Source organism: Colletotrichum acutatum (genome assembly GCF_030867785.1).
Source record: "Colletotrichum acutatum strain CBS 112980 chromosome Unknown BDZ83scaffold_54, whole genome shotgun sequence".
In the NCBI taxonomy this organism is placed as follows: Eukaryota; Fungi; Ascomycota; class Sordariomycetes; order Glomerellales; family Glomerellaceae; genus Colletotrichum; species Colletotrichum acutatum.
The window spans coordinates 1-54,408 of NW_026849048.1; the positions used below are offsets into that span (position 1 = coordinate 1).

Here is a 54,408-nt window from a genome sequence, read left to right on the forward strand (position 1 = left end):
AGATTATTGTATTGCCCAGCGTTCTTCTAACTGAATGGCACAGGAAAAGTTGACAAAGACAAGAAGCAAAACTTGTTTCCGCGGCGGACGGAAATGGGCCACTGATATGGCGGCCGATATCCGTGACTAACCCTTCACTAACTGGGGCCGACTCGGCAACACCCGAAGCCTGGCTCCGGACATCGGGACTGTCGCACCTCTCGATGGGACGATGTTGGTATCTAAGCGGAAATCTAAGGCGTCTGGGATCTCCGGATCCGCAGATGTTGAGTCAGGTATACCGGCGTGACGGCAAGTGTCCGAAAACCACAGTCCTCGCAGTTGCAAATACAATCATACTTACTCTTGCCCTCTAAGATGGCAATGCTTCCAGGTCTTCTTTGATTAATTGTCTATTCCGCTATCATATCATTCAAATCAACATTTTTACTTTGGATTGAGAGGAGGACCAGTCTCGCGCACAATACAACCAACCTGTCGGATGGCCGATCTGGACGGGTGCTCCGACGCCGGACCCGTCCTGTAACCGAACTGGAACTTGCTCCACCGCATTGGTTGACGCTGCGGAAGATGCGTCAAGTTCCGACGCCTCGGCAAGGAATTCTTATCGTCGGCTATCCGAAAACATGACTGTGAAAGAAGATTGTTGCAATGTCCACCAATGAGTAGCCGGATTAAGTGGGCTGCCCCGTATTGCCATGGTAAGTCCGGTGAATCCCCCAAGCCTCTTGACACTTGTTGGAACTTGGCTGGACTTTGGAGTCTAGACAGGGAACGGTGACACAGCGTCTGCATAAATGTCGGAATACGCTTCCATTCAAGATACAAGGATACTGTGCATCTCGGAAGCACTGCGCGATGGAATTGACGTGGTAGGTTCGGCGGTAGAGTCTTTGCCCCTGAAGAGCTTTGAGTGGTCTACCGCATGATACTTCGTCAGAAGTACGCTTTATTGGATTCATTACCCTTGGGAGCATTTTGATGCTGTTCTCTTTCACAGAGACGGAGGACAGTTGCCAAGACTCTGCCACCCGGCCGAGCCCTGAACTTGCCGGCATAACTGAGCTTTGTCGGCTCCCGGGGGTAGCCGAAACTTGCAATCATCTAATCCTTGCAACAGCGCCCCCGACAAGACGAGACCGTCCCCGCTCCGTGACTGCCCGGCATCGGTTCAACCCCGGAATCGGACGGTGGTCGTTGATATCGGCGAAGAAAAGCCCCTCCCAAAGGCCGAACGGCACGGGATGGCGTGCTCTTGAAGCGGGTATAGGATCCAGCTGTGAATGGCCAATGCTAATTAACCTTCGTGAGCACATTGCCAGATAGGGTAATGAGCAGTACCAAGCAGAAGAGGTCTGCTGGGTCAGGCACAGTAGGAAGATGAACTTGGAGGAAAGTTCCGTGTCCCTTAAGCTTGAGGGCAAACATTCATAATGCTAAATGCATCTTAGGCTAAGATACGCGATACGAGCATTGCTCCTCGACGTACTCACCAATTCTTCCTAGCGCAGACAGCTCCAACACCAGACCTTCACATGCACATAAGCTCACTTCGCCAAATTTGATATGTAATTAGGCCGACCGTGAGCGGCTCGTACCATTAGGGAGAATGCTTGCCAGGTGCCTTTCTCGGTGTAGTGCCTGGAGATTCGGCAAGATGCACTTCTTTAGGCGACCGAACCAATAGCGTCATACTGGTGTCCCGGTGTGCATGAAGAATCCTTTCATCAGCCCTTTAGCGAGCTCCCCACGTGCTCCATCGAGTGGCTGACAACAGTCCTCGAATTGCACCCTCTCTCCAACACGCCGCGGCCTGTTCAGGCTGCAGGCATAATCTCCCGCGCGATGGGTGTCCCGCAGTGCACTCAGTGTACCAGCTATTTGGTAACGGCCCGTTTGGAAAGACCCTTTAATTCGAACCCCATCGCCACGTTGTGTCACGGCCGATCCGAACCTTGCCGGACTCACGGACGTGGAGCGGCTCCTGGGCATTTTACCTCCCTACATTGTCCAAACTCATGCAACAATCTGTTTGAAGTCATGGCTGTCGATGTTGAAGAGCTCATTCTCGCACCTTTCCGCGAGGTAGTAGAGAGGGGGGAGGAGTCTGCGAAGAATGCACACGATGCACAAGATGATGATTCAGAAACATCCCAAGAGATGGCCAAGTCGGCAAGCATCATCGCAAAAGAAGGCCAAAGGGCACTGAAGAGATTACAGCCTTTGTGGAATAGCCAGTTCGAAAAGCATGGAGATGTCTTCAAAGACACCATCGCCGAAAATGGTAAGTTGAGCGGTCGCATGCCTGGAAGTTTATCAATTGACTGATATTCGAGTAAGACGAATTGGCGGAGAAACGGAGAGCACTTGAAGAACTGCTTTACGACTTTGAGGATTACATAGAGTTGGACACTTTCGACTCGGCGAAGTTTACCGATATCCAGGCTGCGACTCGAAGCTTTGCCCTAGTGGTATTGGACGCTATTCAGAGGGTGAAGATCGACGTCAAGACTTCGACCATGCCGGTGCACAAGTTCCCGCCATTACCGCCTCTACCGTCATTACCACCGCAGCTGGCTCAGTCACTAAGCGCCAGCCCGCAAATCCGGCCAGGACCGCCATTACGAGGTGGAAGCCACGGAGCCACCAATATATCATTATTTCCTGCCGTCCCGCGGCAACCCAAGCCGCCAATGAGCCGTAGTCAGACGAGAGGCTCACATGGATCGTCGGATAGTGCGACGTTGCGGCGGGCTCACTCCATAGCTGAGTCAACAGATTCAGATCCTGCGTCATCTCGTGGATTCCCAGGCGCTGCTTCTTCCAACAGAGAGGGCCGACGACCGTCATCTCCGGGTATTCTCAGCGACGGAGTGGGCAAGCTGAGGATTGTTACTTCGCTAGAACCCTTACAACCCCGGACATCAGACTGGGTTGAAGAACAGACCTCTGTTCCAAAAGCTAGGCGACCTTTCCGTGGAAGCATCCCCGAGAATTCCGCCGTGGGTGATGATGCATTCCACGATGGTACATTCGTACCCCGAATTCATCGAAGAGGCCTCGACACAGTGACCCCACAAAGCTCAGTGTTTGATCCAACAAGCCCTTCGACTACAAACAGAACGTCGGTATACTCCGATGTTCCAACTTACTCTTCCAACGTAACTTCGCCTAAGCTTCCAACCATCGATGTGCGGATATCGCCGAGCGCAGGAACAAAATCTGACCCAGCTCTTGCCATCGATTTCCCATCTTCTGGACTCTTTACAGACGGGCTAATGCTGGCTGATGAGCAAGCAGCCTCAGAAACTAGTACGCAACACTTGAGATCCATCTCAACAATGGAAAAAGAAGAAGGATGTTTTATAGGGCCGAAGAGTTCGTTTCATCAGCTCAAGGGATTCTGTGACGGCGCACAAACCTTTCGCAGAGGAGGATATTGGCATGGCATCAAACAGACCATGACTTGGGTAAGTCAAGCCTCAAAACCCGAAAACTTTTTGAACGCACGTAACCCAGCTCGGGAACAGTACGGCTAAAACTAGAGCAGGGCGAACCACTTCCAATCGGCCGGTGCATGGATTGCGAGTATCATCATTTGAACAGGTCGCTAACTCTAGACAAAGAGGGTGACTGTAAGCCAACCCGAGTTTCCATTGATTTTATTTGCTATTTCTGACGCCCCCAAGCCCGAGCAAACTTTCTGAAGTATGGCATACTCTATCGTGTGCGATTGCTGGTCAAATCTCACATCGCGGTGAGAACAACAGCGGAAATCCGATACGCGTGTCTGTTCTGCACCCATATCGGACGCACCGTCCACGAGGGGGACGCAACTGTCTTCCAGAGCGCAGATCAGCTTCTTCAACACCTCTCTCGCCATCCACAGCCTCTTCCCGAAGTTCCTGGCGTTAATGTCTTGTATGGTCCAGTTGACAAAGACCATCATCAAATCGAGGACTATGATGTCCATTTCCCATCGCCTCCAGCTCCAAATTCCTTCCCCAACCATGACATATTCACCCAGTTTCCCGTCGCCACGGCTTTGAAGAGCCATGTTCAGCGGAGAGGCGAAACCTTGTTAGGACCTGACGGTAGCTCAAATGTGCTCACATTCTTCGTTGGCGCAAAGATTGTCGGTGTTGAGTTTCCGGAGCAATGGGGCGGCAAGTGGTGCACCGGGTGGCACGATGGCGTTCAAGGTCCCTTTCCAGCCAAATGCATTGAGATTGAGAGTCCGAAACAGAATGAGATTTCGTTCCAAGCTACCAGCGCGGTATCGATCACCACGAGATGGAGATGGGACCCTCCCGACAACTCGAGGGCAGGCTGGCTGACATTTGGGAAGGGAGAAGTGATCAGAAATGTTGGGTGTAAGTAGTCTTTCCCTGTCTTGAGTGAGTGGTTAGGCTCGATGCCAGTGCTAAACTAAGCATCTTCAGGGCTTTACCAGGACCATTGGTGTTGGTCTGGAACAAACAGCAAAGGGAAGTTTGGCATCTTCCCTCAGTCACACATCAGTCCTCAGTCTCTAAAAGAGGGCTCTTTACCGCCAATCTTGAAGCGAACACAACCCAGCGGACCCATGAGGTTGTTTAGCCGAAGAAGAAAAAGTACTAGTACGGCCTCCTCTATGAGTGGAGATGCTTAGTGTAGAATGGCGTGTACAATGCATGCGTCAGTCCTCCCCAACAACTGGAATGGCGGTGATCTTCCCCGGAATGCTTCAGGATATCTGAGACCCCAATAGCCGGTCTAAATCAGCACATCTGTACTTGTGGCAAAGTCTCCAGTATTTACTTAGAAGACTTCATAGGAACCGGATGTCGTGTTCGAACTCCAAGTGCAGTCTCCTTGTTGTGCAATGCGAAGATTATGGTACGAGACGCGCTCCTGAGCAGTGCCCCCCCCCCCCCCAATCACTCACCATTCCCCGCAAATCGCTTTCAATCAGCAACTCGAGTTTCGAGGCGTGAAATAATGAGACGCAGAGACCCATCAAGTTTGAGTGCCTGATTAAACGCGACTGAGCCAGGGAAAATTAATTCAAGTATCGATCCTCCGATCGTTGAGTGCAGTAGTAGAAATGCTCGTGGCGCGAGAGCTCGGGGTGTATTTGGTATATCCCATGCACTGATGTATAGGAAGCTGGAGACATATTTAGAAGAGGAAGGAAGATAACTACGTTTGAACTTCACGGGAGAACAGAGCAGACAAAGCCCAATATTGGGTGTACCTGAGCATGTCAAGCAAACGAGACCCCTTACTTGCGTTATAATTCAACGGGTGACATTCCTAATAAACGGCATCTTCTAGGGCCAGTTAGGCCGCTATCCTTATTGGCGGACACCTTGTTAGGCTGAAGCAGACTGTCTCACAGTTTCAAGACAATAGGAAAAAAGAAAAAGCTACCTCAGCACGTGGGAAGCGTGGAAGGCTAGTGTAAATTGTCGCGAATTCAGGATCCACGATAAAGAGAAAGAAAAAAAAAGTTTACTCGCGGACGATGCCAGCAAAGTGACCGTCTTGAAGTTCATCAAAAGGTCTGCGGGTGTGCCGTCTCCGTTTCGAAACGATGAGAGTCAGCAACCCGTATTCTTTCCTCGTGATATCATGATCTACAATCATGTTTTCCGTAGGTGATCTGACGCGATTTGAACTAGCCGTTGGTTCGCTGCTCCAGTGCTCGCGATAACGGAGCAGCGAAGAAAGAAGGCCCTATCCTAGCATGATCCCAGCCGTCAATCCTAATTGGGTTAACCAGCAGACGCCAACCTGCACGTTAAGGCGGCCGATCAGGGGAACGGCAGGGTTATGCCGCATAACGGTCTCGAATTAGGTGCGCCCATTCCGTATCCATAATTACGAGCCCAACTCAATGGTGGAGATTATTCCATTGACTTTTTGGGCACTCAGGATGAACGGCATGGGTCTGCTCATCTCCGCGCTCAGGTCGCGTCCGGAACAACGCGAAAACTTGGGGTCAAATCCCAGGTAATCCATCACATCATGCATACAGATACCAGGTTCCCCATCGTCAGGGTGTTCTAACGCATACTCACATGCAGGACGCGAATTCGAGCCGCTTGTAAATGGAGGGAGTCCAGTAGCAAGGCTTCAACATTACTCTATAAAAACGTAATTCAAACTTGTGCGAAGGCGACGCCAGACATAACCCATCCGATTTTTTGCGATATAATCCTCAATTCCCAGCCCCTCCAAATGCACTTCGCTAGTTTGTCGCTACTCCCTTCATCGTAGCCGGTTGGTATCATTCGGGTTTCTCAAAACAGCTCTAAGGAAAAAAACAAGATTCGTGCGTGCATCTAAATCTTGCTTAGAAGAGCATGTAGGCGGCGACGGCGACGGAGCCGAAGATGGCAAATGTGGACTTGATGGCAGAGGCGCTGCTGGGAGCAGAAGTGGAAGTACCGGAGGCAGCGGAGCCAGTGGCAGTGCCGGAAGCGGTACCTGAGCCGGAGGCGTTAGAGGCAGCAGTTCCGGAGGCCGAGGCAGTGGCAGAGCCGGTGGTCACTGTGGTCACGGTGGTCAGGCCGGAGGAGGTCTGGGTGACGGTGGCAGTGGCCGCAGAGCCGGAGGCCGAGGAAGACGAACCGGTGGCAGAGGCAGTGGCAGCAGAGCCGGAGGCGCTGGCCGATGCAGTAGCGGAGCCAGAAGCAGAGGCGGAAGAGGAGTCTATATCATGAGAAGTCAGCACGATTGCTCAGGACCATCGGAGTAGAGAAATGTGCCGTCTTCACGTACCGTCAGAGCCAGTGAAGCTGAACTCGTTGGACTGAGCCAGGATACCAGAGTTCTGGGGGTCGACGGAGACGAGGTTGATGCGGTAGGCATCGCCGGCGGCGACCTTGGCGCCCTTCAGCTCGTACTTGCCATCGGCGGCCTGGACGGTGGCGATGGTCTCAGAGACCTCGGGGTAGCCGGACTGGTTGACGATGACGATCTCGAAGCTCTTGGGGTCGCTGGAGACGGTCTCCCAGGTGATCTCGTTGGTCTTGGACAGATCCCAGTCGTCGCCCTTGGCGGGCTTGGTGACCTTGACGGCCTCGGCAATGGCCAAGAATGAGGTGATAGCGACGGCGGTCTTGGAGAACATGTTGTCGGTCTTAGTGAGAAATTAGATATAAGTTGTTTTTGTGGTTTTGTCGAAGTTTTTCGGTATTAGAATAAGTAGTGTGTCTGAGCGAGTGACAAGAACGAACGTCCAAAGTTGATGAATCTGAGAAGTTGGCCGAACACCTTAGGGGAAATTGAGCTTCCCCCCTCAAGCTTTATAAACAACCCATTTGTAGACGATCCCTGTCGATAGTCCGGACGAGTCAGGCCTGGTGCTCCCACCCCTCCTCCTCCACTCATTAGTGCCACCCCACTGCCCCATCTCGTATGCAAAACCGACTTTCAGAGAATTTTAGATTGCTGTTGAAATCATCAATTCATGGTGGGTTGATTTCTTTTCTGCCAGCCGTGACGTAGGCGACTCCCTGCTTCGGGCGTACGCGAAGGAAGCAAATGGCATCCACTGCAACTCGTAAAAAGCAAAGGCCGTCGGCCGTCGGCCGGTATTGCCGAGACTATGGCCCATTGCCGCCAATAGAGTTCCGTGGTTTGGTTGTGATAGCCAGAGACATCTTGTTTATAAAACTTTCAGCTCTTAGAAAAAAAAAGAAAAAAAACGAGAAAGACTCACCAAGAACGGTCAATGGCTTCGGGCTTTCAGCACGCATGCTTTCTTGTCCCCAGGTCCAATCAGGAAACCTCCATTTGTGCCCATCCCCATCACACAAACCCAGGCGAGATGAGGAACACCCATGGTCAACACTGTTGGGGTTGTGACTGGCAGACTAAATTCAGTAACCCCCCTTTTAGCTCGGTTGTGCGGTAACTTGCATGGAAGAGCCGCCCCCGTGCAGCACTGATTTCCACCCTAAGTAATCTAGTGTGGTAAACAAAACGGGCTGTTTTCTTCGGGCTCTCCTCCTTCTGTGCCTCTTTTTCTAGTCTAGGTTACCAGACACGCACGCACGTAGCAGTCCAGAATGGGCGTGGTTGTTAGATTTGTTGGCACCGGGCAGCGGAAAGCCATCGTTTTCCTCGTGTATGTACTTTTCCGAGGCGACGATCAGTGGCAACGGGCCCTGTCATCTCGGTGGACAGACCTCGAGCCTGTCACTTGTCAATCCAAATTTGACACAACCCGACCAGTTGGAGGCTTGTCCAGTCGTCTTTTCGGTGGGCACCGCCAAGCTGGTTCAAAAGTTCCGACGGCGGAGTTCCTGACAGCTGCAGCCTGCAGCGGGATCAGTAAGTGTGACTAGTAGCAAGGACTTGGCGTCATACCAGCCCACCTGCACTTGGGGGAGAACTATTGACAGAAGACTCTACCTTAGCCGCAAACGAGCCACAGTAGCTCTTCGGGGGAACTCCGGGCCATTGTCCCATATTTGGAAACAATTCTTCGTATTTATCGTGTTATCTTCGCAAAGGGGTTACCATCTTCGCCATCGCGCTTTCCAGAGTGCCAGAGAACAACCAAACACACTGCCGCCGCTACAGCCGCTGGTGGAGTGAGTTGTCATGGTCCAGGTGCCCCCAACCCGCATCGAAATGCCGGCACGGTGGTCTTCGGAAGTAGCCGAATGGGGGCCTTGATACAAGCACAATCTTAGCCGCGGCACGAAATTGAGACTTGACAACCGCATGCCGCCCATGCAGAATGCTCACTGAGATGACTCTTTTAATACTTACCTGATGCTGCCTCGAACTCTGTCACTTTGATGTACTACGTAACAGCCAGCCTTGAAAGAGACTCAAGTGAATGATGTGCTCTCATTCCCGCTCTCCGTTCTCGGGCAAGGGGATTACTTGAGAACAACAGAAAACATCGCATACTTCTGGCAATTGTTAACCAGCGCTTAGTTGGGTTTTGTTGGCACACCCCAGGGTAGTTGGCCGGCAGCGTTAAGACAAGAACACGGCAACATAGTCCGTTCTTCAAAGTTTACCAAATTGCCTCCCATGCTGTTTTTCAAAGAGAGAGATCAAGTGGCGCGGAAAGTCCCTACACCTTGCAAGTTCACTTGATCCCTTAGATGCCGGCTACGACTGGCGTCATGCTGCCAAGGACAAACACTTTCTCATGAAATAAGAGTTGCGGACATCTCGAGTGGATTATCGAAACCTTTGATCATTCATCTATTTGACCCAATTTCAGCTGGGCTTCATAAATAACTCGATGATTGATAGGGGCTCGGGCTGGCGAAGGAAAGCCGCCAGTCGTCCCATACAGAACAGGTAGATGACGGAAGGTCTTACTATTCAAAGGCATAGTTCAAACTCATGGAAAAAGAGGCATCGCAGCCATCCTGAAAGAACACTAGAGATATCCAATCCTGAATCCCCCATTAGCTAGAAATGAATCACAATGTCGATTGATGGTATCATGCACGTAAGACTTGCAAGTTCGCTAGCATCAATCCGAGTAAAAGTCATTAGTTTCAACGCCGATGTCAGCCCAAGCATTATTCCTTTGACACAGACACACACAGAGCCTAACTCACGTGCACGATGAACAATCTTGAACCATCAATGTTCGAACTTCAGAAGCAGATGTCTCACATTCTCAACATTCATTTTGTGCTCGCGCGTATTATGATCGTTTTTCCAAGTACAGTGTGGCTTTTTCGGGCATCCAGTGACGGATTCGATTCAGTGTGCATGTATTCACAATACCATGAGGTTTTATGACCCATACCGTCCGTAAGTGGCTCTATAAGCCATGGTGACGGTTATAGCTGGGCCTGTTTTCGCTTTCGAGAGGGATCCGAAGTTTTGGACCACGCAAATTTCGTGAGCTCCGGAGCACCCATCCGCCTTTTCAGATCGCACTCAAAGGTATTCAACAACGTTTCGACCAAAAATGAAGCTTCGGTGTCAGACATCTGTGGGAAGGCATTCAGCATCTCGTCACTTTCGTCCGCGTAAGCCACAAAATAGCTCCCATTCACACAAAGGGTTGTGAGTTTCAAAGCCTTGCCGAGTATGCTTCCGGATAAGGTATTCCTGGAAGCCTGTTACTTTTAAACTACGACAGCATGGGGTCAACCTTGGCAGGGTCCTCTGGTGATCTGTTTGGATCTATGAACCATCTCAGGGGCTCGTCAAGGAATTCGTCAAGGATCTCGTCAAAACATAGTTCTTACCGCTTCTCAGGCAGATCGCCGATCGTCTGTACGATTTGTCTGAGAACGGCCTCGGGGGCGATTTGCTTCACAGTTGAAGAAAAGACGTCTCCAGATCGAATACGAAAGATCGCGCAGCTGAAAGCCCATACGCTCATAAATCGACAGCTACTCCAACCAGCCTGGCTTTAACTTCCTTGAAGCTTGTCTAAGCTTGTCCGTCAATGTCTCCTGTTATCATTAGGTTGAAGATCCATAACAGTCACGCGTTTTTTCAGCTAATGAAATCAATCTCACGTTGTGATGGCGTCCACTAGATGAGCGCGGGTTGTGGAGACTACACTGACCTGCATACACTTCATGTAACAGAGGCCACAGGCAAAAGACAAAGCGCAATCTAGTAACAGGCAATTACTCTTGAGAAGACCAGAAGTCAATCATGCAGGTTGATTTCAAGAAACATGGTGACTTTCATGAGACGTACGGTAGCAAAGCCAAAGACAAGGACACAAGATAGCCGCTAGAACGATAGAATATGGTCGATACTGTGAGTATAACGTAGTCCGAGAAACGCACGCTTATAATTACCAGGCAGTCACTGTCTGGATTGGCCTTTCTAACAGGAATACAGCAGACCTCCAAGACAGACTGTCCAATCTCAGTTCTGCGTGGCCTCTTCTTCCCCTTCCTTCGGGAACGGCTTCCGTCCGTAGATGGAGTATCCGTACCAGTACGCATGGATGCCCAAGTTCTTGGCATCCTTTCTGACGCTTGAACAAAACGCAAGGACCTCGTTCGGGTCCCAATCCAGCACGCGGGTAAAGAGGGCGAGGCACAGGCCCTCGATGCCGGGGAGGAGCGAAGCCGACGTCCACACACCCAGCGCCTTCAGCTTTTCGTCCTTGGCCCAAGGCGACGCCGGCATGACCTGCTTCGTGACTACCACGTCCACGAAGCCGGCCTCCTCGAGCATCTTGTCAAGCTTGGAGGCAATGGTGATGGGTCGGCCAATCTTGTCCGTGGCCTCGACGAGGTACTTTGACCACTGGAACAGCGCCGAATCCTCCTTGAGGGTGCCGTCATCGCACTCGAGGGGGTACAGGTTATCGTGGATCTCAAAGTAGCCGCCAGGTTCGAGGTTTTTAAACGCCTGTCCAATGACCTTTGCCCAATCCTGGAAGCTGCCAGCCATATTGCGCGCAAAGATAAAGTCGAACGGGGTTGTCCACGTCCACTCCTTTTCCAGATCATCAACCTCAAAGTAGCAGTTCGGAGGCACGAACTCGGGTTGGATCGGACTCAGGTCTACGCCTAGAACTTCTGCACCTTGGAACGCATCGGCGTACAAGATAGACCACACGCCTGTGCCCGTGCCGAGGTCGAGAACCCTCTTGGCGCCCTGGTTCTTGGGACAAAGGCAGAATTTACCGTCCCAGGCGATGAGCCAGAGATGGTTCGCAATGTCGAGACGCTCCTGTTCAGTCTCATCGTTGGGAACGAGGTAGCTGCCGTCGCTGAGGCGGTGGTAACTGCGGCCGTTTTCGAGCCGATAGTCAAAGATGCTCGGGGTCACAGACGCCTGCGATTCATTTGTTGTGGCAGTAAGTCCGCTCTGCAGTGAGGATGCGTCGGTCTCGTTCTCAGTAGCGTCGCCTGCGACATTCACTTGTGCAGGAGGATCTGTGCTTCCCCCCATGGCTTCAGGAGAGGCGGCTGCCGGGCTCGCCGGTTGAGCTGCCGGTTGATTCACCGTTGCGGCGGCCGGCTCTGTAGCGGGCCCTGATGATGGGTGCGGGGGAGGTACTGGTGTGTCGGCCATTGCAGATGGGTTTCCTGCCGTGAGGTAGCTCGAGTCGTGGAAAGTTTATTTAGTCGTCGCGCTAGAAAGAGCCGTGACTCATGGGAACAGAGTGGTTAGTTGATGTAGCCAGGCAAATCCCTCCAAGTTTCCCCTCTCTCTCTCTCTCTCTAACAAGTCCGCCCCCGCTTCCCTCTCTTCCACCGCTAGTTGGTTCTGTTTGTTGGTTTCTGCTCATATCACTAAGAACCCACCACACGAAAATCGGTAGGGGCCCGGGTCCCCGGTCCCCGTTCCAGTCATCTCTTCCGTTCCCCTTACCGTTCTTGTACTAGCGCCCAGATCCCGTCGGAAACGGAACAACGTCTTCACCGACCAAAAATTCCCCCGGACACGACCAAGGCCACCGAACGCCTCGCATCACCTCACCTCGCTATACAGGACTGAAGCTGTCTATAGCTCCGCGATCACGACGCACCAAACGCCCGACACCTCAATCGACTCCTCTCCGAACCTCCCGACGAAACCGCCTGCCTCTACCAACCCCATTTCGAGCCTAGAACCTCAACACAACCGACATGGTCGTCCGCATACGTCTCGCCCGCTTCGGGCGCGTCAACCAGCCCTTCTACAACATCGTCGTCACACAAGCAAGGTACGCCTCCGACCTCAAGTCACCATCCCCAGAAGATCACACCACCGTCGCCATGAGATGAGCACCATAACCTCCCCCCCCCCCCCCTTCCCCCCATCGCCAAGCAGCGAAGCTCTCACCGCAATGCAAACCCCAACAGAGCATCCCGACGGACCTCGAATACAAAGAAAGAAACCTCCCCAAAAGCTGACCCTTGACTTCTCTTCACCAACAACAGAACAGCCCGCAACAGCAAACCAATCGAAGTAATCGGCACCTACGACCCCGTCCCCCGCCAAGACCCCTACGACGCGACCACTAAGCCGCACAAGGACATCCGCCTCGACTCCCTCCGCGCCCGCTACTGGGTCGGCGTCGGCGCCCAACCCACCGAGACCGTCTGGCGCTTACTCTCCATGGTCGGCATCCTCCAGCCCAAATTCAGACCAAACGGCACCGCCAACACGGCGACGGCGGCCAAGTCGTTGAGGACACCGGCCTCTCCGGCCAAGGCGGCGGCACCGGCGGAATCATCATAGGCATCAGCATCGACGATTTGTACGAAATTTTTGCTCAGACGGATGAGACGAGAATGGTGTAGCCAATGTCGACTGGGACTGTGTCGTGTATCAAAAGCATCAAAAAGCAACGCGCGAATCGCTGGGGTTGCGATTGGCTCTTTCACGCATGAGATTCGTGATTGCGCAGAACAGAAGGGGGCTGATGGTGGGATTGTACTATTAAGGCGAAAAGAGACGGCAACGGGCAGGCCAGAAACGTGTCTAGGGTGCGGCTCGGCTCGCCCACGGGTATTGACGAGGGAAGGCGAGGTGACGAAACTAAGGCATCCAGCATCACGTCACATTACAAGAGTTGTACGATATAACAACTGTAAAAAGACCAAAATGTCACTCCCGATTGAAGCTGAGTTTGAAGGCTATCAAAAGGCCGCTGTGACTATGAGCCAATGGGCCGAGTCTGTCCTAGAAGCTGGTTCTAGACTAAATAATGAAAAAAAAAAAAAAAAACGAAGGAAGACCAATGCTGGACGTAACCAACGCCCTTGACATGCAGCCACCACGCTGGTAAGGGGTACACAAAGAGAACAAAAGAGGCCCCTCCCAAGAATCAGAAGAGAAGCAGACCATCCAACTCCAAAAATGCGCGACGCTGCCCGTGGGACTTTTGTCACGTCGCCGTACGTCTATCCCGAGTGGCCGTATAGTAAATATATCTGCATCATCGCCTCAATGAAACAATTCTTCCTCTAAACTGCATCTTCATGAAAGACAAAAGAAGCCGCAATCAGTGAGATGCGTGGAACACAATGTTCATAAAGAGGCAGACCACCATGACACATACGCCGTAGATGGCGAGGGCCAGGGCCATCTTGCGGAGGGCGTCTTGCTCAATGTGCTCAAGGTCCCAACGCCACTTTCGCTTCCACTGGCGAGGATCTGTCACATGGCTGGCAATGCTCCCAAGACTGGCAATACTAGTCGTCATAGGATCCGCATCTTCCTCGTCATTGTGAGCATCGGCGTCGTCGTCCTCCTTGTGAAGACGTTGCTGATGGATGCTATCGGGGTCGCTAATCTTGTAGTAGAACAGGCCCGGAAGGATGAAGCTAATGCTGGTTGAGCCGGTACTTCCAACGTAGGCCAAAACTCTCTCGAGACTGTGTACTGAGAGAGCGGTGACATAGGAAAGAACGAGAATGACCGAGGTCAAGATCGCAAATCGAGTCTCGCCCATGGATGAGCTGGATCCGTGGTCGGAGCGTACAGAGGCTGACGAGGGCAGCAGCGGACGTCCGCCCGGAGAGGTGGACCGGCCGTTTGCGTTCGATGCACGGTTAGGCCGCCATTTGAGGATAGCATCGACGGAGGCGCGGCAAGGATGGACCTGAAGAGGGACCGAGAAAGTAACGAGCACTACAATGGCAAGCTGTCCAATATAGGAAGCGGCAGTTGCAGAATCTGGGAAAAATCAGCAAGGTTCGGGGTAGCATGCTCCCAGGCTCACTTACACATCATGACAATATTGCCCTTGACAGCGTTGCCGAACGTGAGGTAGCCAGTGATAGCTACAACAATGTAAATGGAGGCGGCCGTGCCGATGCTAGTGCCAACAACCCCTATGACGCTGCCAGGAGAATTGTCCTTTATCTCATTCAAAATGGCAAACATCTGTCCACTGCATTAACATGAAGCCCCAAGTACCAACCAAAGTCAACTTACGTTCTGATGGCATGTGTAGGCAAAGACAACAACGGGCAATGTGCTGAGGAATGCGACAGCGCTTTCGGGCTCAACAACTCGGATCTCACTCATGTCCTTGAGCCGGTCCGTCGAGAAGTGATAGATGACCAAAATGACGAGGTAGCCGATGGAGACCAGAGCGACGATGCTGGTGTACTTGAGCGAGTCGAGCTTCTTCAGAAAGCTAAGAGGAATAATGACCAGCATGAAAGCAGTAATCCAAAAGTTTCTCTCGCCGAGGTACGGGTTCTCCGCCACGGCACTCGCGAACAGGCCGATAAAGACCTTTGGCATCAAGTCTCCAATGATAATCATGTAAGAAACACCCACTCCAAAGCACTTTATCGCAATGGCAGTGTCAAAGATGATGGCGGCGTTCGGGTACGTAATCTTGGAAATGGCGAAGAAGGACGACGTCCCTCGATCAAGGTAGCGGGCGCAGCGAGACTGAAGATACAGGCCAAAGGCGGCCGTAAGTCCAGACCACATAATCATCAACACTCCGAGCATACAGCCCATGTGTGACACCACTGATGGCATTGCCAACGTCCCCGCGCCGACAACTGTAGTCACGATTCGTCAGCTCTTCTTCTTGCCCCGCACTCGTGTTCCATTCCAAGGGAATCCGCGACAGCACGTACTAGTGTTGAGTAGATTGATCACACTACTCAGCATCGAGGCCTGGCCTCCCCCTTCCTTAGTGTTTCTTCGGCGTTGTCTGCAAGATTGTATTCCATGCGTCAGCAAAGCTCTCTTCCATCTTGTTGATCAGGCTGTATGCGCCTCCTGCGGGGAGGATCGGGAGTCCGGCATACCGTGACATTTCGCCGGAGCTTCCAGACGCAATTGAATTTGCGTTTCCATCAGTAATGCTAGAGTAATTCGTCATAGTATTGCTCGCCCGTTTCGTAATTATCGATCGCCGTCGGTGCCGTCGTCTTGATTAGTCGGTCGTCGGTTCGTCGGTCGTTGTTCGCGGTCGTCGCCAGAATGCGTCGCTGAGCTCTCTCTTGTTCGAGTGTTTGGTAATAGTAGTCGCAAGCGCAATCGCAAAAGCGGAGGTCAGATAAGAATAACCAAAAAATAAAAATAAAAAGAGTCCGTAAGAAGTTGCCGGATTGGGGAGGTAGAACCAAGTGTCCACAACTGCGACCCAAAGTCACAGAATACAGTCACAAGTCGTGAGTTGTGATAGATATGGAGCTGTTCTGTCGATTGTTTGTCGAGCAAAAGCTGAAAGCGTACAAGTAACAAGAGAGGTCGAAAGAAAGCAGCTGTTCGTCGTTGGTCAGGAGAGGAGAAAAGAAAGGCGGCGTTTGTCGGCTTCGCGGCGTTTGGGATGTGACTGCGGCTTGCGGTTATGGCTTGCGGCTTGCGGCTGCAGAAGGTGGTCGGTCGTCACTCGTCAGTGGTGTTCGAGTCGGCGCACCCACACACACTTTCTCTCAGTCAGTCAAGGCGGAGAAGGCGTGACGTTGCGACGAATGGCCGGCGGAGAGTTTGCGCAGGGCAGCTGTGACGTGCTTTTGGAGGAATCTCTCGAAATCAATTGAGGAAAGGTGGTCGCCCCTGCTGGGACAAACCTCGCAAGCTTCGGTTCGGGGTGTAGCGACTGAGTAATTCAAGGTTCTGGTTTTGCGACGGGCTGACGCTGGCTGAATGGGGCCGCCGGGCTGGGAAGGCAGCACTGGGAGGGACGGTGGACGGGGTGGCCAATACTGACCAGCACCTTTCGTCTGTCGATCTCTGAATGCCCTTTTCGGGGGGCGGCGACAGAACGAGTCACGACGGCACGTCCAAGGTGTCGAAGGTCGTCTCGGTCGCAAAGTCGCAGGACGGACGGACGGATAGATCACACGACAATGTGCGATGCGATGGTCTTTCTCCTTCCCCCAAGACGTGGGTAAGGTGTATACGTGTACAAATGGGAAAAGGACGTAGACCACTTCAGCCCCCCCGCTGGTACAAAGTACACGCTGGACGGGAGAAAGACAGAAGGAGCAAGAGGAGGGACGAGAGTTCCCGCTCAATAACCGAGAAGTTTAAAGGTATTAATTATGGACAGGCGGCGGGCAGCTCCAGAGTAAGGTGGTATTAGGATGACAGGACCTGGTCGGGGGACTCGGGGCGGGTAAAATGAGCAGGCACAGGGTGTCGTGAGGGTGGTGGTACCTTGCGTCTTGCGTGGTGGTGGGTATTGGAGCAAGTGGAAGTTTGTCAGGGAAGCAAATGACGAACTGACGAGAGTGTTTGCTACCGCCGAGCAAAAGCTGTCCAATGCCATTGATTCTTGTTACACAGCATTACCTCCCGGGAGCTCTTAGGTAAGAAAACCGGAGACCCCCGACTGGAACTTGACGGGGAAAGCATCTGGCTGTTTAGCAATTCTTACGTATTGCCCAGACCGCAATGGACCTTCGGTATCCGTTCCTACGTGCCTCATACCTGACGGAGTAGGTACTTGGCCACGGCCACGAGGCATTGGCACGTTCCGAAATGTCCGTCAGCGACCAACACCGGCCCGCGCAGGACAAGGCAAGGCACCATGGCACCAAGTAGCAGAATGCCAGCAGGTCCTTACCTTAGCGTTCACCCAGCCCGCTCACCCGCTGACACTTGCCTCACTCTGTGCTTGGCGCAGGGGGCCGGCGTGGTGTCGCACCCGCGAGTTTGGGGGAGCACGAGACTCGAAAGACACTCACATGCCGTTTGATGTCGTTGGTTTTGATGTGCCTCAACTTACCTAATGTCTGTTGGAAAAGTTGCTTTTGCGTCTCCCTTTCATCGTCTTCCCCGGAACCGCCCCAAATATAGTTGGTTAGGATACCGAAGATATGTGAAGAATAATGACTTTGTAATTAGAGAGACATTGTAGGAAATGAGTCTCAATGCGCCCGAGACCAATTCATTCCATTGGCTGCTTCAGCCAGTGAGCTCCTTATCTAATCGCATGTCTTGGATCGTGTGGTCCGGTGGATCGGTCACAAGCCACACTTTTCCGAGCAGCTGGCCACACTGACTCTCAACTTCGAGATCCCAAGAAAAGAGCTTCAGCCACTCAACACCTTCCCTTGCTTCTTCACCTCCCAGCCTTACCACGCTAAATCGCAACCCGCGACGATCAACTCTCGGGGAATTGCTTGCTTGTTTCGACTCACCCCCCAAGTACGACATTTCCCTCACCGGCAATCAGTGATTATCAACAACATCTTGCGCTAGGCATCTCAAGCCTGACCCACGCGCGACGGCACACTGGCAGTGTAGTGTAATTCATCTCCTCGATCCAAACGGCACTCCCCCAAGACGCGACGACGTAACGCGCGATATCCTCCACGACCATGGATAACTCTCTCGACAAGACGACACTCTCGACAATATCCCTCCTCGAATCGCGTCTACTACGCATCGAGCACCTCCTATATGGCCCAACGGCACCCTCACACTCCTCCCAAGCGGACTCGGCAGTCGACACCCTAGAAGATCTCGAGCGCCGCTTCAACCACCTCCTCTCCCGCATCCGCGTATACGGCGAACTGATGAAGATCTGTACGTCCATCAACTCCCACGCTCTGCCGGACCCCAAGCCCCACGAGCATGACTAACCCAGAACCTCACTTCAGACAACTCCCAACCAACCCTCTTCCAGCCCCCGTCGCCCTCCGAGCCGCCAATCCATCTCGCCCCAGAAGCAATCCGAGCCACTGTCCTCGCCTCCGCCGCCGCCTTCCCGGCGACAGCTTCGTCCCTGACCTCCGTCAACGACTGCCCCATCCCCGAATCATCCCAGAGCGCGGCCCTCGCCTCCCTCATGCCTAGACTGCATGGCATTGAAGCGACCCAGATCGCCCAGGAAGCAGAGATGGCCGAGTTGCGCGCCCGGAGTGAGGAGGTCCTCCAGGCATGGTACCAGCAGGGTGTCTTGGGCGTCTCTGACTTCGTCGCCGACGTCGAGGGTCGGGTGGAGATGGTCGAGCGCCGAGTGCGGAGAGCCGAACGAGAGAAGGAGGCCGCGGCAGCCCTTTGATATGTCCCGTTCTTGGATGCGACACTATGTCAACCTTGAACAACGGCGTAAAGATTACTAGTATACAGACGATTACCGGTGGGCTTGCACCACAGGGGCCTGCATATACTTAGAATGCTGGTTATACTCCAGGGCCGCTCGGGACGGCTATTCCACCCAACCAACTCCGAGATCAGGCCATCTGCCGGCACGCATGCAACTCAAGAGTCACCTTGGGTGGGAGCTTTGCAGAGTCGCGACCATGATAACAGCCCCAGCCGGGCCAGCAATGGTTGGGCTTCTCAGTAACCACTGACAACACCATCACACGAGAATTCGATAAGTCGATTACAGCGCATTCTCAGCGAACAGCTTTTCTTCGTCCCAAAACCCTCCGAATCGAAGATAAGAAGCTTTGTTCACTAAGGAGCTTCGCAACGGGATGCTCCTGGTCCGACCTGCAGAAGACATCGCCTCAAGCATGTGCTCGGATGACCCCGAAAAGCTTGGTCTCAGCCGCCCGAACCGCAACGTAGACATAGAAAGCTACTCTCAAGAATGCAACATGATTGGGCCAACGCCCCGATTGCATGGGCTCAACGGATGGGTCGGGTCGGGGGGAAGCAGAGTGCAGAGAGCAGAGTGCAGACTCCCACGTAGACTGCTGGCCTCGTAGTGGCGGGATCTCCCTTCTCCGCGTTTCAGAAACAGGTTTGTCGGACTTTGTCCCAAGACTGATCAATTGTGGCAAGACACACCGAACTCTGGCAAGTTGCTGGTAGGCTGAAATAAACTTGGGAGAAACTTCAGCAAACGCTCGGGCGATGCCTTGTCAGTTTCTGTATCTCTTCACCAAGCCGTGTAGATATGACCAGCGGCAAATTGGCGACAATACGAGAAGACTGATTGTAAACTTTTCATGGATCGTGTCATGACAGTTCTCTGTGCCCATGTATCTAACCGACCTAAGCATATCGGTGGAGAGGCCGCTCGAGTGCTTAAGTGACACTGGATGCTAGAATCGGAAGAAGCCTGATCTACCAGACCAGAAAAGCTTGGCTTTTCCGGGAGCTGTCCAATGCAGCTCTCAGGGGGCCTCGTCCGCGAACACTGGGCACGGATGGCGGGCTACAGGTGATGGCACCAAGCGGCTGACAACCCCTCACGATAGTGCCTCCGTAGCCAGTGTGTCAGCACAGCTTCTAGTTCGTCCGAGGTGATTCAATGGATAAATGAGCTCGACTCCATCTCCATGAGGACTTTTGGCCGATAGCATGCCAAAAAAGAGAAGAAAAAAAGAAGAAAAAAAAAATCAGGACTCAGTAGATCAGGTATGGACACGTCGGGAGTCTGTCGTTGAGGATTGACCAATAATGAAAATGGCAAGGCTCGATACCCCGCGTCAGCCAAACTACCGGGTCACCAGATGCTCATTTCCCTGTTTTGAGACTGCTCAAGCTGACGTGTCAAGCCACACGCAGGATGGCGAAAGCCACTGAGGCGTCTGGATATTCAAGGGAAGACTCTTGGAACCTGTTTGGTTGAGAGCGAAGTAGCCCAATGTTGCCGTTGGCTTTCTTTGCTGGATACTTGAACGTGATCATTCAGAATCCATGAGATGCGCAGGGGTTGTTCTCAGGGATGCTGGCTGGAGAAGGGGGCTGTAGTAGAAATTGTTAAGATGCACAGTGTGCGACAGCTGGTTTGGGAACCGGTGGGATTGCAACAGATGATTTGCTGCCGCAAGCTCTGTCAATGATTCTATCGTTGCAAAGTTCGAAACCGTCGATCCCGCCTTTGGGACTCCGTCTGTTAAGCAGAGTAAAGAATCATGCGTTACTTCGTATCGTCTTAGGCTTTAATCGAACACTCTCCACGCCGCCCGCTCGCGTGGTTGAGGTCGAGATATCATTTCGTTCCAGACTTGGCGTAGTGCCAACACGGAAATGGGGGAAATGGTGAATCCCAGTTTGGAAATAGGGCGGATCCCAGGGAATTTGAATCAAGAACAGTCTCGGGACCTTCGGGTGCATGAACACCACCAAAGCTCGAACGGTGCCCGCCATGGGCCCGCGTCAATGAATGACTGGTGATCAGAGGTGGAGGGAAAGATATTTTCTGCACGCACCACATCTTGCCGGTCCAACAAGAGGCCCGCCGACTCATCTGAAGTCTTTCCGGCCGTGAGACCAAGCCCGTCCGTTTCCATTTGCATGCTGGATAGACGCAGAAGGCTGGGCCTCTCGCAGACGATGACATGTACAGATCTTGTCTGAACGGTTTCGTGATACGAGCGAAGCATCGAATGCGTCAATGGCAGGAGACGGGTTGCGAAGGGAACCAAGATAGCATCTGTGTCAGAGTTGATAGTCACAGAAAGAACCGCCGACTGTCCAGACGATATGCAAATCCTTGGTTGGCGGTATTTCAAATCCGCAATCGTGAGCAATATCGACTGGACTCAAGGCCGATACTAGGCCTCGTTGTTTCTAGTTGGATGGATTCTTAGGGCAAGGTTGAAGGTCGGATGTACACCAGCTCTGTTCCACAGGCTGCTGTTGCTCAGCCAAAAAGCTTTCCGGCCGCTTGAACGGTAGTTGATCATCAGGATCTTCGGAGTTCCCCCAGAAACGCAAACGCATTATGACAAAAGACGGATGTTGGGACGAAAGAAGAGAGTGCGAGTCAAGAAGATGTTAGTGACGTGCGACAGGCTGTGCGGTTTGCGTAGCAGCAACGGCTATCCTAGACCGAAAGCTTGCACGTTTTCTCCATAGTGTCACAAGCTTGTGACCAGAAGCCGGATCGTGAGACTTTGTCGAATATTCCAATGCGTCTTCCGGAAGAGATCTGTAATAGTACACTCGGAGTGGAGGAGGCGCGCTCACGAGGCGACGAAGAAGATTGTTGTCACTAGACGAAGCCACGTTCTGAGATCTAGACATATCGGGGTTCGGTTGCGATGCTAGGCACTTGCGAGACAGCTTTGTGGCGGTAGCTTCTGTTTGGTTTCTGTGGTTTCAGAACTTGAAAGACGCCAACGGGTGTCTTTCGTACGAATGGTTCGCTGTCGAACAAAGTTTTGGACGATGGCTCCATTGGATAGGCGCCTTGCAGTACTCCGTATGCTCCGTACAGAGGAGCAAATGTTTGGCAGCTGCAGAGACTCGAGAGTCAAGCGCGGGCGAGCAAAAGGTGACAGGCACCCGTATGCCTGCAGGTCAAACGGGTCGAATGCAGACAGTCGAGTCTGACCCAGTCGATCACGGCTGCTCTGACCGCGGCACGGTATCATCAGGTTCCATCCGGACAGCTGTCAGGAGCCGTGCTGCGAAGTTTGTCTCCGTAGCGCGCTGCTGGCATATGGCCCCGGACAAGACCAGTGGAAGGCATGTGAGGGTCCAAGAGCTGGGTATCGAAGTGTCTGAGATCGGGAGACTCGGCTCTCTGGTATTGGTCATCGGTAGCATTACTCCGTACTCAAGTTGCTCCTCCTACCTACCAAATCGAGTGTACGCATGCTGATCTCTGTCCGCGCTTGTAATATGGATACACCACTACACTGGTCGTGATGAAACGGCGAAAAGCTGGCGGGTAGTGATGCCATGGTGTGGTGCCCCTGCGTCAGAGACGACAGGCGATTGACATCGTCGTGGCAATGGAAGATGTCAAGACACCAGTGGCATTATCCACGATGGATAGGCAGCACCAAAAGTGATATTCGCTTGATATATCCGGAGCAGGTGCGCAAGACTTGACGAGATCTTCGCTCCTCCCGTCTACGAATAGATAGGCTCAGGTAAGGCAAGCAGTGTCAGGGCTGAGCTGGACCAAATTGGAGGGAACTGCTGACTTGAGGTACGTCCCTCGCACCCGGGTGAAGTGGGGCCCTCGTCAGGGGTAAGCTGAGTTCTTCACGAATCATGTTCCACATCTCACCAGCTCGTCCAATGCTGTTGGTGGGATGGCTTGCAGGAACCCCGAAAGGCCACTTGGAAAGTCAAAAAAATCTCAAACCCGCTAGCCGCGACTTTCAGACAAGGGGGGGTGAGGCAGAGACAGACACGGACGACAGACAGCAGAGCAGACCTGATGGACAAGCAGGGACCAACGGTTTCTGGGGATTTGATAGAGGAAACCGGGGAATTGGCGGGAGATCCCCCAAGATGAGCACGGTGGGCAGGTACCTGTCTATCAGACGGCTCTTTTGGGATATGTACTCTGAGTCTCCACGATGTTCGAACAGGTAGGTAGGCCAGGCCGCCAGAATGGGCTGGACTCGTTCCTTCCGTTGAACCTGGGAAAGCACGGGTAATGGAGTACCTGACCTAAGGTACACTTATGAGACTACGTACCTGCCCACGGCATCTTACCTCGCCCCGTACCGAATGGAAGGGACGCGTCCAGTCGTACGCACAGTGTTAACACAAAGCTTAGACACAGTGCGATGCAACAAGCAGCAGGAAGCAGTCATTTGGGACTGCCTTCCTTCCCGCCAGGTCTTCTCCTGGGATGGCCATACGAATACTCCGCGTTACCATTTGTGCAGTTCGGTTGGCTCAAATTCCCCTTCCAGGATGTACCTACCTTACTAAAGTGTGCGAATCTGTCTGCGTCTGCATCATGTCGCCTGCAATACAGCGCTGCCCGGTCGATTTCATTGGCAATGGGCAGTTCTCGAACAGGTGCATATTGGCTGCACTGGTCATCAATTACTTGATGAGGGCCTGTAATCGATTTCCATTGCCGTCCGCATGCCCCTTTGAACTGGACTTCAGCAACGCAGTGACGAATCGCTTACTATTCGCCCAGCATATCATGACTTCCTTTTCTTGACTCCTTCCACGTCTCCTCTCCATCCCTCTCACAGCAACCGCCTGGAAGTATCCGTAGGTACATGGGTACGTCCCCTCGTCTCGCTTGCTCACCTGCCGCCTGCCCGCGCATTGTGCCTGAGTTCCGGGTCTGGGTCCTCCTCCTCATACTCCTCCTTCCTTCCTCTCCACCTGCCACCGGGTCCCTGAGGTTGGTCCACGACCACGTTTTGCGTCTCATTGACTCTGGGCCCACCGTCCAGTACCCTCCCTCCTCCCTCGTCGTCGAGTGCTCCTGCCTGTTGCCCTCTTTGCGGATCCGGATACTTTCACAGTCCACTCACCAGCACCAGCAGACCAGGAAGTCGCAGGCATAGCAAGCACAGCCTGAGAACCTGCAGCTACAACCCTTGCATATTATCTGCGCTTGCTTCAGTCAGGTTCCTGGTTCCAATTGTCTGTCAGAGTGCCCAGTCTCCCACTCTTACGCCGCAGCCTGCCCTGTGTGCCTGTGTCCTCTTTTATTTCCATTCTTCCCACCCCACCGTCCATTCCTCTCATCCCTTTCAACCCTTTTCTGCGACAAAAAAAAGGTCCTCCCCCCCGTTGCTGCCCGCTGTCGACCACCGGAGTGAGCCAAAGAGTCAAGGAATCGGGAATTGGTTATTCGAACAGTCAAAGGAACTGGACAGCCACCAACAGCGTGAAAGAGGGTCGGCCGAAGAATAAACAACAAATACAATCGCCGCCGCCGCCGCCGTAGTAGTAGCAGAAGCGCACACGACACGAGCCGCAGCGCCAAACCAAACGAGTAACGAGCCCACATCTTACGCTGGGGCGCAACGGCACCCGACAGGCACCGCAGCAAAAATAGGGGCGCGGATTTGCACATCAACACGCGATCCGGGGGTGCCACGAGCAAGTCAGCTCAGTCTAGCCCTTCCTTCTCAACTCAAGCTTTTACAAGCCTAAGAAACAAACACAGAGAGGTGTACAGATTCTCTCTGTATCCGTACCAACAACAGGCACACCACCACCACCTTCACCCGTTGCGACCGAGAACCTATTGCTAGGGGAAAACGCCAAACAAGCACCAAAATCGACGCCACAAGACCCGCGCCTCCGTCTCTTCTCACGGCACCACTGTGAGTCGGGTCTGGTTGGTCCTGGTCTGCTTGGTCCGGCGGCATTTTTCTGCCTCGCTATCCACGCCGCCTACTTCCTCTTCGGGATCTTGCTAGTCGTTTGCCCTTCATTTCACGCGGTCAACCGCCAACAACGCCTACCCCTTCTCTCCTCTACCGCCAGCCTTGGCTCAAGCCTGCTGTTCCTACAACTGTCGTCCGTCTCCCGACGCAGCCCACCTCAGTCTTTCCTTCGACTTTCGACTCGACATCGATTTCGTCTTCCTCTCTTGTATTCTCTAATCCTGTTCATCCTCTTCTTCCGATTTCTCCTCGCTCTTTCGACTCTGGACCCTCGGTTCTCCCTTTCTTCCCCTCTCAATCGACAGCAATTCCTCGCCGTCTTCGATCCGCTTCATCGCTCCTATCTTGCATCCCACGGATTCCGACTACCATTCTCTTTTTCTTCTTTGGAAAAGAGGCTGCCTTGCTGGACAACCCTCTGAAACGATCGACTCGCTTTCCACATTCCAATTATCAATCGCCGCATCGTTCATTCGAGCCTTCCTTCGCTGCCTACCTTAAACCGTGTCGAATCCAACGCTCAGCTCATCCCAGCTCAGAACAGCGCGCACGCTACCTCGCGCACTGAACAGCACACAGCGCACTCGTCACAACAACCTCTACAGCGCCCTTTTTCTATTTTGGCCGACAGCCCAACCACCAGTCACTCCTTTCCACCCCAGTCTTCCGAGGTCTTGCATTCCAGCCACGACAACCCCCTCGCGACATTCGAATTACGTACCCACCGTTGGATCGGCATCGCTTCGCCCATTTTACCGAACACTTCGCTTCGATCACTTGATTGTCGACGTCTTCTAGTCGCTCGACTCACATTCGCAACTGTGACATTTTTCGAGGCTTTCTCTCGAAATTTGCACCGAGGCAATTAACTCTTCGTCCAACGAACTCGCACATCATTCTCTATGCCATCCTACGGCTCTCTTCATTCACCATCATTGCGCAAAATGGAACAATCAAGGGTTCAGTACGGGAGGAAGGGCATTAATTTGGGGAACATTATTGGTGATCCCTTCGCCCTGGCCACAGTCTCCATCTCCATGGTACGTCGATGCTCAAGAGCGCCTCGAAAGTCTACGACTCTTCTCCGTCAATGTCCCGTATGCTCATGTTTGTACTGACAACCCTTTTAGTTAGCATGGATAATTGCTTTTATCAGTTCCATCATCGCGACAACACAAGTCACAAATAACTCCGGCTCATTCCCGCCCTTCGCATGGTGGACCGTCGTCTACATGTTCTTCCTAATCGCAGGAGTCTTTGTCGTTGTGGCTTCAGACACTGCGCAAACTTACCATGTCGCCCTCACCGGATACCTCGGTGCCGCTCTGTCACTGAACTCATTGACTATCCACTCCCTCATCTACTCCTCCAATGGTGCTCGCCAGGCTGCTGGCGCTGGTTTCATTCTCATGGCCATGGTTACCGTATGTTCTCCGCCACTGAAATGAGGGCCAATTGCTGACATTGTGACTGCAGATTGTCTGGATTTTCTACTTTGGCTCCGCCCCGTCAGCGAAGCCGCGCGCTTACCTCGACTCCTTCGCGCTTCAGAAGGAGTCTGGAAACCGACAGATGATGTACGGCGGCGGCCGACCCGAAACCTCGACCTCGGTCCAGCCTCCCCAGATGTACACTTCGGCGCAGCTCAACGGCTTCGAGAACCCATCCCCCGTTCAGGGCATTCCCACCACACAAACCCGCAATTCCGGAGTGGCCCCAACATTCAACGCAGCGCCGCCTGCAGCAAAGCCTCCTGGTCTTGACCAAGAGGTGGTACCCCCCACCGAGTACCCCTACCGCGCGAAGGCCATCTATAGTTACGAGGCCAACCCCGACGACGCGAACGAGATCTCTTTCTCAAAGCACGAGATTCTGGAGGTCAGCGACGTGAGTGGAAGGTGGTGGCAGGCACGCAAGGAGACGGGCGAGACGGGTATCGCACCAAGCAACTACCTGATCCTGTTATAATGAGCTCATGATTTTCATTTCACTGTTGGAGATGGGAGCAAAAAATGACCATATGGGACATGGGATGGTTTCGCGCTCAAATGCTTGTTGGAGTACATTAAGGTCTCTTGTCCGGGATAAAACCATTGCCGCCTCTATTGAGCCACAGGCGGCACACGTATATCCGCCGAAACGGCTTCGCTTTTTTTCTTCTTCGACCTGTTGTTTCTACTTCTATCCGCCCACCATTGCGTGCAGGCTTTCTCCCTATTACTGCTAGTGTATGTTGCCGTTGTCGCTCGAGCAGAGGGATTGTGTGTTTTCTTTTTGTGTCTTTTGGGGCGGGTTTCACGAGCAACGGGTCGGCCATTCGGATAGTTACGGTAGCTCGCAGGTGGGATACCCATGCATATTGGTGTTCCCTTGCTGTTTTACAAATGGCATTTGCATACATTCAGATTTCGTCTTGACATTCCCAGTCATGACTATGCGTCATCTCTGAGTGAAATCTGTTAGCCCAACTCCAAGTCGACAGCTTATCCAAACTTATTAGGAGATAGAGGCAGTGGTGACATGGGCATTTCCAAGTTGACGGTGAAAATTCGCTTCGATGGCACTATATTATCGTCGTTCGGGAAACTTCGCATCGATCAAAAGGATTTCTTCGTTATCCGTCCTAGGGTATCATAGCAATCTCCTCCTGCCCTTCCATCAACCACTCTTCGCCGGTAAATGATCGAAACGCAGCCAAGCGTCATGTCCAGGCAACCAGTCCAGGGCGTCATCTTGCAGTCTCAATACTCAAGACACGCCTCTCTCTCTCTCTCTCTCTCTCTCTCTCTCTCTCAAGCCTTATCCAGCCTCTTCCTCAACTCCCTTTCCTTCGTCAAGACCTCAAGTTCAAGCCTCTCAACACTATACTCCAACCCCTCCCTCCTCTGCCTCACAGCCCTAGCCCGCAAAGCACTCTCCCCATTCAACCCTTTCTTCTTCCCACCACTTCCGCTAGCATACCCTCCTCTTCCCTTTGCCTTCCTGGCCTCGTACCCGTCATCTTCAGACGGCGCCGCCAACCGGCCCTGCAAGAGCTCGCACCGAGCCTGCAGCGTCTCGATGCGCCGTTCGCGGCGCGCGATCTGGGCGTCGGCGCGGTCGAGAAGTTTTGCGATTTGCGGACCGATTTCATCGCGCAAAGATGCCTCGGCGGCGGCGAGGGTGGGTTGGGGGATGAGCTCGAAGTGCCGCGTGGGACGGAGGACAGAGGCGAGGCGAGGGAGGTCAGAGACGCCTGTGTCGAGGGTCGATACGGAGTTTTGGAGGAAGGTTAGGGAGGTGCGGAGGGAGGCTACGCAGTCTGCGTATGTTGCTGCGTTTTGAGACATTGTGTTGTGGTTGCGGTTGTTGGTTTTGTCGGTGGGGGTCGGTGGTTTGTTTACCCCCCGTTTTCGTTGATTGGTTGTGTTGCGGTGTGGTGGGCTGTTCTGATGATGGAGATGTTGTAGGGTGGTGTCTAGGATAGTTCGCTTCCTCGCCTTGACAAATGCGAGGGTTGGGAGGAAAATATCGTGCGGCGACGCGGCGGTGTTGGTTGTGGTGTTAAGGTCGAATCAGGCTTGTTTTTGGAGGTTTAGCTTGAAGGGGATGGGTGACAGCAAACCTGGAAGACGGACTTCGATTGTTTACGCCCCGCTAACTCAGGAACGAGCGGATACGTACCGACTGAGGGGCAGTGCACGGGCCATGTATATGGCTCGGTGAGTCTCGGTGTAATGTCAGTATCTACAACTCTTGGCATTTAGATGTAGCCGAAGAGTGGTGATGATTTCACTCGAAATCCGAAGCCAAAACTCATGGTGGATTCTCGAAAAATATATCCAGCCTCATGATTGAGCATACAGTAGCTATGTGTCCCAGGGTCGTGAGTAGTTATGATCAAAGCAAAGCGCGTATTCCTTACGAGCGATGGTCTTTTTAGAAGGAAGGAGCCTAATATTTACGCGCAGACTGGCCCTTTTTCAAGCGACGCAACTGTTCGTCTAGACTCGTTTTTATTCGTTCTCACCAGAAGACTCTTCTGGCGTCCGGCGCGACTAACGTGGGCAGCCAATGAAAACATCCAAAAAGTCAAAGTAAACACCATCAAAAGAAACTACACCCCCGGTGCTGAACTGGGGACTACACCTCTGGTGCATATACCGGGATCCAAACCCAAAACCCTGACCTAGGCTAAGCTAGTTAACTAGGCTCGCCCGTAACCATTCCGCCAAACGGCAGTTTGACCTGACCTCGCAAGCCTGTGAGGCGCCTGCTGCCGTTGGTGACAGGAATGGAGTTGAGAGGTTGTATAAGGGAAGTTTCGTGTGAATGCGCACTGGCTTATCCCACTCCTTGCGCCAGGTAGGGATTTCCACCTCAATGGCTGAGGCGTCTATGGACGACGACCTTGAACCACTGGAAAAAAACCTTTACTCGGCGTATCGTGACACGATGTTCATCTCAGCGACAGCAAGGCCTATTCTTCACGTTTGCCATATCGGTAGATCTTCTGATTGTAATTCTGCAATCTCATATACTCTAGAGAAAAACTCTCATCCCTTGATTTCCTGCAAAACATCTTTATCTTCACTGATAACGAACACATCTGCAAGGACCACTGAATATGCCTTGCAGCTCATCTTCTAAGACAATGTGCTGAAATACTTAGCAGCTCCTAGGTAGGGAAATGGAGCGAGAGGGCGATATGGGTCTTACAAATGTCTCTTTTACCTGCCTTAATTACACTCATCGTAAGAATCGTGGGCCTCGCCCACTTACTCATCTTCCAACGTACACATTCGCCATCCAATATCAGACATGTCGTTGAGCCTTGTAGCAGCTGAAAGGCTGCCATGGTGGCGCATACACTGACAACATGAGTGCGAAGTTTATGAGCTAATTCCACGTCGTAACTAAGACCACTAACATAATCTATCACTCGTCCAGCTTCCAAATGCTTTTTGAGCATCTTTAGAATTACTCTCCAGCCCCTGGTATAATGGGGCCACCAAACACCATCGTTATCGCGTATGAAATGTTGCTGATGAAATCCTTGGTAGAACTCGTGTAATGTTGAACGGAGGTGACCTTGATAGCCGCTGAACGTGAAGATGCGAGCATAGCCTAGTAATGGCATATAGGACAAGCCTCAACTGCGAATTTCATATGAGGTGTTCACTTCGAAGGATCAGTCAAGCTTCTTCGGCGAGCCCGAATCCGGCTCATGCCGAGCGACATGCGCCAAATAGGCATGCAGTCTCACCAACATGATGTAAGCAGCCTTCTTCCAGCGGCAATCCGCGAGTGGCCAGAGATCTTGAGGGATACCAAATGGGACGCCCATTTATTGAAGCGAGCATGCAGCCATTGCCAGCTGGTCTCACTCTCATTAGCCCAGCAAGGTGATGAGCACGTTTGCGCACCGAAGTGGCGTTGTCTTTTGACTACCTACTAAGGTCGGCGGCTCAGAGTGGTATGAGCCACGAGGTCAAGTGGGAGGGTTGGGAACTCCCGTGTGGCGCTTGCACGCGAATATGATCAGCTTATTGAGGCTTGATTTGATGGATGCGGCGACTTGACGCCCGCGAGAGCGCACTCTACGCCCGTGGCTGTAATGACTATGGTACTCTGAGCCCCTTGAGCATAATCTGACGGATGACTGCATCCAAAATTCTTACAGTTTTAAATGAGTTTATGCGTTGGCTTACCGCGTAAGATCATTGACAAGGCCGCATCAAGGAGTGTCAAGTGGTGATGGAATCTTCTCTCAAATGCCAGTAGCCGAGACCACATTTTTTTTTTAGCATTCGTAGACGTTACTTCATTGTTTATTTCTCAAGATTTCGTACCCTACAGATCCTATTATCATATCAGTTGCCGCAAAGTCGTCGACTCTCTCGAACCCTAGGCATTCGCAAGTTTATCCCATTAGTCGTGTTCTAAAGTCCGTCTTCATTCGGCACTCGGCTAGCTCACCTTTCGTCATGTCCCGAGACCACCTCTCCGTGCACACTGCAGCAACTTCAAATGTGAGGATTGCCCTCAATTTCAGGATTGGCAGTTATTCGAGACTTACCATTCTCAGGCATCTACATCGGCCACAAATGGCATCAACTCAGCGAGCTCAGGTTCATCAGCCAACAGCATCGCTACTGTAATTGTCGCCGTGGTCGTGGGACTTCTTCTACTTGCAATCATCGTTTGGATTACTATTACGGAACATCGCAAGAAGAAGACATCGGAAGGATTGAGGGTCAGGGCGAAGGAAGACAAAGAGCGAGCGTTGGTAGGCAACGGTTCGAGCGAGTCGTTTGAGAGTTTCGAGTCCGAGTTGAAAGAACCTGGACCTGCGATGAAGGTCTTCTCCTATGCAAAGTAGCTTCTTAGAGAGCGAAATATACATGCCTATTAACTCAAGCAACTGAAAATCAATTTAGTGTCTCCCAGATATCAATAATGATTATGTTGAACTTCTAACCCAGATGCACCTGCGGTACATTGACGTCTCTGAGTGCCATTCCGCCGCAGAAGGAATTGATTGTTTTCGATTTCCCAGGCCATTTACATACGGCTTCAATCCTTTCGGAGTTCGGAAGTTTTGCAGTTCAAATCTCGAGCCATCCATCTCAATGCCAAGTCAAGGTTGGTCCGTGTTTCCTGACTGAGGCCGGGAGTAAGTCGACCTAAGTTCCGGACCCACTCGGATCTAACGACCGTGCAACTACTCCGGTACGGGCCGGCCGCACAGACGCAGTGAGCCTCGGTCTTGCGCTATGGCATCTTCAGTCCGTGTAAGTGGCTATAAGGAATCTACTTCACTTCACTCCATGAGTCTCACGCTTCGAAGAGAGCGCAAGCATTTCGGTCACTTTCACTTATACTCACCCATACTTAACTTTCGAACAATCGCCATTCTTCCCGCTTTACGTTACCTTTCAGCCCACAACCATGGATTTCAATCTCAGCAAGCCCAACCGCAAGATTCATGCCGGTGTCATATTGACCAAGGGGTAATTCTCAAGCTCTCATTCCTAAATTTCCCTGATGCAATTGAACTGAGACATTCACAGCGTCACCGAAATGCTCGATGTTGCACCTTTTGAATTCTTTGCCTGGACCGATAAGACTTCGCGTCAAATGCTTAACCTACCGCAGGAGATGTGGGAGGACGACATCGAGTTTGACCTTCACTGGATCACTGAGGACGGCAAACCTGCCCATATGAAGAGCAGGGCTCAGATCCAACCGACTGTCAGTGGCACAAGACACCTCCATTCCAGCAGAGAGATTCTCTAACACCGTTAACTACCATTCAGGACTCCTTTGAGTCTTGTCCACCCTTGGATATCTCCCTCATGGGAGCTCATGACCTCAAGTACAAGACCAGTGAAGCCGAGCTCGTCTTCATCCGCAAGGTTTACCAGCAGTGCAGCGCCTTCTTGACTATCTGTGGCGGTATGTTCCCGCTTCTCGAGGCCGGTCTTCTGACTGGCAAGACGGCAACCTGCCCCCGCATGATTGTCGGTGCCATGAAGAAGAGTGTTCCGGTCGTCAATTGGGTTGAGACTCGTTGGGCACATGATGGAAAGTTGTGGACTTCGAGCTCGCTGCTGAATGGCACCGATATGATGCGAGCTTTTGCTGAGGCTACGTGGGGAGGGAAGGCCAACAATGGGTGGGTCGAGGCGGCTCTCGATATTGGTGGGTATCCCGTGAGAGACGTCGACTTTAAGGACTTTGAGGGACACCATTACGCCGTCGAACAGCTTCCCTTTTAGGCTTTCAGCCACCGGAGGAGGATTCTGATCGTATCATGGGCCTTGTCACGGGCGTGCTAAGGTATCAAGTCGGCTGATATTTGGTCACTGTAAAATTTAGTAAAGCAGGAGCATTCACCCAGATTTGGTTTGCATGTTCTCTGTGGCAAACATAACTCGGTGTGCAGCGTGTAAGAGCTTCGATGGGTGCGGGAAGAGCACTGTATGGACTGTGTGGGTCTCTCGGTGACTGCCGAGCCGGCGGTCGTTCCTGCGGTCCGGTCCTGTGGTTCGTCACTGACCGGTATTCTAAACTCCGATGCGGAGTGATGTCAGCCCGTCGCACGTCCCTTCCATGTTCATCCACCTTCTGACTTCCCCAGTACATCTCGAACCATCACCCCAACGTCACATCAACTCTTTGGAGGCGTCAGAAATTGCCCGGAAGCTCCACACGTCGACATCATAAAGTTTCAAGCAGAAGAAACTTGGAAACGTCAACAATATGTCCCTCAGAGTAAGTGATTGGAAGTAACACCAGAAGGGGCCCCATTGACACCGACGTATCAACAGACTCTCGGCGCGAAGGCGGCCGCGGCCTTGGACAAGGACCTCATGAGCACCGGTGCCTTCTCAATCGACCAGCTCATGGAACTTGCCGGACTATCCGTGTCACAAGCGAGTGAGTTCCCGCAACGGCCAACGCTTGCTTGCTCAGGCTTTCGGTTGACACCTCGAAACAGTCTATCGCGTTCACCCTCCCAGCCGTGGTCTGAACATTCTCGTTGCATGCGGCCCCGGTAACAACGGTGAGAACCCTTCCAAACATTCCACTGTCTCAATCACCAAGTATCTGACCAGGACCCCTGTACAGGTGGCGATGGCCTAGTGGCTGCCCGACACCTCCGTCACTATGGCTACAAGCCAACTATCTACTATCCCAAGCGGAGCAAGAATGATTTGTACCAGGTGAGTGAAGATGCCATTCGCTTTTGTCTATCTCGATCGGTTCGTTCGGCGCATAGTACATGGGGATGTTCTTGCAATTACATACCGTCTATCGGTGACTCCTCTTGAGCTCTCGGTCACCCGAGCTCAGAATGCTTTGGTTCTCCTCCCACGCCACGCTATGCAAATGCACAACTCTATGATTCTTCTCTCGAGAGAAGGAGTAAAGAAACTGGCAGCATCTTTGCGTGTATACGGTGCTACCATAAAAATTGACCCCTCCCGCCCTTCGTTCTCCGTGGCGCTTGCCGTCGATCGGTCGTAGCTTTGCTGACTGAAGATGCCTCAGCGGTTGGCGCAGCAGTTGGTGGATTTAGACGTTCCGTTCGTCGATGATTTCCTTACGGCGGCGAAATCTACCGATCATATCGTAGACGCTATCTTCGGTTCGTTCTTTTCCCTTGTCTCCACCATCATGCGTGCACGCGCCTGACATTTTGACGCCAGGATTCAGCTTTTCTGGAGAGGTCCGGGAGCCTTTCCCTGCGGTGATCAAGGCGCTCGAGGAAACAAAGTTGCCTGTCACTTCGGTTGACGCCCCTTCATCATGGGATATCGAGAATGGCCCGCCTTCGTCCGGTCCCGGGAGTTCGTTCCAACCTGAGGTCCTTGTCAGCCTGACAGCGCCAAAGCCACTGGTGAAGCATTTCAAAGGACGGCACTTCATCGGCGGAAGGTATGCTCTTAAGTCCGCCCTAGCACCAAGCTTAAAAAATCTGTTGGCTGACCTTGGGAGCAGATTTGTATCGCCCGGCATTGCTGAAAAATACAATTTGGAAATTCCGCAGTACGAAGGCATCGACCAGGTGGTGGAAGTTGATAATAACGGCCAGAAGCTGTAAAATCCGTTAGTAGATTGAATTTTACCAAATTTTACTGTGTATTAGCCAAGGGCACTTACAATCGATTCTTTCTTTCTCTTTTTTCCTTTTCCGAAGTTTCTCCCTATATGACCAAGCAGCCCCCCACGCGGCTATTTGGACAAACAGGACTCGGACATCGCCCGTCGAGCATCTGCATTGGGTGCACTACAACACCAAACGGACACTCCAGCAAAGGAGGATGGTATGCTTGACAAAAGGCGACATAGACTAGGAAGAGTCTCCGACAGACTGGGCAAACAGATTTGTGCTCAACACACATGAAAGCCGAGTGAAACGGACGTTGAGCCTCTCGGACAGCGTGTGACGAGTGATTCGGAGGGTGTGTTTTTGGAAAAGGGCAACATGAGAGTATTGTCCTGGATTGAAATGACTGATACAGAGAATAATAGGCGAAGGGACCACAGAGACAGTTGGACAGCGTGCCAAACTGGTGGCCTTGGTGTGGCTGATATAAACAACAGCTGTGGCTGCCCCGCGACCTTGGTTCGGCTCATCCAATGGAGAGCAAAGTTTTGAAGGAATTGCCACACGATGGGTTCCACCAGGACCCCTTGCTGGGCCGGAGCGTTTTCGACGACGACGGACGTTGCGGGCGGAGGATATCGAAGGCTTCTCTTCTGGTTGGTCAGTGCGGACAGGGTCTTGAACCGGGGCGGGAGAGGCGAGCCAGTACGGATAGTGTACGCAACGGACTCGACGGGAAGAAGAATTTAGGTGGTGTAGGAAGTACGGTATACCTGGGGATGGAAGGGCGGAAAGAAGGCAACGTACGAGGGGCGAGTGAACTTGTGAAGGGAAAAGTGGAAGGGGAAGAAAGGTTGAGATGAGAAGGGCAGGGCAAATTTGGCGGCGGCGGAATGGAGCGGATAAGGCGACGACAGTGAAGCACAGTTCTAATCATACTGGACAAAATTGATTTGTCTGGTTGGGCATATATTTTGGTGCGTTTTCATATCCCATTCTTTTTCCCACGGTATTCCCCCCCTCTCGGTAGAGGTACTCTGTACTCTGTACAGTACACATTGCCCGCCATAAACCTTTTTTTTTCCTCACAGCTGCATCCCCAGGTCAGGCCCATGTCCGGGTCAGGTAAGGTACATTGGAGGGTGCAAAGCCACAACTCTGGGCCCCAAGGCCCCTTCAATGGGGGAACGGGTGGGAAGGCTCCAAGGAAGGGGAGAGCGCGCGGGGGCAAAAAGTCGAATGGGGGCATCTCACGGCATAGAACAAGCTGGGCCTTGCCGGAGCAAATGCTCCGTTTACCCCCTGTGATAGGCCCGAGCGGCAAGGCAGCGCTTACGGGGCCGCATGGAGCACTGCGTGGTACTACCGAACGGGACCCGCTCGTCTTTTTTTCTGGTATGGAGACTGGAAGACTGCCCGGAGTGCAGTGCACTTACCTTTAGTGGTCTTGTGCCAGTTGTGGGAGGAGCGAAAGGAAGTTCCACCTTGAGGGAGAGTGAGAGAGAAAGTAGAAGCCGCTGATGGTGGCCCTCCACTTCCTCTTTCCATTCTTACTCGACTGCGGGAGGTGAGACCGCGAGAGGTAGGTAGGTACCTTACATTGACGAATACATGTATGGGTGTGCACAGCGAGGTATAAGATGAAAGTGCCTGGGTTCCGGGACGTTCCTGCTGAGCTCGGAACCCCGTCAATTGGAGTCGGAGCAGAATGATTGTCTTCATTCAGGCCATTCAGGGAAGGTCCAAAGCAAAAGAGGAGAAAAAAAAAAGAACAGACGAAGAAGAGGGTCTAGCACTTTTGTTGGTGATGTGGGATGCAGCAGGTACTATCGACCGGCTCAGCTGCTCCTGCTCTCGTTCTTTCCTCCATCTCACCTCATGGACCCAAGGTATTTCTGTCCCCGACCCTTCCTTGTCTCGCTTTTCCATCTGCCCTCTTCTCTCTTTGACACTCGCACACTTCCGTCATCCTCCTGCATGCCAGCCTTGCGCTTCCTTTGCTTCATCCATCCAATATTGCCCCCCATCAGCTGCCGGAAGCTTTCTCCATTGACCAACACCAACCAGGCGGGCCGGTTCGTCTACGCTAAGCTGTTTACCTGTCATTTTCCCTTCGCTCCTCGGATCTCGACCGCCATTATTTGGCCTCGGCCTCCGAGTGCCGGCCGTCCCAATGTCTAGCATCTGCATCGAGTTCTGGACTATTCGCTCCGGTCGTAACACGGCAGCTCATGGTGCCAATGCTGAGGCGTCGACCCGAAGAGGATGTGGTGGTTCACTGCCCAGAGACTTCACGTCAGCAAGGGTAGGACAACCATGCGTGGCCGGGCCGCCCGCGTGGCTCTCCGGTTATCTGTCCATCCAAGGCCCCTGCCGCTCTCAAGCCCAACAACGGTTCGCAAGACGTCATCGACACTACTAGGAATGGGGGTGTTCCAAAATGCACCATGGCCCCGTGGATTCTCGTGACCACGAGGGCAGAAAAAAAAAATCCCCTTTCGACTTCAGTCGCGGGACGGATCTTTGGGTTCCTCGAATCTTCGGAGCATCACGGTCTAGTTCGCCTCCATCTCACGACAACTTACAATCGGTTATGTCGGACAACGCGAAAGAGTCAATCCTTACCCTTGTCAGGTTCACATGAAGAAGTCTGTGTCAGTTAGGCACAACGACACCGTCCTCCACATCCTGAGAACAGTCAGGTCCACGGAATTTGGCGACGTGTCAGCGAACTAGCGACCACAGACCTCAGGGTACCTGAAGTTTCTGGTGCCTTGGAGCAACATGGCCGCGTCCCGCCCTAAGATGTGACCCTGCACGGGAATGCCCTCTTGGTCTCCCGTCAGGATCAAGCTCAAAAGCTACCGGACACAGCGATTAACCTTGACTCGGGGCCCCGCCAAATTGAGGCTGATGCTTTCGCTACTGCAGTTGTGGTAGCTTGGAGCACAGCAGTCGCGCAGCCACGGAGCCACGCAGACGCAATGGTTGGACCAAAGATGGCCCGTTAGCCTGGCGATCCCTTCGAAAAGACGGGTTTTCAGGGATCGCGCCGCCCTCAAAGCAGAAGTCCTGCACAGACCACGCTGTCTGTCACGCGAATTCGCATCACCCGAAAAATATGGTCTGATTGCGCAATTGGCCATGCGCGAATGAAGAGAATGATCAACTCTTGAATCCAAGAGACTTACGGCTGGCTAGCTGTCCTCGCACCTAGGTATGCTGGATGGAAGAGCTTGCTTCATCAACACGACAAAGTCGTATTCGCGAAGGTTTACCCCGCCGTCCAGAGCTGTGGCTCCTGGTCGTCGGGTGGGGACTGGGGCGTTGTCCGACAGCGTGGCGGATGACGGACACTTCCGACCAGATTGGCAGATTCGACTGTCCTATGGGCCTTTTCATGCAGGGATCCAGCAAGGGCAATATCACCATGTTGAATGGTTTGGGTTGTCCTGAAACGGACAACGAATCATCATACTCTTCCGGCAACGGAGGCTCTCCGTTGGTCCCAGAAGAGCGGATGTATACGGATAATACCTGCTGGACAACTTTGGAGACAACACCGCGCGCTGAGCGGATCGATCCCAGAGATTCGCGGCAGGCAGATGGGCAGGGGACTGCATGTCATGTTGTTGCAATGCCTTCTGCGTGCTGATTTCCACGGACCATCAAAACCAGTCCACGCTATTTCAACGGGCTTGATTCATCATCCTTTTGGAAGAGTTCCTCCGCATTATCAAGTTCTTACGCTAGTCGTCTTGATATTTGGTACACTGAATTCTTCCTGCTACCCTAACTTCAGTTACTGTGCAATAACGGATATTCTTTGCGGCAATGGTTCGGCGACTATTGGCGCCCAACGAGATTGAGTTTTCTTATCATTCCAGCTCTCCTTCTATTTCCTGACTCTGGTACACCCTTAGCTTGGCCGTCTGTGGAGACGCCTCTTGAGTCGTGCAAAAGCTTTAAAACCTAACGATCCCTTGCCCGTTGCTTTCAAGGGTCCATGAGACCATGGCAGGCAATGGGTTAGCTAACGTCGGCAATTAGGGGCATCTCCCGCATCTTTCTACGCTGCCTTCTTGATTTCGCTCATTCGGATCGCTGCGACACTGTGTTGCATCTACATTATTTGTTTGACTTCAGCGCTGTCAGGCAGCGACTCCTGGCATAAGCTCCTTCACCAATTGATGCCAGGCAGATACTTACCAGTTCTCTCATGGCGAGGCTTGCGCGCGCAGTGAATCATGCCCTGATGATTTGGAGCTTAATATTCGAGTCGGCGTAACATCTGAGTCGGAGCTGGCTCCGGTCTGGCAATTGCTTGCGCCAGCGCAGATCACAGACTAAGGCCGCGCAAGTTGGCCATGTGGGATTAGTGGCCGCATCATTTTGGCCACACAATGCATGGATAATTTACACAAGCTCGTGTGCCCGAGCCCAGGATCGACATGTCTAACTACTGTGTGACTAGCAGTCAACGGTGATCATTCCCTGCCTTGGTAGAAGGCCAACTGTCAGCCCCTGTCAGCCCGTTGCAGCTCTATTCGGCTCTCTGTTCAATTTATTTGCCAGTTTCAACTTTCACAGCACAAACACCTGATTTCTTAATGCAGGTGGAACTTGAGGGTATTCCCACCCTTGCCTGGTGATGCACTGTTTCTTTAAGTTTGTCTTTCCTTGCTTTTCTCAATGTCGTGTTGGGGCCTTCGTGTCACACTACAGTTTTCTCGTCTTGTGTGTTGCGTTGTGCAAAGAATCTGAACGTTGCTTTTAGACTTCTCGACGAGGTTCGCGAAGATTCGAAGCTACTCGTTGTAGATCCGGGTGGGGTACGGAGTTTCCCACGTCTTACAGTGCGAGCAAGTCCGGTGATGCCTTCCAAACGGACAACATATCCGTTCACATGCACGTACGAAGTCATCTCTGACTGTGTGGACAAAAGGTTGTGAGCAATCTTCAGTTTCGCTTGGTGTGTAATATTGAACTATGCCTGTCGTATTAGAGGGGGAAGAGGGGCCCACGAAGGGGGGGGGGGGCACCGAGTTTGTTTCAACGTCAACCAACGATGTTGGGCGGCACAATGGACATGGAAGACTATGCCTGTCTTCGTCTGATGTTGGTCAAACCTTGTATATCTAGTTCCATTGGATGTTAGAACTCTCACGAACGCAGTAGTTATGTCCAGAAAAGTTTTGAATTCCTGCGGAATCGTCGTTAATGACTTGCCACCACTCAGACCTGAAGGCTGAGTGGTTCACGGCGGAGTTTATGGGGAGTCACCTCGCCGGTACCAGGCGTGAAATCTTGGAATCCTGGAATTCTGGGACAACACCAAGACCCCGATTCCAAGCCGCTCCTACATTCTTTGTATATTGTACATCTCTTGTATCATCTGCATCTCTCTACAACATGATGTCGAATGGTTATCCCCAACCCACTGAGTCCGGGCCGATGGCCGGGACCGAAATGTAACGATATTACCAATGTCACGGAACCACATCGCATGGAACTCCAGGGCCACGTCAGAAACATGTGTGGCGACGGAGTAAACTATATCACTAGCCACGTATTTGATTGTGCGAGATAAGCTCTAGATCTCTGCTCATCTTCTACTTCACAGCCTGCCATCGAGTCTTGGCCCTGTTGGACAAACTGTGTTCTAGACCTGAACAGAACCTTCTAGTCTCAGATGCCATCCGTTCCAATCTCATGCTAAACCTGGTGACCAACCCTGCGCCGCGAAGAGTGTTTGAACCTCCGGACCTACTCTTGCGATTCATGATTTCGTGGGTCGTTGTTGACGTGGTCTTGACGGGTGCGAGTGTACCATACGTCCCCATCTTCGTCAGACAGAGGTCACAGTGGCCTCGGAGGAGGTACGTTGTGATAAGACTTGTTTTCCCCCGGTGACAGAGGCGCTTGTGTGGGGCGGAGGGGCAGTATTGACGCCATGTCGATTCGATTGCGTCGCAATCGCGGCATTTGATGATGTGGATTGTGCACATCCTAGAAGTGACGTGGCGGTAAGGGCATAGCTGTGAGTCAGTGTCGACTTGATTCTGACGAGTATTGCAGGGTTTGCAAGGACTTGGTTAGTCTGCTTCTCGAGATATGTGGACTGGAGACCGGACTTTGAGAGCGGTTTTGTTGAAGAAAGTTTTGTCGTAATTGTGGTGTGACGGTGAATCGCAGCTGGGAAGTTTAGTGGAGGAATATCGTCTGAACATTGCTTCATTAGGGCAAGTACGAGAAGTGAATGAGTATGAGTTTCACGACAAGATTCGACACCGGGGCGGAGGAAGGGTGACTCGTCCTCTTAGTCAATATAAGCCCAGCCCGTCTCTCCGAACTTCAAGACTCACGAGTTCTGGTTCTGAGACATAGCTCAGGGCGATATCACGTCCCCAACGCTGCCCGAGTGGCTAGTAGAATGAGGCCATATGAAGTCAGCCTGGCTGTAGTGACAGGCCAGTGGCTGCTCCTAGGTAACTAAAGAGTCAGTGATCCGTCACACGTGTTAGTATCTTTTTAATGATTAGAAAGGATAAAGTGGCTAAGAAATATCTTGGAACAGCTCCCTTTCCAAGGTGGCAATCGAACAGACCCAGGGGGACACCATTACGAGCTGGGTGGCAGCCACGAAGGCAACGTTGCTCGAAAACTTTGTACTGAGACTGGTAGACTGGTAATAGAAGAGTTCGATCCCAATCCCCCAACCAACGCTCGACTGTTGAACTCATGTCGATGGACAGAACTTGACAAGCTACACCCACTTTCAGAACGAGAAGCATTCGTCGTATTGTATGTTCCTCATGCCGATGCCTTCCTGCTAAGGACTCATTACCTCTTTCTACCGAAGTAAAGAAGTCCAGAGATCTCTCCGTTCCTTAGCCGCATTGCAAGGATCTCAAGGACCGGTACATTCGGCCATGCACGCTGCGTAATCCGTGAAAAGTCTTCTGAGGCATGGGACCAAGCATCCAGCCTTAATCTTTTGTCAGTCAATCGGCGGCTTACTCATTAGCAAATTCAGGCAAGGTGTCTTACATCCTGTAGGGCAGAAAAGAAGATTAGCCGTTTGTCATTGAGACACTGTAGGTTTGGCAAGTGTGTTGTCTACTTACATTGATTCCACCTCTCCATGGGCGGCCCTCCTCCTCGGGCACTGGGGTAGCGCTGATGGTGGCGAAGAGCAAGGCGACGGTCGCCAAGCAACTCATTGAGACGCGCATTTTGCTAATTTCTAGTAGATCTTCTTGTGGATCGACGCCGCTGTGGTATGGTATGGTTGTTGATGTGGATGTGACTAATGCCGAAGCGTTGTGCGGTGGAATGTGAGATGTTTCGTCGTTGTGTGCTTGAGGAATATCTCCGAAAGAATTCATTATGGGGAAAAAGCTATTTATATGTGACGGTTTGAGAGCATTTTACTACCTTGATAGGTATGCTCAACAAAGTTCCTCGGAGTTTTGGATTCAGGTCTTGGTGCCTGAGGGCGGCTGACGCCACAATTTTGTAGAGCATTCTGGTTTGAGACAACTCCCAAACAGGTAGCATCTTCTTCAAATGCGAACCTAAAGTGAAATGTATCACAATAGGGGGGGTTCCGCGAAATTATGACAGACAAAGGTAAGCGTTCTCGTGATTCTATTGCAGACCTGGCTTCAACTCCATAGGGTCGTCAGGGACCACCGCGTTCCACACGTCCCATTTACCTTGTGTGGCTTGGGAGGACCTTCCACTGAGGAGCTGTAGGTATTTTGAGTTTCATGGGCACCACACCGAGCCGTAAATCTTTTATCCCTTAGGAGCAAAACAGAAGTAGGATTGAAATGAAGAATGCCCCTTTAAGAGTTCGCCCAGCAAGTAACTATGCGAGCATGTCTAATAGCTAGACCACGGCGACCTCTTCGTCTTGAACTATTTGGGGGCACTTGCATCTTTTCATAACGTAGGTAGAATACCTTGAGTCCTTGACCGTCGAACACTTAAAGAGGTATGGTGTTGCTGGTTATCTTTACTTTTGAGTTACCGTGGAACCGAGCCGAGGGATTCCGAATTTCGTCGTTCTGAAAAAGACCGAGAACCGCCCGAGCTACCGGCAAAGACAAAACCACTAAATCAATGCCGCATTAAACGCTCCGAAGCACCTTGCCGGCGATAGTTTTGCCCTGGTCAAGTATATCGTTGTGGCTGATTACGTACAATCTTGCTAGATACTCAACTGCTTTTCATCACTGAGAGAAAGCTCGGAAGAAAGCCTTCGTTCAATGTTTTTTGGGCGCGTGTACTGCTTTAATGGGTCTTCATGGTCCAGAGAAGACGTCCCGAAGACTTGGTCTTGTAATCGTTGCGGGAGATGAAGCCAGAGAGCTTTGGGGTATCGCGGGACATTTAGCCGTATTGTGCCAGTCTTTCTCAACCCTACCAGAGACCCGTCCGAGGCTTAAGCTCCTAGTATGGTACTCCCAATATGGTGGTGCATTGAGACCGTATGCAAACCCGCAAATAATGCTTCGCCAACGTCTGACATGCCTCCTGGTCTGCACACAGTAAAAAGCTAGCTGAAGATGCCCCTTTGATGCATATCCTTGTCAGACTATGTAGCACATGAGACTGCCAGAGAGGCTAGAAAGGGTGATTCGAGATTCCCATGGAGGTCAAATAAGGCAACAGCTACGTCCACTAGCTAGGAAAAACATTGAATCTTTCACTTTGAGAAAGACCCTAAGGAATTCAAGCCATTCAGAAAATCCAAGTTTTGTATGTATTGAGGTGCATGTTCTACCAGTCATAAAGTGGATTTGATGCTGTTCTGAAACATATGTTTGGTGCAGTAAAGAGGGATCACTGCTGGGTCATGCCGGGAGGGCAGGGGCCAGTGTAGTGCTCACACTCAGCGACCCATTCACCCTTGCCGCCGTACTTTGCGTCACAATCAGCTTGAGTGATGGGGCTGCTCAGGATACACTATATATATGTTAGTACTTGCGCGAAGCTTGCATCACCTTGAGGCATCCTACCGCTTGGACGTTGGTCTTCGGGTTCCAGCAGCGGGTGTGACCCAAGCCTGGTCCGCAGAACTTGAGGGCAACTTTGATGTTAGGTTGCTCTCTGTTGCGGCAGTTGCACATCCAAGCCGAAACAGCATTGGGGGCACTAAAGACGGTGTGAGCTATTGAGTTGTAGTAGTGTAAGTGCGAGTGCGGCCTTACAGGAAAGCGAAGGCGAGAACAGCGGCAACCTTCATTTTGAACTAGGAACTGAGGTTGGGATGATGCAAATGTGGTATAGAGACACTTGGGTGTTGATGTGAATGATGAGATGAATTGAAGTGGTGAGAAATGATTGGCAGCCTTTCAGTCTTATTATACTTACTTCAGAAAGTCCGCATCATTCCGACGTCCGTATTTCTTTCTTCTCGTTGGTCGTACGTACTTCGCATTAGCATCGACGGCTATTGAATAGCCGGGGTTGTAATCAAATATCCTCTTCATGGATCGCAATTTCTGGCAGCTGGAAAAACGAACTACAAGGGCACAACGGTCAGGACTTTTGTGTATACGAGGACTTTTGTCGCCGTGTGCGCTTGGATTAATATGTTTGATTTCAAGCTAAGATGGGTTTGTTCGCAAGCACAGCTCAAACCATGGTGTCGGCACATCTTGACAAAGGTTGTGATTGGCAAGTGACTTAACCAAAGTGCAGGCTACGAAAAGCATAAAGTGTGTGGATATTGTTTCTCACCAACTATCTAGTCGCTACTAGCCGGATAAGAGGACTGATTGCTTAAGGTAGCTCAGTAGCACAGATGCTATGAAAAGACCGAAGTCATTGCCATTGAAGGGCAATAAATGGCACGGCCAAGTATGCATAGTTTGAGGCTTGATTAAGGGGTGAGTAAAGCTAGATCTTAGATACGCAACAAATCCCCTAGACTAGACGCGGCAAGGACATCGATGAGAAATTACTAGACATGTCGGCTGCCGCCATGTTAATCGATAGAGTCAAACCAGCCTCAAGGAACCAGTGGAAGACAATCCCGTTATTGACTGCTGTAGGATTTGATTGCTACAGTTGCGTGGTGTCGTAAGAGTGCTAGCGTAATATACGATTTAGCCAAAAGGACTTCGTATCCACACGAACTCTGAACCTCTGAGAGGTGAGGCGAACGTCACGGGCACTTTTGTCTTCGCAAATTTTTGAGTCCCTCGTACAGAAGAATAGCAAGCACTGGAGTGGAAGAAATGGAAGCAACGACGAAGAGGAAGTCAGCCGGGAGACCCGAGATTATCTTTGGCATTGCTATTTTAGATCACTAAACCGGACACTTAATTTTGATTACTTATTTGGAGCTTTCGCGGCTGACTTAAGACACGGATGCGCATAGTTATGTGTCCTGTCTAGGAAACTTAAATGATGTGTAATGTTGGACTAGTGCGGAACTTTTAGTTAGCAAGCAACCGCAGTGGCCGTTGAGTCCGCTCCGCAAAAGCTAGAAATCCCGTAGCACAAAGACAATATCGAACTCATACTTTGCTGACTCGCGCAACTTCAACTACTGCATACTCAAGGCCTCAAACATGATGCTTGCAACTTTTGATTGTGCCCGGACCGATCAAAAGCTTAGCAACTTTTACACTTTTGTGGAAAAGCTTATGAAAGTTATTGCCTCAATGATGAGTCGAAAGGCAATACCCGAATTCAGTAATCGTCAGCTCTGGACGGAGCATTTGCAAAGATGCAGCTGTTTTCAGGCACATTGGCTGCCACACCACTCTTCTATTGGAATGCTGTATAAAAGGTACGCTCCAGCTCGCCACGGAACAGCTATGTATTCAAAAGCACATCATCACATTCACTTTCGAACATTATCTCATCAACTTCCACTCGCTTCATCTAGCTCACCATGCGTTTCGCCGCTGCTACTATCGCTCTCCTGCTGGCTGTTGCCTCAGCCACTCCAGTTCCTGACGTGAACGAGGCGAACCTCGACAAGGAGCCTGAAAGTGAGCTTCACCTGCAAGAATCGATGACTGAGATCTAATGAATGATGTAGGCAGGACCATCGTTGACCTCGGCTTCCTCCAGGCTCACGAGACTCGCGATGTCAACATCGCAGATGGTAAGAAAGTCTTGGGATTTCAGCGCCTATACAAAGCTGACATCAAAAAGTTGTCGTAGCCAGAGCTTCTGATGATGTCGACAACTCCCTCGAGCGTCGTGGTATGTCAGTCCGCTCATTATCAGCCAAAGAAAAGACCGCTAACACATCATAGTCTGGCCTCATGACCACCAGAGTGGCATCTTCAAGGCTGGCAACGGCTACTACAAGAGAATCGTCACCGGCCTCATCATTAATGGAGTCAACGTAGCTGTGACCGCTTGGTTCAACGACATCCATACACTTTTCTTGCAGTTCGATGCCGCCTTCCCCAACGGTTAGTGCTTAGCTTCCAAAACGGACTCGCAGTCAGCTGATACTACCAAGCCCCTAACTTCGTCTTCGCCGGATTTGAGGATGTCTCTACCGGGGTGGAGCGCGCCCCCTGGAGAATTAGCTGGGACGAGATCTACAGCCTAGCCATCAAGCCCGGTGAAAGGTTCCAGTTTGATAACTCATTCGTCATGTGGTGGAAATAAATGACACCCAAGCTCTGATGAACCTCAAACGTGGTTTTGGCGACGTCACTCACATTGGGGTTCACAGAAAAGCTCTTCTGCAGCACGGTGTCTTGACAATTGCTATCTCTGTGTCTGTTCGCGGTTGGAAATGCATTCGGGTTCGATCCCGATGCTGGTCGCCAGCTGCCAAAAGGGGCTTGTAGACGGCCAGGGGGGGGGGGGGAAGAGCGCTATGCCAGTCATTCATTATGTTTCAATCATTCTATCCGGCAATATAATCTTTTCCACTAATAGGATTGGAACCTGAAGTGTTCATGACGATTACACGTGATATCCATCAAATTACCTGGCACTTTTGTAAATCAGAAGGTATTGAAGGTTGAAGCGCTCAGTTTTTGGCACATACACAAGGATGTGGCCCTTACAATGGGTCGATGATGGGATGGACCTCAGGAAGCATCGGACGGGAATGACCCCTGGTCCAGGGACCAAACCTTGTTCCAACCACCACCTCACAGCGAACAATGACAACGGGTCATCAGGGGTAATCAGTTCGCCAACAATGCGAAGGTCGAAAAATTCTGAACTGATTTAGTACTGTTTCTTGATGCAAGGCCACGGTAGATTGGAAAAGTCATGGTCTGATGTTTCGCTGATCTGAATCATCAGGGAGAATCTCAAACGCGTCCAGTCACAAACATCGTAAGGTCTCGACCCATTCATAAGGGAACGCAAGTTCTCGCCTGCCCCATCAGACACCATGAAACGCATGAATCTCGAGTCGAAGGATTGTGGCGCCACTGTCAACCAGACCACTGTGGCCTTGCTTGGAACTGCGAAAGATATAAAATGCGGTAGTCTAGGTTTACGATTTTCGATTTCAAAATTCGGAGCCTACGGGTGATGCAATATTATTGCTTACAATCAATAAGGTTGACAATTGGTTTTATTGCAAAAGAGCAAAAGAATGAGCAACAAAACAGGCTCCAATGGGAGCATGGGCAACTCTAGTAATCCTCGCCCAGGACAATCTCCATTTCCGCCGTCCAATGCCCTTGTCCGCCAAACGCCGCCAGGTTCTCAGCAGAGCCAACCATATACGAGCTCATACAGCAACAACTTTGATCGGAGCAGCGCCAGATACAGTACTGGCAGAACTGATGAGAGCTCGCGCTACAGCCAGGAGACGACAGAACCTCCGAAGCTTTCTCGATCACCCCCATCGCGCCGGGAACAAAAGAAGCCCGAATCAAACAAGAATTGGGAGGATAGCATCTACGGGATGTACGGCGATATTAAAACACCCAGAGAGCCGCCAATTCCACCAAAACCGAGGCAACAGCAGCAACAGCAGCGTCGCCGATATGAGCAACCAGAGGAGGATGAAGGCAATAACTCCTTTGACGAAGAGGTACCACGGCGATTCGAGCCGAGACCAGAGCCTCAGAGATCACACAATAGCCGACAGCGTCAGAATTCAAAACCAGAGCAGAGGCGCCAAAATTCACCACAGGATCAGCAAAGAAACGAGCAAGATGATGACAGAGATGAAGACGGAACGCGAAGAAGAGTACATGTCAACATCGATATTGGTGGCGATGGAGGCCGCTCCTGGTCATGGACGTCCGATTCACGTGGGCCGAACACGGTTAACTTCGATAACACTCCCTTTGTCGGCAGAGGTTTCCCCTTTGGTGACAGGAACAACAACGGCGGCAGGCTTCCTGTCAATATTCCGTTTGGCGGAGGACTCCCGATCAACCTTCCTTTCGGACTGTGATGGCACCATTGGATCTCAAATGAAGCGCATGTTTTTGACGGAAAGACATGGCATTTTCACAGCCCCTTAGGAATATTTCTCAACTTTATGTAACATATACCTGCATGTACCAACGGTCACTAGCCTTTTACTACTTTGAAAACAACTTGCCCCAGTTACTCAGTGGCTTCATATCGACCTTGCATTCTCGCAACATGTCCCGAATAACTGTGATCACGGTATCAAGCATCAGGATCCCATGCTTATCCTCCTAGAAAGCTAATCTCTGAGCTGCTCTCAAATTCGTGCAGAATATTGCCACTGCCTCTGGCTTCTGGGCCACCACAGCACCCACCAGGCCATCTAACGTGGTTTCGTTGACGCGGCCAAAAGACGAGTTCACCGCAAGGCCAAGATGTCGTTCTTTCTGGCAACTCACTCCGACACGCGAATAGTTCCGAATGATGGCTTCCTGAACATCATCTGTGTAAGGAGTGACCAAACCAAGATCCTTGACTTCGAACTCTTGCAAGACCTTGTTCAGTGCTAGAACAAAAGTCGTCGCGGGAATTCCTGTTGCCACAGTTATGTCCGCACATAGCCTCTCATCGGCCTCGAACCCCAGCCAACCCGACGAAGTACCACTCCAACCGATCATGTCTACCTCGGCATCGGCCAGAAGCTGAGCGGCTGAGATCAAGTTATCGGTCTGGAACTGGTCAAGCCCATCCTCATCTAGGCTGATCTTCAGAACTCGAAAACGAGAAAAGTGGACGGTGACATCAGGAAGCCCGGAGATGATGGCCTGTGTGAGAGGTTCAAGGCTGGTATTGGAAGAGGGCGTGATAATTCCTAACCTGATCTTCCGCGCCATGTTCAGAGTGGTTCCACTAAAGACTTGGATTCGTTCGTGAGTGAATTTGGTTTTCGTGTATCAATGGTAGTTGATAGCTCTTAGTGCCCCTTACCATGCATAATTGGTCCATGAATAGTGACATCAACCTTCTCCTCGTCGGCCGGCCAAGCACCGTTGTCATGCATCGATCTACCCCGCACCATATTGACCCACAATCTTGTCCGACTCTCGTCGGGTAGGGCATGGATTAGTCGGGTGCTGCCTTCCTGCCGCCCGTCTCGGTAGTACCGTAAGTTATTCGCTGATTTGGGGAAACATAAGTGGAGTCCCGAGTTCAATACATGTTCCCCCCGTGGACGCACTTCTAAGATTCCCTATTTTCTCTATGATATTCCTATTTATTCGCTGCTTCTCAATGCAAAGTTTGCGTAGCTGTCAATAACCTCTTGAACTCGGAATCAGTCGCTAGCAAAGCATTGGGGGTATCCCACTCCGCGACCTCTCCCTGTTTCAAGAGGAGTACCCGGTCGTACTTCTCTATGAATCCAAGACGGTGTATGACAGAGACTACAGTCTGTTCCGAGAACTCTTCCTCGATAATTCGCCGCATCTTATCTTCGGTGTCTTGGTCGACGCTAGACCAGTGTTAGTTGATGCGTGGTCTGAGTTTTGGGGAAAACTCCATACCTGCTTGTGGCTTCATCCAAAATCAAGATTTGGCTCTTCTCGATTAGGGCGCGCGTCAACGCTAGAAGTTGTCTTTCCCCTACAGATAATCCATCGGCATGGAGTTCGCTGTCTAGGCCACCTGCCATACCGATCTTCCCTAACAGGCCGACTTTATCGAGCGCCGCCTTGATTGTATCGCTACTTTCGCGGGAGTGTGGATCCAAGTTGAACCTGACGCTACCCGGGATGAAGAACGGCTCCTGAGGTATGACGTTGACTCGTGAACGTACTTCCGCTCTCTCCAGACCTTCGAGATCGATGCCGTCGACGGAGATCTTCCCGTCGGTAACTTCAATCATCTGAAGCAGCGAGAGAACGAATGATGTCTTTCCGCTGCCTGATGGCCCGCAGACTGCAATCTTCTGACCGGATGAGATTGAAAGTGTCAAGTTCTTGAGAGTTGCGTCTCCGTCTTTTGTGTATCTCGCAGTGACATTCTCAAAGGTGATACGACCTTGCATTGGCCATCTTTCAGGAGGAACACCAGAGCTTCCCAGCTCTCGCTCCTCTGAAGGCGTTGTCTGGGCAAACTCTCTTATCCTGGCCACAGCGCCGATAGAAGTCTCCAGAGCAGTCCAGTTCTTGATCGTTGTTGCAAGAGAGTTGTTGAATCCTAGAACCAAGACCATGGAAACACCAATTGCTCCGGGAGAAAACTTGTCGGTGATGGACGTTGCCATGCTCACAATTATGAGCGCCAGAGCCCCGACAATAAGATCCAGAACGAGGGCGAGCCATTGTTGGATACAGGCTAGCATGTAGTGGGGCTTCTGTGAAATATCTAGGAGCTTTGTCGCCTGCTCCTCAAATTTTCCTTGCCATTGGTAGGCACGAATAGTAGCAACGCCTTTGAGAGTTTCGAGGAAGTGGGCGTATATTGGGGCCTTGGCTTCGATATCGAGAAGACGGACTTGGCGAGAGGTACGGAGATAGTATCGTTGAACGAAGAAGAGCACTCCCACTAGTAAAGGCACAGATGTCGCCAAGTACTTGCCCATAACACATAGTATGATAAGTTTGACGATGCAAGCACAAGCATCTTTAAAGGGTCAGCGCAGCCAGAGGGTGACCGAAGGTGTACTTGATACGAAGGACTTACTCGAGGCGAAATTGATAGCATTCGACGGAAGAGTCACGTCAACCAGGTTGAGATCTTGGCTGAATCTAGATCACGGGTTGGTCAACCCATGCTTAGCTATAGGCTCGAGACTTCACTGTAAGTTGAGGGAAACATACCTGTTGGTGATTGAGCCTGTGTCAGTGGACTGGAAAAAGCTAAGAGGTGCTCTGGGATGTTGTTAGCGTACACGACAGCAACAAGATGTAGGTTCTCGCGCTACCTCAAGCTCGTATGCAGGAGATCACCATGTAGACTCATAGCCGTTGCACTTATGATCCGTATGAAAAGCAGCCTGCCCGGTATCGTCAGCGGCACCGAATCTCAGAAATAAGGGCCGTTCGAAGTCTTACCAGCATTCCACAGAAAGCCCAACGCATGCCATCGCAAATAAGAGAGCATAAACCCCAAGATACATGCCGAGGTTGTCATTTGGCCGTTTCTCGTTGGCTTCGACCCACCATTGAAACCAGATATCTAAGCTGTAGGTTAGGGCGACATGAACAACGAATATGAGTCTCTGAGGGCTCACTTGTAAACCCGCTGCAAAATGCCTCGGTGAAAGTGGCGAAGACGAACGAGCTAACTACTGCCCAACCAGCTCGCTCGAAGTAGTACTTGTAAACTGACCAGGAGCCGTTCTGGCGCAGCCTGTCTTCCTCAGCATCCAAGGTCCTTTGGATTTGCGTGGGTCTTGCTGCCTCGTCAGCTTGCTCCGAATCTTCGCCACTTCGAAGATTGTCGTCGTCTTCTAGTCTTGATATCGTGATAAAGTCAGATGAGCTAGCAAGAACCTGCTCAGATGGACCTTGGCTCAAGACATCACCATCGGCAAGGACGATCAGCTCATCCGCATGTCGAAGTAGTACACCTTGGCGCTGTCAGTTGGCAACTATCAAGTTACTGTTGTCTTCTACCTGTGGGCAATCTTACGGGTATGAGTCGCAAGAATCACAGAGATCTCGTTCCGGCGGAAGTGACCGTCTTTGCTGAAGAGACGGCTTGAAATTTGGCTGATACTCTTGGAATCGAGGCCGCTGAAGACGTCATCGAGAACTACAACTCGGTGTCTCGAGTAGACAGCGCGAGCAAGGGCCTTGCGAAAATGTCAGACATCGCCGCACTCCTGCCTTTAGGGAAAGGGATTCCCGACTCACCACACGCTGTCGTTGCCCTCCGCTCAAGCCGACACCGTTACTACCAATATTATACAACTCTCCTCCTGGCATATTCCTGACATCGTCAGTCAAGGAGCACAGCCACAAAACTTGGTCGAACCATTTCGGATCATGATCTAAGCCACCAGTGATGTTCCTTCTCACGGTGTCGTTCATCATCCACGGGGTCTGCGCGCAGTAGGCGATACCGTGGGTCATGCACTCTCTCGTTCCAGCACTGAATGATGTCTCTCCAAGGATACTTTCTATGAGGCAAGATTTTCCGCATCCAACAGGGCCTACGACCATGGTGATGCCTCCCTTAATCGTCAAGGAAAGGTTTTTAAAGACTGCGTCGGAATCAGGCGACCAGGATATTTTTGCGTTACAGAACAAGATTGTCGAGCCTTCCGGTGGATTGTGGGCTGAATGGTCTGCAAGTTCGATACTCGTCCTGTTCAATGTGGTGACCGAAGAGCGCGATGGAGATGTCGGTTGTTTCTGCAGTGATCCCTCCTGTTCTTTGAGACAAAACATCTCGATGCGCTTGAAGCAAGCCACGCCTTGTACAATGTTAGGCACGAATTGGCAAAATAGCAAGAGTGGTTCTGTCAAGAGGCCGATCAAAGATAAAGCAGTGAAGGCATTCGTTGTCGTCAGCGTTTGATCTTTGGTGATAACTGCGATTATACTGTAGATGACAAATGTTGCGAATGGCGCAAATTCAACAGGAAGGTTTGCTGGGAAAAGGTCAGTTTCGAAGCAGCAGACCAGTCACACTAAGGAACTTACAAACGAGGATCTGAGAGAGGACTAATTTGCGAAACTTCTCAGACGTTCTTAGTTCAAGACGCCGCAGCTCTGTGATAGTGGTTGACAACACGCTTGAGAGACCCAGCATTTTGATAGCCTTCATATCTCCCAGCATTGAGGCCGTGACAGCCACCCTCTTCTGTAAACGTTCAATCCAGGCCGTTTGTGCCCTCCCGATGGTCTTAGAGACGGGAATGACGCCAAAAGCGCAAACTTGTGGCATCTTCATCAGCGTTGCGAAGCAGAGGGCAGTTCTCGGACAACCTACCGATAGAAATGACGACTGGTACTACAGATGCCGAGGCTATTTGACGTTGCAGGAGGAATATTGCGATGCCGACTTCCAGGACCGCTGCCCAAATCTGATGAAGGTTGTTGAACGTGATGACGATGCGTTCGATATCTGTGCCCATCAAAGTGACCGCAGCGCTATCTTTCAAGTCATCTGCTTTGAGAGAGATGGTCTGCCTGAATATCATAGACATCAGCCCTGCTCGAAGCATCGTTGTGAAGCGGAACTGGTGGCGGGAAAATGCAGCTCGAGAGACCGCTAGACCAAGGTATGTAAGTACATATGCTCCGACAAGTGCTTGTCCATATCTCTCAGATTCTGGTGTCTGGGGCGTTTGCATGTATCTCACTGTTGCCGTGATGAGGAACGGCTGGCAAAACGTGAACGCAGAGAGGAAGAGACGCGTTATAAAGCCGGCGATGAGAGCTCCGCGATAGGCGTAAAAGCTGGAGCGAATCAAAGCATGAAACTTCTGCCCCTTGCGCTTCGACCATGCGGCCTCGAGGCTTGCTCCTGCTCTATCTCCAGCTAAGTCTTTGTCGACTTCCGGCATATCCCGGATGTGAATGACCCGCGAGTAGCCGAGACGAAAGAAAGGCATAAGCCAGGTGAAGAAGCTGCGACCCCAGAAGCCAGTTTCTTCTTCTTTCGTGAGAGTTCGGTACTCTGTTCGCAATAATCGTTTCTTGCCGATGGACTCCAACGGAATGACTAGGCTCGTGAGAATGAAGATAGCAGTCCAGAGACCTCTGGACGCTCCGGTGCCGGTGATGAGCCATAACGTTCTGAGGCGCGGAAGTGAGAGTATGGCAGAGGCTGAGAAGTAGAGTATGAGCAAGTCGGATGGGCGAGTGGAACGTTGATCTTCGAGGAATGAGTGAAAAGTAGCGGTTACAACGGCGATGAAGTTGAGAATTCCCGCTGCCAGTGAAGCTGGCGTGCGGAGGGCTGATGAACTGGTGTTGATTGTGACGAAACTGAGATGAAGTACAGTCAAGATGCTCAAGAGAGCCTACATGAGGGTCAGTATCTTTGAAATGGTAGAAGTGAATTCCGCATGTCGAGACCCACCAATTTGCACAAGGCGAGTCTGTAAGTGGCTACTTTCACGGGTGTTCGCGCAATGGAAAATACTCGAAATGGAATGAGCAGGAGAAATACTGCGGAAGGAATGATATGAAAGACGGCATCTTCGAAAAGAAGAGTAAAATCAAAGTGACGACAGTTGTAGTCGATGCGAGGGCCGAATCGATTATCGCTGCCCAAAGGACAACTGGTGTTAGTTGCCATGATTTCGGATTTTGGAAATTTATCGCGGTCAACTCAGTCTAACGTCCAGTACATTCACAGTGAATGCGGATCAGCCAAGTATTTCAAGCCTCGAAGCTGTGAAAGGGACTTTCGTCTTGAGACACCATGTACGCCATGGTATGGTCAGCAAACGTCTTACATCGAAACCCTTCACTTTCCAAACGATCACTGTGCTATGCTCAGTGAGGCAGGTCATTCCGGTTCAGATAGCCGCTGATTGGACACCATCGAATC

At 51.6% G+C, this 54,408-nt stretch overlaps 16 protein-coding genes across 16 annotated transcripts; 10 read left to right on the forward strand and 6 right to left on the reverse strand.

Annotated features, from left to right (window-relative positions):
* Positions 1-2,040: 2,040 nt before the first annotated feature.
* On the forward strand, positions 2,041-4,651 carry BDZ83DRAFT_579115 (uncharacterized protein; the record flags this gene model as incomplete). Its single annotated transcript, XM_060505203.1, has 5 exons — positions 2,041-2,284; positions 2,341-3,470; positions 3,551-3,635; positions 3,690-4,373; positions 4,443-4,651. The coding sequence occupies 5 exons, from the start codon at positions 2,041-2,043 to the stop codon at positions 4,649-4,651; spliced, it is 2,352 nt and encodes a 783-aa protein (XP_060364286.1).
* A 1,686-nt stretch (positions 4,652-6,337) lies between these two features.
* Positions 6,338-7,117, reverse strand: BDZ83DRAFT_579005 (uncharacterized protein; the record flags this gene model as incomplete). The annotated part of the gene is made up of 2 exons (XM_060505192.1): positions 6,338-6,534; positions 6,766-7,117. 2 exons carry the CDS (start codon positions 7,115-7,117, stop codon positions 6,338-6,340), a joined length of 549 nt encoding a protein of 182 aa, XP_060364287.1.
* Positions 7,118-10,489: 3,372 nt separating this feature from the next.
* Positions 10,490-12,228, reverse strand: BDZ83DRAFT_623427 (methyltransferase domain-containing protein). The gene has a single exon (XM_060508382.1). It carries the CDS (start codon positions 12,016-12,018, stop codon positions 10,858-10,860), a length of 1,161 nt encoding a protein of 386 aa, XP_060364288.1. The 5' UTR covers positions 12,019-12,228; the 3' UTR covers positions 10,490-10,857.
* BDZ83DRAFT_623428 (ribosomal protein S16) lies at positions 12,229-13,659 on the forward strand. Its single transcript, XM_060508383.1, has 2 exons — positions 12,229-12,650; positions 12,868-13,659. Exons 1-2 carry the CDS (start codon positions 12,576-12,578, stop codon positions 13,168-13,170), a joined length of 378 nt encoding a protein of 125 aa, XP_060364289.1. The 5' UTR covers positions 12,229-12,575; the 3' UTR covers positions 13,171-13,659.
* Positions 13,660-13,936: 277 nt separating this feature from the next.
* On the reverse strand, positions 13,937-16,012 carry BDZ83DRAFT_779448 (transmembrane amino acid transporter; the record flags this gene model as incomplete). The annotated part of the gene is made up of 5 exons (XM_060515517.1): positions 15,708-16,012; positions 15,534-15,610; positions 14,872-15,455; positions 14,661-14,820; positions 13,937-14,610 (listed from the first exon to the last, which is right to left on the reverse strand). Exons 1-5 carry the CDS (start codon positions 15,779-15,781, stop codon positions 13,937-13,939), a joined length of 1,569 nt encoding a protein of 522 aa, XP_060364290.1. The 5' UTR covers positions 15,782-16,012.
* A 1,906-nt stretch (positions 16,013-17,918) lies between these two features.
* Positions 17,919-19,201, forward strand: BDZ83DRAFT_356763 (nuclear distribution protein). Its single transcript, XM_060502553.1, has 2 exons — positions 17,919-18,438; positions 18,513-19,201. Exons 1-2 carry the CDS (start codon positions 18,231-18,233, stop codon positions 18,914-18,916), a joined length of 612 nt encoding a protein of 203 aa, XP_060364291.1. The 5' UTR covers positions 17,919-18,230; the 3' UTR covers positions 18,917-19,201.
* A 4,526-nt stretch (positions 19,202-23,727) lies between these two features.
* On the forward strand, positions 23,728-24,212 carry BDZ83DRAFT_623436 (uncharacterized protein). The gene has a single exon (XM_060508384.1). It carries the CDS (start codon positions 23,793-23,795, stop codon positions 24,084-24,086), a length of 294 nt encoding a protein of 97 aa, XP_060364292.1. The 5' UTR covers positions 23,728-23,792; the 3' UTR covers positions 24,087-24,212.
* A 1,649-nt stretch (positions 24,213-25,861) lies between these two features.
* Positions 25,862-26,885, forward strand: BDZ83DRAFT_752739 (SH3 domain-containing protein; the record flags this gene model as incomplete). The annotated part of the gene is made up of 3 exons (XM_060514243.1): positions 25,862-25,957; positions 26,048-26,341; positions 26,394-26,885. The coding sequence occupies 3 exons, from the start codon at positions 25,862-25,864 to the stop codon at positions 26,883-26,885; spliced, it is 882 nt and encodes a 293-aa protein (XP_060364293.1).
* Positions 26,886-27,676: 791 nt separating this feature from the next.
* BDZ83DRAFT_623439 (DASH complex subunit Spc19) lies at positions 27,677-28,629 on the reverse strand. The gene has a single exon (XM_060508385.1). The coding sequence runs from the start codon at positions 28,244-28,246 to the stop codon at positions 27,710-27,712; it is 537 nt and encodes a 178-aa protein (XP_060364294.1). The 5' UTR covers positions 28,247-28,629; the 3' UTR covers positions 27,677-27,709.
* Positions 28,630-30,883: 2,254 nt separating this feature from the next.
* On the forward strand, positions 30,884-31,278 carry BDZ83DRAFT_752741 (uncharacterized protein; the record flags this gene model as incomplete). Its single annotated transcript, XM_060514244.1, has 2 exons — positions 30,884-30,928; positions 30,985-31,278. 2 exons carry the CDS (start codon positions 30,884-30,886, stop codon positions 31,276-31,278), a joined length of 339 nt encoding a protein of 112 aa, XP_060364295.1.
* Positions 31,279-31,847: 569 nt separating this feature from the next.
* BDZ83DRAFT_578994 (class I glutamine amidotransferase-like protein) lies at positions 31,848-32,677 on the forward strand (the record flags this gene model as incomplete). Its single annotated transcript, XM_060505189.1, has 3 exons — positions 31,848-31,909; positions 31,970-32,150; positions 32,216-32,677. The coding sequence occupies 3 exons, from the start codon at positions 31,848-31,850 to the stop codon at positions 32,675-32,677; spliced, it is 705 nt and encodes a 234-aa protein (XP_060364296.1).
* Positions 32,678-33,161: 484 nt separating this feature from the next.
* Positions 33,162-34,506, forward strand: BDZ83DRAFT_720041 (YjeF N-terminal domain-containing protein; the record flags this gene model as incomplete). Its single annotated transcript, XM_060512238.1, has 7 exons — positions 33,162-33,173; positions 33,230-33,338; positions 33,400-33,465; positions 33,531-33,625; positions 33,954-34,050; positions 34,112-34,340; positions 34,404-34,506. The coding sequence occupies 7 exons, from the start codon at positions 33,162-33,164 to the stop codon at positions 34,504-34,506; spliced, it is 711 nt and encodes a 236-aa protein (XP_060364297.1).
* Positions 34,507-45,361: 10,855 nt separating this feature from the next.
* On the forward strand, positions 45,362-46,488 carry BDZ83DRAFT_623457 (uncharacterized protein). The gene is made up of 5 exons (XM_060508386.1): positions 45,362-45,524; positions 45,575-45,640; positions 45,691-45,741; positions 45,795-45,956; positions 46,007-46,488. The coding sequence occupies exons 1-5, from the start codon at positions 45,425-45,427 to the stop codon at positions 46,156-46,158; spliced, it is 531 nt and encodes a 176-aa protein (XP_060364298.1). The 5' UTR covers positions 45,362-45,424; the 3' UTR covers positions 46,159-46,488.
* Positions 46,489-47,137: 649 nt separating this feature from the next.
* Positions 47,138-47,920, forward strand: BDZ83DRAFT_720042 (uncharacterized protein; the record flags this gene model as incomplete). The annotated part of the gene is made up of 1 exon (XM_060512239.1): positions 47,138-47,920. The coding sequence occupies one exon, from the start codon at positions 47,138-47,140 to the stop codon at positions 47,918-47,920; it is 783 nt and encodes a 260-aa protein (XP_060364299.1).
* A 250-nt stretch (positions 47,921-48,170) lies between these two features.
* On the reverse strand, positions 48,171-48,773 carry BDZ83DRAFT_652327 (Asp/Glu/hydantoin racemase; the record flags this gene model as incomplete). Its single annotated transcript, XM_060510516.1, has 1 exon — positions 48,171-48,773. The coding sequence occupies one exon, from the start codon at positions 48,771-48,773 to the stop codon at positions 48,171-48,173; it is 603 nt and encodes a 200-aa protein (XP_060364300.1).
* Positions 48,774-49,009: 236 nt separating this feature from the next.
* Positions 49,010-54,153, reverse strand: BDZ83DRAFT_779468 (ABC transporter; the record flags this gene model as incomplete). The annotated part of the gene is made up of 12 exons (XM_060515518.1): positions 49,010-49,390; positions 49,443-50,523; positions 50,584-50,648; positions 50,721-50,771; positions 50,825-50,896; positions 50,955-51,078; positions 51,134-51,472; positions 51,535-51,697; positions 51,759-52,498; positions 52,551-52,784; positions 52,840-53,875; positions 54,025-54,153. The coding sequence occupies 12 exons, from the start codon at positions 54,151-54,153 to the stop codon at positions 49,168-49,170; spliced, it is 4,257 nt and encodes a 1,418-aa protein (XP_060364301.1). The 3' UTR covers positions 49,010-49,167.
* Between the last annotated feature and the right edge of the window lie 255 nt (positions 54,154-54,408).

Excerpts from the sequence above, each read along its gene's own strand:
- BDZ83DRAFT_623427 (XM_060508382.1), bottom strand. The coding sequence starts at position 12,018 with ATGGCCGACACACCAGTACCTCCCCCGCACCCATCATCAGGGCCCGCT.
- BDZ83DRAFT_623436 (XM_060508384.1), top strand. The coding sequence starts at position 23,793 with ATGGGTACGTCCCCTCGTCTCGCTTGCTCACCTGCCGCCTGCCCGCGC.
- BDZ83DRAFT_623439 (XM_060508385.1), bottom strand. The coding sequence starts at position 28,246 with ATGTCTCAAAACGCAGCAACATACGCAGACTGCGTAGCCTCCCTCCGC.
- BDZ83DRAFT_356763 (XM_060502553.1), top strand. The coding sequence starts at position 18,231 with ATGGATAACTCTCTCGACAAGACGACACTCTCGACAATATCCCTCCTC. Across the intron at positions 18,439-18,512 it reads CGGCGAACTGATGAAGATCT|ACAACTCCCAACCAACCCTC; the intron begins GTACGTCCATCA and ends ACCTCACTTCAG.
- BDZ83DRAFT_623428 (XM_060508383.1), top strand. The coding sequence starts at position 12,576 with ATGGTCGTCCGCATACGTCTCGCCCGCTTCGGGCGCGTCAACCAGCCC. Across the intron at positions 12,651-12,867 it reads ACATCGTCGTCACACAAGCA|AGAACAGCCCGCAACAGCAA; the intron begins AGGTACGCCTCC and ends TTCACCAACAAC.
- BDZ83DRAFT_623457 (XM_060508386.1), top strand. The coding sequence starts at position 45,425 with ATGCGTTTCGCCGCTGCTACTATCGCTCTCCTGCTGGCTGTTGCCTCA. Across the intron at positions 45,525-45,574 it reads CCTCGACAAGGAGCCTGAAA|GCAGGACCATCGTTGACCTC; the intron begins GTGAGCTTCACC and ends TGAATGATGTAG. Across the intron at positions 45,641-45,690 it reads CGATGTCAACATCGCAGATG|TTGTCGTAGCCAGAGCTTCT; the intron begins GTAAGAAAGTCT and ends GACATCAAAAAG.